General features: G+C 41.9%; 5 protein-coding genes across 6 annotated transcripts in view; 3 read left to right on the top strand and 2 right to left on the bottom strand.

Annotated features, from left to right (window-relative positions):
* The window catches only part of LOC118207269 (NGFI-A-binding protein 2-like), a 17,223-nt gene extending 6,593 nt beyond the window's left edge, over window positions 1–10,630 (top strand). The window contains exons 2-8 of one of the 2 annotated variants that reach the window (XM_035380653.1): window positions 1–59; window positions 1,016–1,149; window positions 3,162–3,213; window positions 4,326–4,464; window positions 5,475–5,651; window positions 6,867–6,910; window positions 8,725–10,630. The exon at window positions 1–59 is cut by the window's left edge and continues 826 nt beyond it. In XM_035380653.1, coding sequence (XP_035236544.1) covers window positions 1–59; window positions 1,016–1,149; window positions 3,162–3,213; window positions 4,326–4,464; window positions 5,475–5,651; window positions 6,867–6,895 — 590 coding nt within the window. In that variant the 3' untranslated portion in view covers window positions 6,896–6,910; window positions 8,725–10,630. The remainder of the gene's footprint in view (window positions 60–1,015; window positions 1,150–3,161; window positions 3,214–4,325; window positions 4,465–5,474; window positions 5,652–6,866; window positions 6,911–8,724) is intronic. The other variant, XM_035380652.1, reaches the window with a different exon arrangement.
* Window positions 10,631–13,465: 2,835 nt separating this feature from the next.
* On the top strand, window positions 13,466–29,589 carry cd63 (CD63 molecule). Its single transcript, XM_035383528.1, has 8 exons — window positions 13,466–13,787; window positions 17,591–17,676; window positions 25,921–26,109; window positions 26,867–26,941; window positions 27,333–27,431; window positions 27,649–27,789; window positions 28,699–28,782; window positions 29,065–29,589. The coding sequence occupies exons 2-8, from the start codon at window positions 17,611–17,613 to the stop codon at window positions 29,128–29,130; spliced, it is 720 nt and encodes a 239-aa protein (XP_035239419.1). The 5' UTR covers window positions 13,466–13,787; window positions 17,591–17,610; the 3' UTR covers window positions 29,131–29,589.
* A 1,575-nt stretch (window positions 29,590–31,164) lies between these two features.
* Window positions 31,165–40,817, bottom strand: letmd1 (LETM1 domain containing 1). Its single transcript, XM_035382908.1, has 9 exons — window positions 40,599–40,817; window positions 39,515–39,669; window positions 39,200–39,315; window positions 38,695–38,777; window positions 37,058–37,244; window positions 36,339–36,440; window positions 35,481–35,633; window positions 34,265–34,361; window positions 31,165–33,388 (listed from the first exon to the last, which is right to left on the bottom strand). The coding sequence occupies exons 1-9, from the start codon at window positions 40,715–40,717 to the stop codon at window positions 33,315–33,317; spliced, it is 1,086 nt and encodes a 361-aa protein (XP_035238799.1). The 5' UTR covers window positions 40,718–40,817; the 3' UTR covers window positions 31,165–33,314.
* A 1,882-nt stretch (window positions 40,818–42,699) lies between these two features.
* zgc:56699 (uncharacterized protein LOC405758 homolog) lies at window positions 42,700–50,422 on the top strand. The gene is made up of 8 exons (XM_035381194.1): window positions 42,700–42,801; window positions 43,209–43,350; window positions 45,029–45,135; window positions 46,310–46,436; window positions 47,345–47,428; window positions 47,734–47,800; window positions 48,636–48,706; window positions 50,096–50,422. Coding segments are annotated over exons 2-8 (540 nt in total). The 5' UTR covers window positions 42,700–42,801; window positions 43,209–43,268; the 3' UTR covers window positions 50,098–50,422.
* Window positions 50,423–61,874: 11,452 nt separating this feature from the next.
* rprm3 (reprimo, TP53 dependent G2 arrest mediator homolog 3) lies at window positions 61,875–63,451 on the bottom strand. The gene has a single exon (XM_035383067.1). The coding sequence runs from the start codon at window positions 62,752–62,754 to the stop codon at window positions 62,416–62,418; it is 339 nt and encodes a 112-aa protein (XP_035238958.1). The 5' UTR covers window positions 62,755–63,451; the 3' UTR covers window positions 61,875–62,415.
* Window positions 63,452–71,213: the final 7,762 nt, after the last annotated feature.

The following is a 71,213-nucleotide window of genomic DNA, read 5'->3' as shown; positions in this document are numbered from 1 at the left end:
TCATCTACGGACGCTTCGACTCCAAGAGGAGGGAGGGGAAGCAACTCACACACCACGAGGTAGGCGGGGGCGGGGGGTTGCAGGGGGGTATGGGGGGGTGTTCAGACGCTCAGATCTCAAGAGGCTTTGTCTCGGAACAGTGATTACAGTAGCAGCGATAGTCCAAACCGGTGATATGGAACTTAGATGCGACACTGGTCAGATTCTCAGACGGCGGAAGTGTGGTGAATTTGAGACACACCTCTTGGCATTCAACCACGTGTCCGAAATCTGCCTTAAGCTGAGGCCCACATTCGCCGTATTGACGCGGTTAGTTAAAGAACACTGGCTGCGTCCCAAAAAGCGGCCATCTTTGCCTCTCGTAAGTGCTCTGCTTTTGCCAGGGTTATAGCAGAGCGGTATAAGCCCAGCGTGTGAAGCTTTCCGGGGGGGGGGGCATAGGTATGGGGGTGTGCATGTTAGTTTGTGCTGATACGCTTTCATGTTCCAACGCACACCAGCACAATTACATTCACTAAAAGCGCTAAGGCTCAGGCAGGTGCAGAAACACCTACTCTCGTGGCGTGCGGTGCTGCTATTCACAGTGGACACAAAGCAGCTTGTTCCAAGTAAATGTACAATGCACAAAGAACAAGCAGTCATTTAAGAAACAAAGAAGGGTGTGTATGTGTGTGTGTGCATGTGTGTGTGCATGAGTGTGTGTGTGTGTGCGTGTGTGTGAAACGCATCCATCGAATTTAGTGTTTAGTGTTGATTTTATGCCCATACACCAGCCTGATAGGCAGCATTTAAATATTTAGATATTTATGCATTTAACAAAATTTGATACTTGATGTTTTATACACGCTCTGTGTTGGTATACATGTAGGTTCTGAAATATTTTGAATGCAGGATGTGCTCCATGAATTTCAGAATCAAATTTTGTGCGTCTTACAAAAAGGGAAATGTCATTTAAACCAATGACGTTTATCTTCCGCAATAGCTACACGCCCTGATTCTCCTTTTTTGTGCACAGATGATAATCAATGAGGCGGCGGCCCAGTTCTGTATCCGGGACAATGCCCTGCTGTTGAGGCGGGTTGAGCTGTTCTCGTTGGCCAGACAGGTTGCCCGGGAGTGCGCCTACACCTCCACGCTCAAGAACGCCAGGTCAGCGTTTGACCTTGCACGTCATGAGACTCCCTGTCTTCCGTCTTTCTGTTGATGTCATAAGGTCTCAATTCAACCTAACCGCAATGCGCTTTGTCCATAACTCTGGCTAAAATAAACAAGCTCTTGCTTAAACTTCTTCCTCAAAGTAAAGGGCTAAACATGCTGTCATTGGAAATGAATCAAGGCCTTAATGTCCTTGTGTCTTTCAAGTTTTTAGTCAAGTTTTTTAGTTTTTCCCTTTTACACCTGCTGCTGCCATATTGTAAATAATGGATCGCCACAAATCAAGCAAAGTCTTTACAAAAAAACGGGATCATTTAAAGAAGTTGTGGAAAGGGTGTGCTCCAAAGTAGCTCCAAAACAACTCTTCCCCACATAGACAGTAATTTCAGAGAGTTTTACAGAAAACTTTACTGGAACTAAAATAAAATGCATTTTTCTCCAGCCTATTTTAGACTTTTGTCTAGACTGTATCTGTGGGAAACATAGCTCTCTGTGTTTATTGTATTGTCTGTGTGTGATTATGCTCCTGCAGGCCTCTGGAGACAGAATGAGTGTAGCACAGCACACTTTTTTCAATGTGAAAAGCACATTCATTGAGATGTGAACAGCATATTTATTGAGATGTGAACAGCACATTTATTGAGAAGTGAACATCACATTCATTGAGATGTGAACAGCACATTTATTGAGAAGTGAACAGCACTTTCATTGAGATGTGAACAGGACATTTATTGTGATGTGAACAGCACATTTATTTCAATGTGAAAAGCACATTTATTGAGATGTGAACAGCACATTTATTGAGAAGTGAACAGCACATTCATTGTGGTGTGAACAGCACATTTATTGAGAAGTGAACAGCACTTTCATTGAGATGTGAACAGCACATTGATTTCAATGTGAAAAGCACATTCATTGAGATGTGAACAGGACATTTATTGAGATGTGAACAGCATATTTATTGCGATGTGAACAGCACGTTTATTGTGATGTGAACAGCACGTTTATTGAGATGTGAACAGCATGTTTATTGAGATGTGAACAGCACGTTTATTGTGATGTGAACAGCACGTTTATTGAGATGTGAACAGCACGTTTATTGTGATGTGAACAGCACGTTTATTGTGATGTGAACAGCACGTTTATTGAGATGTGAACAGCACGTTTATTGAGATGTGAACAGCACGTTTATTGAGATGTGAACAGCACGTTTATTGAGATGTGAACAGCATGTTTATTGAGATGTGAACAGCATGTTTATTGAGATGTGAACAGCACGTTTATTGAGATGTGAACAGCATGTTTATTGAGATGTGAACAGCACGTTTATTGAGATGTGAACAGCACGTTTATTGAGATGTGAACAGCACGTTTATTGAGATGTGAACAGCACATTTATTGAGATGTGAACAGCACGTTTATTGAGATGTGAACAGCACGTTTATTGAGATGTGAACAGCACGTTTATTGAGATGTGAACAGCATGTTTATTGAGATGTGAACAGCACGTTTATTGAGATGTGAACAGCACACAGGTTCTGGACTGTGTGCCCCAGAGCAGACGTCAGTCAGATCTGTCAGCAACACCAGCACTGCTCTGGTCTGGCTGCAGATGAAACCTTTCAACATACGCTTAGAATCACACACTTCAGAGCCACTGCACATTTAAAAATAACAGAGAAAACAATCTTTTAATATTAATTACCTTCTGAGAGGTTGACCGATGAAACATGAATACTGCATTGAGAAATATTTTATATTGATGAAAATCCCATCCTGAATGTTGAAATTTACTAATTAAGCCAAATGATTAATTGTGCCAGCATACAGCATACACTCCGTTTTGTACAGATTGTGTGATTGTGAATTTCTGCTCAGTTAAAATAAACAACAACTGCTTTCATTCTGTTAGTGCTCATATTTACAACTGATGCTTTTTTTGAATATCTTGCCATGTATTGTAAATCTGGGCATTTACTTAAAAATCATTCTTTCTCTTTTTATAGAGCGAACACAGATGACAGCACTGTGCCACCACAGAAAAGAATCAAACAAGAGGTGGGTCCATCCTTTTCAGTGTCAATAAGCAGATTGAGAGTTAGGCAGGACTGTATTTTCATATTAATTCAATCAGCCCTTTTATGTAGAAAAGAAAAATGGAATAAAATCTGAAGTCATAGTGATAGTTGGTGTGACAGAGCAAAGTAATGTAGATGCAAGAATATAGGCTGTGGTTGATGGTGTATGTGATGCCCCTGTTTGTAAGTGTGTTTGGGCTGTGGATGATGGTATATGTGGTGTCCCTGTTTGTAACTGTATGGGCTGTGGATGATGGTGTATGTGTTGTCCCTGTGTACAATGTATGGGCTGTGGATGATAGTGTATGTGTTGTCCCTGTGTATGGTGTATGCGCTCTGGATGATGGTATATGTGTTGTCCATGTGTATGGTGTATGCGCTGTGGATGATAGTGTATGTGTTGTCCCTGTGTATGGTGTATGCGCTGTGGATGATGGTATATGTGTTGTCCCTGTGTATGATGTATGCGCTGTGGATGATGGTATATGTGTTGTCCCTGTGTATGATATATGGGCTGTGGATGATAGTGTATGTGTTGTCCCTGTGTATGGTGTATGCGCTCTGGATGATGGTGTATGTGTTGTCTTTGTGTATGGTGTATGCGCTGTGGATTATAGTGCATGTGGTGTCCCTGTGTGTAGTGCATGTGCTGTGGATTATAGTGCATGTGGTGTCCCTGTCTGTAGTGTATGTGCTGTGGATTATAGTGCATGTGGTGTCCCTGTGTGTAGTGTATGTGCTGTGGATTATAGTGCATGTGGTGTCCCTGTCTGTAGTGTATGTGCTGTTGATTATAGTGCATGTGTTGTCCCTGTGTATGATGTATGGGCTGTGGATGATAGTGTATGTGTTGTCCCTGTGTATGGTGTATGTGCTGTGGATGATGGTGTATGTGTTGTCCTTGTGTATGGTGTATGAGCTGTGGATTATAGTGCATGTGGTGTCCCTGTGTGTAGTGTATGTGCTGTGGATGATGATGTATGTGGTGTCTCTGTGTATGATGTAAGCGCTGTGGATGATGGTGTATGTGGTGTCTCTGTGTATGATGTAAGTGCTGTGGATGATGGTGTATGTGGCATCGCCATGCTGCAGGTAATTGCGTCAGAGTGTGTTTCCTCGTCCCATGACATTGCGGAAGGGTTGGCCGCGGGGTCCGAGGGAGGCCCTCCGGAGAGGTCAGGGGGGGACGAAGACAGCCTGTCTGGAGAGAGCCTGGATGGCTTGACTCAAGGTGACCTGAGTCTGGCGCAAATTGTGCCACAAGCTTTGCGTAGTTCTTTACTATTCGTGAAATTTAAAGTCATTATCTTCAATTAATTTCTCATTCAGAACACTGTTCTCTGTCATCAAGTGCCTCTCTTTTGTTGTTGTTTGGCAAGCCCCTGTTCGGTTCAGTGAAGACAGAGATGAGACAGAGACCGTTCAAAGTGGAAATTTGTCATGGCAATTTGCTGCTTTCAATGGGAGCGTATTGACCCAAATACCAAGACTTAGTCACCTGGGCTTGGAGCCAGGAGATAGCGAGGGGAACAGAAATGTAGCAGCAACACCACTAAATATGTCAGTCATGCACCATTTGGCTTGCTGTATCATCAGTGATGAATGAGTATAATGTACAGTTTCTTTTCATCCTGGAAAAATGGCCGCAAATCGTTATTTACTGACACAAACATGATTCTACAAACACGAGCACGCTTCTACAAACACGAGCACGATTCTGTAAACGCAATTCATATACAATAAAAAAATCAACAGGTTAATTTACAAATAGGCACGCTGTTGTAAACACTGCTTAACAGCTTCATAAACATTTCTGAGAACGTACCGAGTGACATCACACATCGTTAGTCACGTTAACATTGCACATCAGACACGTCATTCCCGAGGACGATCTGTTCTGTTGTTCATGAATGTTTATACGGTGCTCATGAATGTCTTATGAAAGCTGTAATTGTGCTTCATTCACACTGTTACCATGTTTTTACGTGCTGTAACACTTTCTTCTGGGTGCAGTAATGGATGTTTTGTGTACTTACCAAATGTGTTTAATCCAGTATTCTTATGTGGCTTTGACTGTGATTGCAAGAAAGGTTGTACATATAAATATGTATTATTATTATTATTATTATTGTTGTGCAGGTCTGTATTAACAGGTGTGTGTCTGCTGGTCTGTATTAACAGGTGTGTGTCTGTGCTGGTCTGTATTAACAGGTGTGTGTCTGTGCTGGTCTGTATTAACAGGTGTAGGTTCACAGTCCAGCCATTCTTCCTCCCCATGTCCCACTACTGAGGCCTCTGCCCCGCCCACCTGGAGTCGTAACCTCATGCAGCAGACGCTAATGGATGAAGGGCTGCGATTGGCTAGGCTGGTGTCACATGACCACATGGGCAAGCCCAGTCCAAGAGCTCAGTCTGCAGGTAAAATGATGGACGTTTATAATACTTTTATTATCGAGCCATTTAGTGGCAGCACAAATTTAGAGTGCAGAAATTTTACTTAGCATGATGAAAGTAATATGTACATCAAACAATACCTAAAAGAAGCTGTTGCAGTTTTAATGATAGTATGATCTAATGCCATGTAAACCTACAATTGAAATCAATGAGGTCCTAAATGTTGAATGTGTGGAGACCTGGTCATAGAAACAAAACCATTTTTGTAAAATGAAGTTAAAAAACAAAGCAAGCAAGCCAAACCTGCGCTATATTAAAAGTGTTAGACGCAAAGCTTTGGAACTTAAAGAAATGGACCTTTCAGTAAATTTAATCGATCAGCCAGTTTACACCGGGTACTCCAGGACCATGGCTGTGAAGCATGGTCTAAGGGAACTATGTGCCTGCGTGCGATTATTATATTGTCAGTCAATGCGCCACTTAAGAGCTATATTGGAGAGCTAAAGAGAAAGAATGGGCGCTAGGAGTTAGTCAGCCTGTAGAACATGATTGCTAGAGGTGAGAAGGAGTGGGAGTGAGTGAGAGTGAGAAGAAAGAAACCATAGACTGGAGATAAGACAGACCAGAGCGGTTAACACAGCGGTAAGCAGGAACAAGTTACGAAAGAAACGAACGGCAAGAAGGAGCTGACGAAGGGTGAAGAGCGACTAGGCAGCATGAGAGAGACAAGAAAGAGAAGGAAAAAAAGGCAGAATTCTGTTTAATAAAATCTGTCAGAGTAATGAGGTGAGAAGTGATCAGAGCTCGTGCAAATTATGTAAAATGTGCTGTCATGAAAAGACACATTTGATAAATATATTTCTATTATTATAATATTTTTTTTTTTACATAAGTGAGCACATGTGAGCCAAGGACTGTGAGCGATACCTAGATTTTTAAAATATTGATAAGAGGTCTGGATATGACCTTATCAGAATGTCACAACCTAACTGATACCTGAGAAACAGAATGTTGTGATATAACCGTATCAGGCTGTCACCACATAAAGGACGTCTGAGAATCAGAATATTGCGATATAACCTTATCAGAGTGGCAGTGGGTGAGCTGGAAAAGGGGAGGCTGTAAAGCATCAGTTTTGCGATGCATACATTAAGCTATCACAAAATAAAACTGGAAATAGTTAGCTATTCCTACTGGTATTGATTGTTCCATTAATTAACCGCTTGATTGTCGATCCAGGTTACTACGTGGAAACAAGGTGCAAGTAAAATTTCAATTTAAAGGTACGTTCTCTGCCTCCCCTGTTCCAGTGTCCCAACCACCATTGGTGGTCATCAGTAATGCCGCTAAGTCAATTGTAGGTGTGTCCGCATGGGGTTGACAGACAAAAATGTTTGATCGCAAAAATGTTTGTGATAGTGGTGGAAACAAGATAACAGTAGTATTATATCTGTCAGCACTGTAACATAATTATGTCATACACTGCCATACCTGTACTGAACTATAGTTATACCTGTACAGCACTGCGGTATCATTAGACCTGTATAGCATTGCAACATTATCATATGCGCATAGGCCTGCTGCAGTATCATAACACTGTGCACATCATTAATACTATATCACCACCACAGTGGCATTATACCTGTACACTGCAATCATTATATCTGAACATCTGTAAATTAGCCTAGTAAATGTTTGTCATCAAGATAGTAAATACAGAAATAGCTTGGTAGCTATTTTTTTAATTTTTTTATTTTATCGTAGTAGTAGTAGTGGTATATTACTAGTGGGTATTCAGCTTAGAATGGTTACCAATGTTCTCAGTTACTGTTACTCATTTTGGATTTCTGAAGCACACACACTTGTTCCACTAAAGTTACATTTTTAAATAGTTTATAAAGTTATAAATAGTATGTGTTAACAAAATGTAAGCAACATGTGCGTAATGGGAGCAGGGATGTTTATTGTCGTGAAATTGGGCAGCTGTGCCTAAAAACTATAGCACGATTTTGGTCTGCAAGGACTGTGAAAGTAGGCCAATAATAACAAACTTGAAGTAAAGCCTCTTTAGAAGAACTGTGTTTTGGTTCTTTGGCAAACAAATCAATTAATAAAGCTGCTAAGATTAGCTTGTTATTTTTCTCGTTGCTGGAGAGAGCGATTGCTCCATTTGGTGTTGTAGGAGGAAGTGGAATGCCCTTATAAGGCGTGTGTGTATTTTCCCTTCCCCGTCATCAGTGTGAGCTCATTCAGACCTACCGCGCAGGGAGCCGAGAGAGAGAGAGCGGGAGAGAAAAGAGAGAGGCAGAGGGCCAGACGGGTGGTGAAGGGGCGTTCAATTACCCCCCACCCATGTACGTCAGTGTGTGATAAGGAGTGGGAGGGTGGAACCGAGGAAGGGAGGAGATTGGTGTGTGGGAGGTGGTGGGAGGGGAGTCGCATTGACTTGAGCGAAGCAGAACAAAAATAAAATGTGTGGGCCGACAGCCTGTGCCATTTCATTTTTTTTTTTTTGTTCTTTCGCCAGAAAAAAAAAATTTGCATATGACGTCTCTCCCTCCCTCTCTCTTTTCCTTTGGTTGTTTTCTTTTTCCTTTTCTGTCATTGCCAGTCCTCTGTTTTAGTCTCTTACTTCCTCCTGCTGTATATGTGTGTGTGCGTATGTGTGTGCGTCTGTGTGTGTGTGTGTGTGTGTGTGTGTGCCTGTGTTTGACCTTTGAAAGTGTCCACTACCTTCACATTGGGTAGCAGTGTAGTATAATGGTTAGGGAACTGGGCTTGTTAAAAGTTAGGATCCCAGTTAGGATGCTACCATTGTACCCTTGAGCAAGCTACCTCACCTGAATTGCTTCAGTATATATCTAGCTGTATAAATGGATACTATGTTGAAGAAAATGCAAAAATCAGTGTAAGTCACTCTGGATGCATCATGCTGTAATGCGATGTTATGAAAGTATACTGCTTTTTAGAGGACTGGGTTGTCTGAGAGTCAGCGAGTACAGATATTAGGTTACTTAATAGAGGCAACCCTGTGAGCTCATGTCAAGTGCCTCTCTGGGTCGCAGGTTTAAGGTCTGCTCTGCCCGTTTTTTCACAGAGAATGAAGAGAAGACTTCAGCCAGGCCCCGAAGACGAAGCAGCTCGTGCAGCACCAAAGACGATTCGGATAACAGTGGAAAATAAAAGCCATCCTGTCACAAGACGTTTGTCTAAGCCCTTACACCCCTCACATCCCTCCCCCATCACCTTTAACGTTCCACCCCATGTGCAGCGTACTTTCCCCCAATACCCCCTAACATATTTACCCCTTTTACCCCTCACATCCTACCCCATCCGCAACATATTTACCCCTTTTACCCCTCGCATCTCACCCCATCAGCAGCATACTTAACCCTAATACCCCTCACATACCCTCCCCTCAATAAGCCCCCATCCAGCAATAACATGTCAACTCTTCCCGCCAAAACCCATAAACGAACCCATAACAGACAGGCAGTATCACTGATCAGGGTGTGTGAGTCTGCCTCAGTGGAGTTTTACCAGTCATAATTCTTTATCTTTTTATTTGGTGCTATTTATTTGTCTGTGTTTAGTGTCTAATGTGGAATGTAATTTCTCTGTGGGGCTCTGGAGGAAACTGTAATGAAAATTAAAGAGAGGGGGGGTAAGTGATAAAATAATCCAGGGAAACGACTACACCTGCGTGCTCAGATCTCTATGGGTACAGAGAAAGAAGTCACTCAGTAGTTTCGACAGCAATGTACTGGGATTGGACCTGAATTCAGGACATTTGTATTTTTTACTGTTTGTTTTTTTGTCGTACTGATGTAGAAATTATGCAACTGATTTAGAGTCTGACCTGTGGTAGTTGTAGCCCTGTGGGCTAGTCTAGGCCTTTTTACTCAGTTTGTCTGTGGGTGGACTGAATGTCTGACTGCATTCCATTGAATCTTCAGGCCTGAGCCTTCAGCTGCTGAGTCGTGTATTCTCGCTTCTGTATCGCATCTCTTTGGTTAAGACCACCAAGGACAGAAAAGTTGGAATTCTCATTGATATTTTTGTTGTTGTCGAGAATTTCACTTTGACCTCCTGGCCATCAGATTGAAATAATTTGCGATGAAAATGTCTCAATGTAATTTGGAGGAGAGGCCCTGTAAGAGCATTTCGTCCACAGAATAATGACTACACGTAACAGCGTGCCTACTTTTCCACTTAGCTGGTGAGCTACCAAAATCTCAAAAGCCATAGGAAGCGTTTCCGTGGTCTATCTAATAACTAAAGCTAATGCTTACTTGTAATGATGCGGAGATATAGGTACAGTTCAAATCCTATCATATCCGAGGACAGCAGGGGTGGCCAGTGACTAAAAGAGGAAAGAGGGAGGGGGAGGGGGAGGTAATAAGGGTGGCTGGCACAGCGGCCCGTGCATGTCAGAGCAGCCCCATACCCTTCTCAGGTTCTCGTTTTTGTTTCGTGTGTCTTTTTTTAACACTACGCCAATTGGTTTGTTTTTACAGTCCGAGTGTAGCCTGTCGTAGGCTTGTTCTGATGGAATCGCGCCTCGAAGGGCGCATTAATGTTACGTTTAATGTTTTTATGCTGATGCTCTATGTGCATGCTGTAATTCTTTCACCGTTAACCTTTGAGATGCATTTTTTGCGACGCTTTGAGATAACTTTACACAGGAACAGTTAATGCTTCTCCAAATACCTCTTAAATATAGTACGGAAGTGTGACTGAGAATATACAAACGATGTGTTTAGGACGAAGTCAGTGGTAATACCTTGTCCTGCACAGACATGAAAACAATCGAAGATAAGAAATGGCTGATACATCTGTACCACAGCGCCACACTGTGGCCAAGACTTGTAATCCCATGTCCATGTCTAGACCTAGTTCTTTCTTGCTCGCAAGTTTTAGATGACTTCTTGATTTTCTGTTGTACAGTAGATTATTTATTTTGTTAATTTTTAATTTTCAATAAAGGTTTATTTTATTGTTTACACGATTGTTGTGACTTGTTTATATATCACAAAGTTGACATGCAGATCTCACAGTCCTCAAATTCAAAAGTACAAACATTGCACTTTTAGACAGTTCTGAGAAATGTATCGTTCCTCTCACCCTTAGCTATCAGCAAGCCTAACTGAAGTTAAACGTTCCCCTTTTTCTTCTATCATCGTTTGACAAGCTTTCGCATTATTTTGCAAGTGGATGTGACTAAAATGTGTGTCTGTGTGTGTGTGTTCCGTGTGCGTGTGCGTGTGTGTGGGTGTGCGTGTGCGTGTGCGTGTGTGTGTGGCTGCGTGCACGTGTGTGCACGCGCGTGCGTGTTGTATCTCATCAACCTGATATGCCATTGAGGAAAAAACAGAATGCTTAAAGAGGATCAGAAATATCTTAATTACCCCCCCCCCCCCCCCCAAAGAAAAACCCAAAAAACATGTTTTGTTACTCTCTCTCTTATACGCTGGTAATCCCTGCGAGAGGCAGTCTGAGTCACAGTGACTCACTCCTCCTGACGTCGTTTACACCCACCCACACTCCCACTCTGCCTGGGGCTACACAGACGCTCAGACCCTCCCTTCCCTCAGCCCCGGAGGCTAAATATAGAGAGCGCTGCTGACTGGGCTCTGGATTGCGGAAGCGCATCACAGACAGAGCACAAACAGCTTTCTTCATCCTCAGTATTTTTCACAAGTGGTTTAAAAAAGGAATGAAAGAGGTTGTTGATATGACAGCAGTGACTGAATATCAGAATAAAGCTATAGAGTGCGTGATGGCAACATGTAGTAGAAGCATGTTCATAATTCTGTATGAGCACGCTGTTACTGCTATTGGAATGACCTGTTGCTAATGTATGAGCATGTTAATAATGGCATGTTTATAATACTACATGAGCATGCTGGTCATACTATACCAACGTTACTGGAACTGTATGGTTATATAGTTGGTATTAAATTTGTTACTGGTAATATATGTAATTATCATTGGTAGTGAGAGAGTGCTGTTGGTACTGTATAACCATGCTTTTAGTACTATATGAGTATGTTGTTAGTACTGTATGGGTATGTTGTTTTCTCTAAATGAGTATGTTGTTGATATTGTATGGGCATGTTGTTGGTACTATATGGGTGTGTTGTTGGCACTATGGGCATGCTGGCATTATATGGGCATGTTGGTACTGTATGAGTTCGTTGTTGGCACTATACGGGTATATTTTTGGCACCGTATGAGCATATTGTTACTATTTCAGCATATTGTTGATGTTGTATATTGTTGGCACTGCACAGTATGAGCATATCTGTGACATAAAAAGCTAAATATTTCTGAAGAAATTAAACATTTTGACTATCCTGCCCTAATTTGCTGGCCTGCCGCTAACTTGTCCACGTAGCCATCTTAATGTTGCTGGTTCTCTCCTACCTTCTTCTCCACTTTTTCCACTCTGACCATATTTTATTTTACACGTTGTTGCCCATGTTATACACATTTGTGGCACTGAGGGGGCTTTGAGGATCAGATATTGTGAAATAATGGTTTGGGGGTAGGATAAATTGGTGGGCGGGGGGCGTAGGGGGGTTGCTTGGATTACAGTGCAATTTGAATGTGGGTATTTGCTAGTGGGTGTCAATCGTTAATATGCATATTCTGCTGTTCCTCAGTGTGGGTGTGTTGTTTTGTTGTGTGTTGTGAGATATGAGTGATTATGAGTTAATTAGAGGCAAACCGTTTGCCTTTTCTTATCATGAAGGGTGGGTAAGCTTTGACTCATCTAAAAACCACCGTGAGCTGCACAGGCCAAGTTTAAAATACATTTGGGGCTGGATTGAGAGCTGAAATATGTAAGGGCTGGCAGCTGCAATCAGCTTAGCCTGATTCAGTCCTCCCGCACAACGGATTGGTTTTAATCCTAATTACAAATTTTAAGGTTGTGGTACTTTTGTCATTACTTCACAAAAGGTGTACGTGTGAATTTGTCACTGGAGCTATCCATCAGTTTGCAAGTGCAATTTGTGTTTGTGTGTAAAATAACATGATATTGTAAATTCAGGGAAAGCTGCTTTGTAGAAATATTCGTGACCTTTATGAAAGCATGGGTAATCAACTACAAATCATGAAAAACACTTTCACAGAATCAATTCTACAACTTTCTACAGGCACATCTTAAGTAGTTTCCTCTAACAAAGTCACTTCTATTGAAAACCACTAGAGGGCATTACAACTTTGTTTTTTCCACAGAAGGTGCTCAGCGATTGGTCAAGCCTCCAAGGGCAAGCTTTGTAAAGACGTGTTGTGTCGTCACATATAATTTTTACTTCAGTCATAACCGATATTGCGGCATATACATGGTTTAAGCTCATTTTTTGTGGATTCTGTTCAAGTAATCTGTGTAAGTCGTTCTGGATAAGAGTGTCTGTAAAATGCCGAAATGTAATGTAATCCACCTAACTTAGAAAAAGTATAATTAAAGTAGGATTAGTTACACCAACAGTTAACGAGCTAGAAACCCAGTGGTATATTAAAAATAGCCTAATACATTCACCTTTTTTTGTTAAATTAGACACATTAATTTACCAGAAACTGCGGATGCACTTCGAGCAAGGAGTAATGTTGAGCATTGATGAGTAATATTTGCAAAAACAAATAAATGAAAAGTGGATAAATTAGAAAGTAGCCTACATTCCAGAGTCCAAGAGACCGATTTTAATGAAGATTGGCAACATTTTACACAATATTATGTTGTAAGAGAACACATTGTAATTTGCCTTTGAAATGCAATTGTTAATGCAATGCAAATGCTGTGCTAGTACGGTAGAAGAACTGCCAGACAAATTAAGTGGAGCTTTCTTTTCCCTTGAGCCTACAAGATGTCAAAACAATGTCTCAATCGAGACCACGCATAACAGAAATTATTTCGCTTCGAAAGTGTGAATTACAACCTGTAACGCAGCTGGAGATCTGTTGAATTCTAAACAACACATTGCAAGGTGCATCTGGGGGGTGGACCGCTAAGGAATGTTGGCTACCGTAAAGAGAAACGATGACGTCGATTTCCATCCCATTGCTAAACAGTGTTCTCATCATTAACGTTTAATCGGCATCTTTGGGAAGAGCTCAAAGTCAAAGAAAAGATTTATTGTAAATACTGAGTTAAAGGTAAGTGTTATTTCGCCCTTTTGGCTAGAATGTCAATTAGATACTTGCCTTTGATTGTATAACTGGTTATAGCCGACAGTTAGATCACCTGCTGAAAGACAAGTTTGTCTACCTATTCATAACGTTAGTTGAAGTTAGCTACGCAGGCTATTATTCGGAAAGGGAAAACAACTAACTTAGCCTTGCAATGTACGCTTCCTATTCACAGATGTTACCAAGCGAGTTAACTTATCAAGTAGTTTAATTTTTACTAATCGTTGATCTCGGTGGTTAAGATTGTCACAAATGCAATTAGTGAACACGAATAGAATACTTAGAACAGCTACTGTTCTAATTTTACTGGCACTTCAAGTTCGTATACAAACAATGCAATAAATACTTATTGACAGCAGTTAGCGAGTTAGATGTTTCATGTGACTCCATCGTGAAGCAAGTACGGTATGGTTAGCTAACATTGTGATTGCACATTAATTAGCTATATTAACCAATTTCCTGAGTTGTAGACAGAACCTCATTCGCATTAACATTAGGGTGGCGATGGAGGACGGCTATAGTCTCTCTTGCCTTCAGTTATCTGGCTCAGTGAGAGGAAGATTAACCAAGTTGACTTTACAAAAGTTTATCACAGTTTGCTTGTTAATGGCGGTTGTTGCTGGCTGGTTAACCTAAATATTTTCAACCCAATGTGATGCCAGATATGATCAAATGTTAATTGAGATCTTAGCTAAACTGAAGTGAATCAATGACGGCTAACGTTAGACCAGCTATTTTCATCAGTAATTACATATACTTTAGACATATAATTATCACAAAAACCCGATAACGACAGTCGTCTAGCTGAGTGCAAAACTTGAAAAATCGTTTTCATTTGGCTACCCTTCATTGGTTTTGGTTCTTTCATGGTAGCTTATTGGTGATTCTTTCCAAATTAATTTCCAATTCCTGAAGTATAAAGAGCTGTCTTTTGTTTTAATTAGAAATTTTAATATTTCATTAAATCCTATATTATGTTAGAAATACATATAGAATATGCCAAATGTTCAGCAAGGTGCTGTGGCAAATTGTTCCTTCTGTTCATTTTCTGAATTTGTGTAGGCCTACATACCGCTGAAATCAATGAACAACCTAAATGCTAAAAATTGGTTATTCGTTTGTTGGAAAAAAAAACTGTGGGTAATACATTTTAAAAAAGAGATTGATTGGAACGAAAAGCAGCGTTAGAAACTCCTGGGCTTGCTATTTATATTTAGGCCTATATTGTTTTGCGATAATAAATTGTCAAGATAGCGCATCGTATCAAATTAGGAATTGTTCGGATGGGGATAGAGTGTCTCAGAATTAGTTTGCTAGATAACTAACAAACCACCTTTCGGTATTTTGCTACTGTATGGCATAGTAACGCTGGAGGAAGCTGCAGAATTGGACACGTGGTTGCCTCAGTTCGGTTACGTTCATGCCTAATTTCTGTACTCTTGCCTAAGCCTATGTTCTGTCAAACCTTTGCATGTTTCTGGCCTGCTGTTTCCGCATATGTTTTGTGACAGGGTTTCCTGGTTTTGTTCGTGGGATAGTGAAAAGAGAAATGCTTTCTATACCTGCTTTCTTCAAGATAAAGTCAATTACATTATATTACAGACATTTGGTAGACGCTCTTATCCAGAGCGACGTACAACAAAGTGTATAACCAAAACCAGGAACAGGTGTGTTGAAAACCCTAGAGGGAAGTACAGTTCCAAGTGCAGGGAACGACCACGTAGTTTAACTTGGACCCTTTAGGTTAATCTGATTAACACAACAAAAACAGCAACAAATCAGTCTATGCAAATAAAATAAGCAATATTTGAGTAGGCACAAGTGCAATATCTAAGTCAACTAAGACAAACAGCTTACCTACCTACAACCCTAAGATTATATAGTCAATTAGGGACTACAGGGAGGTAGGGAGGAATGGGGAGAGGTGCAGCCTGAAGAGGTGAGTCTTCAGTCGCCGTTTGAAGGTGGTCAGGGTCTTAGCTGTTCTGACTTCCACGGGAAGGTCATTCCACCATTGTGGAGCCAAAACAGACAGGAGACGTGATCGGGAAGCACAAGTGCGAAGAGGGGGAGGTGCCAGGCGTCCTGAGGTAGTGGAATGGAGGGGTCTGGCTGGCATGTAGGGTTTGAAGATCTTGTGGAGGTATTCTGGGGCTGATCCCTTGACTGCCTGGTATGCTAGGACCAAAGTTTTGAATTTGATGCGAGCCATAACGGGCAGCCAGTGGAGGGTAGTGAGCAGGGGGGTGACGTTGGAGTGTCTGGGAAGGTTGAAGACCAGACGAGCTGCAGCATTCTGAATGAGTTGCAGAGGTCTGATGGCAGATGCCGGTAGGCCAGCCGCTTGATTTAGTTATTAACTTTGGACAACTTGCATTAATTAGACAGGGTTTGACAGTTGCTTGAATCTGTTTTCTGATGTTCTAGGCTGAGGAAAAGGCACATCTGATTGTTAAAGATATGCCATAACTGGATAATGTTTACATATTAGGCGTGGTTCGTTTGGCTACAGACTTGGATGCAGCTGTTGTTTGCACATATCTACTGGCCTGATGAATGTGCCATATCATATGTGACATAAATTTTCATGTCAAAATGATATTGCATTATAGGCCTAATTCTTACCAAAATCTGACGGTTGTATGAGCACTGAATTAAAGAATTAAAAAGAAAAAAGAATATTGTATATTTATGTTTACCATTACTTCATTCCCCCGCCCTGGGCGTGTCAAAGTGTCCCTGAGCAAGACACCTAACTCCTAACTGCTCTGGTGAATGAGAGGCATCAATTGTAAAGCGCTTTGGACAAAAGCGCTATATAAATGCAGTCCATTTACCATTTACCATTCCCTATCACTCACTGTATCTGTTCACCATATCACTGTATCTGTTCATCATTACTTAAAGTGAGACTGAAGATCAGTGGAGACTTGGGTGCCATTTCATGTTTCATGTTAAGACAATAATGCAACAGGTGAAGTAAGTCATGGACCCCCTTGTACTTTATTTTTTATAACCTAGCATACTGTATAAATACATAAATTATGTTGGATGTAACAAAGAACAGTGATGTGTTGATCCAAAGATGATCCAATGAATTTTGGGTTATAGGAAAATTGGGATAATTTGAAACAATTAAGGAATAGGGACAAATTCAACCATCATAAGCTTGTTCAATTCATTAATATAATCACAAGTTAACTAATTAATCTAATGAATATTCATTGAAGATTGCCTGTTTATTATGCCAAACAAACTCATGCATACAATTTCTGGTACTGTGGATCACTTTCACACCTTAGCTTCCACACCCTATGAGATAGTATTGACTGGTCAAGCAGAAATGCAACCTTAGGATGGTCAAACGAAGCCGTGAGTTTTGCACAGGAGTCATTTGTACAACATGCCACTTTCAGAAGTTTCTGGGAAAGAATCCCTGTCGGGTGAAGAACATGAGCTATGTTTGTTATTTTTAGAGTACAGATATTTTCAGGATGAATCGTGGTGGCTGCCCTGCACAACAAAAAATAGGACTGGACTGCGGAGCTAAAGACCAGGGTCCACAGCCAAGTGAACTAATCATGCTTTTATTGCTTCCCAAGAGGTGACGTCGCATTCTGTTAGCGGACATTCATGTGCCAATGTGACGTCTCTCAGCTCTGCTACATGAGCTTTGCACTAAGAGTGTCTCAGCTCGAGAGAGATTTTAATCAACGTAAGAATTATTCATTTGTTTCTTGTCTGTATTTTTTTTTTTTTGGCTAACACAGGCACTTAATCACTGAACAACATGGCCGTAGCAGGAGGTTTGAAGTGTGTGAAGTTCCTTCTGTTCTTCTTCAACTTTATCTTTTGGGTGAGTATCAGGTAAGGGGCACGATGTCCCCAGAGCATCTGTTAATTGCGCAGGGGTGTGTTGAAAATGGCGGACTTGCGGTGCAGCGCACGCTGTGTAAGGCCTCGCACATTCCATTGACTGAGATCACATGTCTGTCCTGTACCATGTTGTGCTGAACAAACATGGTGGACTTCATAGGTCTTGACATGCAAGGACGGCTGTGGGAGCAATTCTGTCCGACTCACCGCAAATTCCATTTTCAATTCAGTCAATTAAGGAAATGATTTGAAATACAATCAATGTATTGGAAAAACGGCCATAAGGTACTATGAGGATTTTTAAATGAATCGAATTGACCCCAACCCATTTACTGTCTAATCTGTTTACTGGAACAGTTGGCTTGGCCACCATTGTATTTTAATAGAGAGGCAGTCCATTCAGGAAAACACTTGACCCATTATATGGGTCATTATTTCTGTAGAAAGAGCATACCTGCTGACAAAGTACTAACAGAAAAAGCATTTTTTACAGTGGTGCTTTATCCCCTCTAAGAGAGACTGTGCAAAAGTGTGTGTCATACCAAGGACAACCACTTAATCAGGTAGAAAAGTAAAAGTTAGCTTCCCACCGCACCAGATGCATACTCCCTTTTTCCTCTTTGCTCGAGGCCTGATGATTCTGGCCTGTGTTATTATTGGTGCCTTACTCCTGTGGGTACTCAGCCAGAACTTATCGGATGTAAGATAAGCAGTGGTGAATAGGACAGATCATTGTATATGACCTGTAAAATAAAATATAGCAATAATAATATGGATAAAAACATGTTAACCCTTCAGAATTTTCATGTGTCATTAATACGTGTTCAGAAATGTGGCTCACTTTGAGGTGTTATATTTCCATCTTAGTGCTGTGTATACCATCATTACATTACATTACTGTCATTTGGCAGATGTTCTTATCCAGAGCGACTTACAAGAAGAAGGCTAGTGCATAAATCTGGGTTAAGAGCGACAGTAAGCCTAGCATTTGGAGGTAAATACTCCACAAAAACCGCTAATATGAAGACCTAGGATTGATTGTAAACTAGTTAAGTCTGTTAGACCATCAGAGGGAACCTTCATGTAGGGAGCAAGGCTAGTCCAAGTGATCGTGACTGATTTACCTCTGAGAACCCACCAATTTGGAAAGCATTTTCATGTTTCATTGAAACAATTAAAGGTACCTCGCTGCTACAGACTGGAGCTTGGTTGGCATGGAAACAAAATGGAGAAAGGTCTGATTTTTGGGGTATGGCCATAAAAGATAGTCACTGGGACCTTCCCAGTTGTCACGTTTATTGATATATGGAAGAACTGTTGCTTCTGAGACATTGGCAAGAAAAGTGTGTGAGGTTTATCTTCGTGACAAGGGATTGCCATGTGTTTAGAGCAGGTTACATTACTGTTAACAGGGCAAGTTTATGCTTTGAAAAGGGACTGTATTTAAGCACATTTTCGCACCAACGTTAAATAGTCAGAAACCCTTTCGAAAGTGAGTTCACCTGTCTGTGGCAATAAGAAGTTTCACCTCCTCTGTAAACACAGCTTTGCAATGCAAAGCATTGTGTTTTCTCTTTTGTGGCAGGCGTACATGAGCATGATTAATTCATGGGCGGCTTTGGTAACGACTTTGTTCTCCCACACATGCTGCACTCACAGCTGCCGACAGGAAGAGAGGGGAGGTGACACATGTCACCAGCGAGGGTTCATGGGTTCAGGCTCAGGGAGTGAACCAAGTTAGTTTTGTGCAATCCATCCAAAGTGAACATGAGGACGGGGGCAGTGGGGTAGATGGCAGGCATTCCCCACGTTAGCTGTTAGGGAAGGTTAAGGAAACGCAGGCTTGCATCTTTGCTCATGCTTTAGACGTGATTTAGCGGTGTGCATAGCTTAAAGATTCCGTTTTCAGTCCTGGGTCCCCTGCAGTTAGAAACCATGCCAAATACGGAGGGTTGTGTCTGTGCACAATGTGTGTAACAGTCGCAGGTTCAATTCCCAGGTAGGGCACAGCTGTTGCACCCGGGAGCAAGCTACATAACCTGAATTGCTTTCCTATATATCCAGCTGCATGGATGTTATGTAAAGAAAAAAATGCAAAAAGCTATGTAAGCCCCTCGGGATAAGAACGCCTGCTAAATGCCCGTAATGTAATACAGTGTGTGTGTGTGTGTGTGTGTGTGTGTGTGTGTGTCTGTGTCTGTGTGTGTGTGTGTGTGTGTGTGTGTGTGTGTGTGTGTGTTTGTGTTTGTGTTTGTGTGTAGTCCTGAGTCTTTAGACACTTGTAAGCTGAAACCGTAAAGCTTAATTAAAAAAAAAAAAAAAAAGTATTTCACTCCTCTCTCCTCTTTCTTGCTGTTTGCATCACTCTTAACGCTGCCGACAAGCCACGAGTTGGACTTCCGCTTTCAGCAGACCACAGCTCTCTCCCCGCGCCCTGTCACTGTCTGTGGTTGAGTTTCACACCCCCTGTCTAACCACCCTGCTGTCAGAGTTTCCTCTCTCTGTTTCTGTGCTTCAGTATATACCAGCCCGGACACATGTAAGCAGTCCCTGAGAGAACGCGATTCAAACGGCAGTGTCTGACCGGCCGGCTCCGCGGCACGTTTAAGTGCCGCTCTGTCGTTGGGCAGGCGTCCCTTCACGAGAGCGCCGCTTTCACACGTTTCCATCGCGTTTATCTTTGACCGTTGGGTGAACTTCAGGTCAAACAAACGTTTTACTCATAAGTGGGCACGGGCCTTACACTTTTATGCTGCTCGGCTGGATTTGGCTACCCCTGGATGTGGGTATAGGGCTTTTTAGCGCAGTTCCTGTTATTGCTGAGGGCACCCCATGCGTCTGTCGAGCCAGGGTTCACACACGTCAGTTTGTTTTTGATCATCGCCCCGCTACGTTTCCATGCCTCAGGCGTAGCGTCTGTCTTTTTGCAGGTAGTCGTGTGTAGTCCTGTGGGCTGCTGAGGTAGGGTGACCAGGTTTTCTGTAGGGCCGTGTGCATAATGTAATGAGATAATGCAATAATGGTATTACAGTCAGAAAACCCATTTAAATGTGGTACGACTGAAATGTGAGACAAATCACGATTTTCTCAGTATAAGTCAAGACATGATACACTGAAATATGGGGCTATCCTGGAAAAAACAAGATGTCTGGTCACCCTAGTGGAGCAGTTCCTGCTCTGGTAAACTTAGGTCAGTGGCATCAGATGCGTTAGACTGTGAGATCAGATGCTGTGTTACACTGTGAGATCAGATATTAGGGCCTATGTTACACTGTTAGATCAGGTGCTGTGTTACGCTGTGAGATCAGATGCTGTGTTACACTGTGAGATCAGATGCTGTGTTACACTGTGAGATCAGATGCTGTGCTACACTATGAGATCAGATTCTGTGTTACGCTGTGAGTTTCAGTGGACTCACAGTGGAGCTCAGTCTGACCTTCAGAGGTGAGGCCCCGTTGGACTAAAGAAGGAATTACTGCGTCATAGTGTTGGGTACTTGGACTCCAAAGTGCTCCGCTCTTATTTAACCACACTGTTTAATTTCAGGTGCTTGTATCTGTGACCTTGGCACTCAATTTAAAAATGAAGAACCAAAAGCAGGATGCCGTCGTCTACTTTTTCCACTTCGTTAATTTTCTCTGCGTTTGGTGCGAACGCTTGAACACCCACAGGCAAAAAAGAAACTGAGAAATCTTGGTCGTGTGATCTGAGTTAGAAGGTTCTACATTGTGCGGCCATCTTGTTTGGGTTGGGGGGGAGCGGCTGAGGCGAGGCCCCCAGTTTGAGGTGTCGCTTTCTCCGGCCTCAGTTCCGTGTGGTCGTAGAGTGAGGGCACATAGAGTGCTGTGAAAAATGATTTGTCCCCTCCCTGATTTCCTCTATTATTGCATATTTGCCCAACACTAAATGGTTTCAGATCTTTTGAGAAAATTGTAATTAGATAAAGGGAACCTGAGTGAACACAAAACACATTTTTCAAATTATTATTTCATTTATTTAATGGAAAAAGTTATCAAACACTCATTATCACCCATATGAAAAAGTACTTGTCCCCTTAAACTTTATAACTGGTTGCACTACCTTTAGCAGCAATAACTGCAACCAAATGATTCCTATAATTTGATATCGATGTGGAGATATTTTAGCCTACTCTTCTTTGCAGAACTGCTTTATTTAAGACAAATTGGAGGTTTTTGGGCATCAATCAATCAATCAATGTTATTTGTATAGCGCTTTTAACAAAGGAGCTTTGTCACAAAGCAGCTTTACAGAGCCCCCAAACCGGCCCCCAAAGAGTAAGCCTAGGGCAATAGTGGCAAGGAAAAACTCCCTGACTGATACCAGGAAGAAACCTTGAGCAGAACCGGACTCAGAGGGGGAACCAATCTGCCGCGGGCAGGCACCGGTTTGTTATACTGCACGTTTCATGTCCTGTCACAGCACCTATATTGGGTTCAATTCAGTACTTTGACTTTTCAGCCATTTGATTGTGGACTCGCATTTGTGTTTTGGATCATTTGCTTTATGCTAAACATAATATGACCCCTGTCGTCCAAAGAGTTCCAATTTTCACTTATCGTTCGACAGAGCATTATCCCAAAAGGCTTTGGGATCATCTGGGTGCTTTTTTTTGTTGCAAATGTGAGGCAAGCTTTGATGTTTCTCTTGGTTTGCAGTGGCAGTCTTTAATTTGATCAGTTAAAAAATAATGTACCTCTTTTTCTGTAATTCTGGAATTTTATTCTTCATGGCATGCATAGCTAATTCTGACAATGTGGTTTAAGAGGGTAAATACTCCCTCTAAACATGAAAAGCACCTAATTAAGAAAAGTTCACAGCTTGTTAGAATTCTGGGATTGAATTTGTGGTTGGAATAAAAGCCAGCATACAGAAGGGGGCCCCAGGACAGAGTTTGGGAACCACTGCTCTCTTGTTCTTTGTTTAGTGCAGTGGTTCCCAACATGGAGAATTACCATCCCTAATTTGGCACACTGGATTCTACTAATTAGCATGCTTGATGATATCTCTCGCTGTTGAATGAGGTGTGATTTGTTGGGGCTAGAGTGAAAACCTACAGGACGGTAGATCTCCAGGAACAGGGTCGGAACCACTGGTTTAGTGTAAAGCATTTTGTAACTTTTGTTTAGATAAATGCTGTATAAATAACTTTATTATCATTATTATTATTATTATTATTATTAATAATAATAATAATAATAATAATAATAATAATAAGAATAAGAATAATAATTTTATTATTTAGAAGCCAGACAGTAGAGGCATGTATTTGTGGCCCATTAAAATGTGCTTCCATACAGACGCCTACCTCTTCGCGCCTGTAGAGTCACAGTAGCAGAACTACGGTGTGGCTGCGTTTAGTACGGGCTTGGCGACCATGTTGTTGGGGTTGGGAAAAGTGATCAGCACCCACAGCCAAGTTCTCTCCCTGCTCTCTCTCTCTCTCCTCTCTCTCTCTTTTTCCCTCTCTCTCTCCCTCCCTCTCTCTTTCCTCCTTCTCTCTGTCTGTATGTACCTACTCCTGTAGTAATTCTAATAATCGGCTGCAAATATTTACACTGGTGTAACCACCAATGAAAAAGGGTGTGGAGGGGGCAGTTGGCCTGCATCACATTTATTTCTGTCCTATCTCTTCGGGGGTCAGGGGGCGGGGGTGCATGTGGTTTTCCTGATGATATATTGTGCATTAAAAAGACAACGTTTTGTCTTTTAAGGCTTATTTTCCATATACAGGAAGCTCTATATCAAGGTTAGGACAAATACATTTAGGACTTTTTTTGTTTCTATACCATTTATTTAAACTTTACTTACGAGTATGTGCACTCTAACCATATGTGAATTGTTTCATTACAAAACTAAAATTGTGGAGTACATAGCCAAATCAAGAAAAAAAAAGTGTTTGTCCCCAAGATTACTCACTGTATTTGTGCATTAGCTGGTCCGTACACAGTGTCCTCAGTTTGCACATGTGGATTTATGTCATCAGACAATGGTGTGTCTTTCATAGGAACAAATTGTCCGCTTGCAGCGGTGTTTGTTGTCACGCGTGTGACAAGCGAACGAGGAACCGTGTCCATTTGCTATGTTTTTCCACATGAGATCGCCTCTATGCCCCGCCCATGTCAAAGCCCGCCCGTTTTCTTTTAACACAGAACGTACCTGAGAAGTATGCTGAGGTGAATTTATGGCCCATACGTTTTAAAAATGTATTTTACCTTTTTATCTCTAGTGTAAAGCACTTTGAGCTACAGTACATGTTCCTTTGTATAAGTGGTGCTTATGAAGTTCATTATTGTAACTATTAATACTACTATTTTATCATTATTTACCAGTGTGGTTTGTCATTTATTCTCTTTGTCTTTAACTGTAACAGAAAGAGCTGACAGCCACCGTTTGTCCTTATACTTATGTAAGTTATTCTTTCCCTGCTCAGGTACTCTTATAACAGAAAGACAGTGTATCTAGTACTGTGTGAGAATCATCTCCATTGTCCTCTCCAGAGTCGGTTCAATTGAAAAGGTGTACAGACTAGTTTTCGGGATAAAGCTGCTTAGGAGGACATTTTGTGTAACTGATGTGGTGTTTCCACCCGAGATGTTGACAAATGTAGGTGTTTACATTTTTCAGTTGTGCCATGTTTTTGTTAGCTCCTACGACAGTGTGCTGTGGAATTCAATGTGTAAATATTTGAAGAAAAAAAAAAGTGTACGTTTCTATAGATTCACAGCTCAAGTGAAAAATGAGGACAGAACTTGCGTAGTGGATTCCTGACTTGGTGGAATCAGAGGTCATCAGTCTTTAAAAAAAAAATTGACCCAAATATTCTAGAACCTAAATAGAATCCTATGACTCATCAAAAATGTGTAGATAAATGTGTACATATACACTGAGTAATTAAGCCCCGCGGATGTGTACAGAGGTGTTCCCACACAACCTCTCTTTTTGCTCAAGTGATAGCCTACCACTCGAGGTCCTGTTTGCACTGAGGTGGAGAGATATTTGAACGCCATTTGCAAATAGAGTCAGGTGTTTACAGTAAGCATGCGGTGTACGTGGTTCCCTACCCCGCCCTCCTTCCCACTGCCACAGTCAGAAAGTTGGTGGTTGCAAGCTTTCATTGGCTAGTGTTTCAGGTGTTATGTATTCAGAATTGTGGCAGTTTCAAATGGTTGGAAAACAAGAATGTGTTGTTTCTTTAAAAAAAAAAAAAAATTAAATACAGACAAAATGCTGTTGGAGGTTACTACTACCTTAAGTGTAAGTTATTTGCATTGCAGAATAAGATTCCCATAGGACAGGACACAGAATGCCAAATCACCATTGTAGCCCGTTAGAACGACCATCAATGGTATCTATATCTGAAATGACAGGGGTCCAATCCTTATGAAGAGAGATTCATTTTGTGCTTAATTTTAATACGATGTAAAATTGGCTTGTGAAGTGTTGAATCTGCATTTGCGGATCAAGTGACACGCGTACATTCAGTGATGTAAGTTTGTGAGTTTCATATTTAAATTTTTATTTTTATTTTGAGACTTTAATAAAAAATGATTTATGGGTCGTGATGCATGCATTTGTCAATACTGTTGAAAGTAATTTCTCTCCATAAACCCTGGTTTTTGAGGCCCACAGAATGTGTGCTGAGATCGGTCAGTACTGAAGCTAAGCAGGGCTGGGGTTGGTACAGAAACTAAGCAGGTCTAGGCTTGGTACTGAGGCTGGGCATGGCTGAGCTTGGTACTGAAGCTAAGCAGGGCTGGGCTTGGTACTGAAGCTGGGCATGGCTGGGCTTGGTACTGAAGCTAAGCAGGGCTGCACTTGGTACTGAAGATAAGCAGGTCTGGGCTTGGTACTGAAGCTAAGCAGGGCTAGGCTTGGTACTGATGCTAAGCAGGGCTGGGCTGGGCTTGGTACTGATGCTAAGCAGGGCTGGGCTTGGTTTATTTGACCAGAGGGAAGATTGCCCCCTGCTGGCCCACCAACACCACTTCCAGCAGCAACTCAGTATTCCCTGGTGGTCTCCCATCCAAGTACTAACCAAGCCCACACCTGCTTAGCTTCAGCCAGTCGGTAGGAGCAGAGTGCGTGGTGGTATGGCTGCTGGATGCTGCACCATTTAAAGTGCTATAGTGGCGGACTAGCAGAGGTGGACTACATGTCTTCTTATTTTGAGTGGCTAATGCTCCTCTCTCTCTGGCCCCCCTAGCTGTGCGGCCTGGCTCTGATCGTGGTGGGCGTCCTGGTGCAGGTGGTTATGCACAAGACGCCGGTGATCAGCAATGCCGCCGGCTCGACCGCGCCCCTGGCCGTGATCGGGGTGGGGGTCGTCATCTTCTTCGTCGCCTTCTTCGGTTGCTGCGGAGCCTGGAAAGAGAACTACTGCATGGTCACCACGGTAACAAATCTATTTGTCCCACACATGCACTCACACACATGCTCACACACACACACATTCTACTCGTCTCACACACATTGAGCTTGCTCGTCTCATCAGAGGTTAAGTCAGAAAGGGTCATTTCTGGGTCTGCTTGTTGGCTCACCCCCTTAAGGTGCTGTTGAGAGTGTGTGGATTGGCTCCCCCCCTGTCTGTTACCTGTTGAGGCACTGTTGCATGGCCCCCACCATCTGGTCTCTATTAAGGCATTGCCCTGGTGAGGATGGGCCCCACTGTCCAGTTTCAAATCTGGACCACATCAGTACCAACTGTGGCCTTACAGGGCAACACGTAATTGGCCGCAGCATTGGCCAGGGAGGGAGGGAATCGGTCATCCAGGGTGATGGTGTCTCATCGCTCACCGGTGACCCCCTCTGGTCAGTGGGTGCCCACAGTCTGCTGATGAAGCATTTTTTTCTGGCAAGTTTAACTCACGGGCTGCGAAGCGAATAGCCGGAGAATACATTTAGGGTTATCCAGACTGGCAGAAGAAAAGGGGAAAAGCGTAAAATGAGCTATGGTGTTCAGAAACGCCTGGGCAGCTGCAGCATTAGCACGTTAGCAGCAATTAAGACTATGTGGGCCCCGGGGCTGCGACAGCCTCTAGGTCACCCACCAGAAAAAAAAAAATGACAGCACAATGCTACACATCATAAGTGCTAGGTTTAGGCCTGCTGCCTTTGTGTTCATTTCCTTTCTGTTCTTCCGCTCCATTAAGTTCGCCATTCTGGTCTCCGTCATCATCATCGTTGAGATCGCCGCCGCCATCGCCGGTTACATCTTCCGGGGCAAGGTAAGCACCACAAATCCTGGCGGCCCGTGCCGGTTCCGGGCGGCCCGTACCGATGAGGCACTGTTCACCCTTGCGGACGCCCAGGTGAGGAGGGATTCCGTCCGCGGGGTCGTCCGGGTCTAGTTGAGGACGAGCCGACGACCATGTCCGGTCGACCACAGAGCAAGAAGCCGGCGGAACGCTGAGCACCCGCCCGTCTCCGGACCAACGGAGGACCCTGTGGCGGTGCCACGGGCACACAGACACGATCCCCAAAACTGGGGTTCCCAAGGATTGGCTGAAAATATTTAAAGGGGAAAACGCAGGCCTCCCGCGACTGCGTTCCGCCCCACCCGTGCTTTTAATTTTGTGTTGTCCTTTGCTCTCAATTTTGTATTTCCTCTCCCTCCAGCTGAACGGCATTCTTAACACTGGGCTCAAAGACATGATCTCTAAATACAAGAACGGCACGGCCGAGATCCGGAAAGGCATGGACGACCTGCAGCAGTGCGTGAGTACCGGAAACCGGATCTGCGGGTCCACGGCGGTGACAGCTAGCGGCCAGGCACAGAGTGCTCCCGTGCCCCGCCCAACCCCCGTCTTGTGCCAGCCACCTGCTCTATCGCTGTTTGAGCGGCTGGCGCCGCGCCCCGCATCCTGTTTCCCGATTGGTCCGCTTCTGGCAGAGGTCCAATGGGATTGCTGTCTCTCTCTCTCTCTCTCTGCAGCTGAAGTGCTGTGGGGCGAACTCGACAGCGGACTGGACTAGCTTTAACCCGGATAGGAATTCCGTGCCCGACTCCTGCTGCAAGAACATCACCAAAAACTGTGGGCTTAAACACATGCACAGCAAGACCGTGTACCAGCTGGTGAGACAGACTGACGTAACACGTAGCAGTACTACTACCACTACCATCATCAATGCTAATGCTAACAGTAGCCTCACCACTACCGCTTCACCATTACAAGTTCTGCTACTCATCAGGGTTTGGGTCAGTTCAGGAAATTAGTTTACAGTAAATTCGTGATTGAGTTTCCAATTCAATCCACTCCTTGATAAATCTTTATGGAATGTTACAGGTACTTTTCAATTAATTCATTCATTGACTGAATTTAAATGGAATTGACCCCACCCATTACATTACAGGCATTTAGCAGACGCTCTTATCCAGAGTTACACAACTTTTTGCATCATTTACATCCATTTATACAGCTGGATATATACTGAAACAATGCAGGTTAGGTACTTTGCTCAAGGGTACAATAGCAGTGTCTGACACTGGAATTGAGCCTGTTACCTTCCGGTTGCAAGGCCAGCTCCTTACTCATTATGCTACACTACCAACACTGTATCTACTACACAGTATCATCACAATCATCATAACAATGCTAACCATCGTAATAACAGTCATTTAAATCACAAGAACTGTTATACAACAATCAGAAAAATCATACTACGATTGAGTGCTAGTATACTTTATTGAACAGATTTTATTTTGCTCAATAAAATGTAATTCTTTAAAATTGTTGCACCCTTTGATTTACATCTTATGTTGAGAGTTTGGGATTCATCTCTCTTAGGCAGCACCTATAACTGAGTGGTGTGCGACAAGGACTGAAACAAAACACACTACTAATAGTAGAAATGTGTATTTTTGAGCACCTAATCCACCATACTGCGCAGAATTAAATACAAAGGCGTTTTGAACTGTTCATATTGTACATCTGTCCACCACTTTCTGAGCTAAGCAGTATTTCTCGTGATAATTGCGATTCAGGGCTGCCGTGTTGCCTTGGAAGAAGCCTTGAAGAAGAACTTGCTGTGGGTGACCGTTGCTGCCCTGGTGATCGCTTTCTTGCAGGTAGGTGCAAACTCCTTTGAAACAAACATGCGCACACACACAAGCAAACACGTACACACACACGCATACACACACACATGCGCACGCACATGCACACGCACACACACACACCTGAGAAACGGACAGAACGCTACACGCACACACCCACACTCACAAAACCACACACCCACGCGCACGTGCGCACATACGCACACGCGCACACACACGCACATGCACACACACACGCATACACACACACACCTGAGAAATGGACAGAATGCTACAGTGACCGTTCTCTTTCAGATCATGGGAGTTGTTTTCGCCTGTCTGCTCATGAGGGGGATCCGCAGTGGCTATGAGGTCATGTGAGGACTGTCTGATGATGTCACAGGAAATCTGAAGAAAACTGGTCTAATCTTTTAGTTCGTTTTCACCAGGGTAATTTTAACGGCAGACTTTTTGCATGTTATTTGAATTTTTCCCTTTTATTTTTCTTCGCACATTTTTGTTGTGATATTGTAAAAGATTTATCACTTTTAGCTCTGTATAGTGGGGGTTAATTTAAGAAAATGAATTTATGACCGATGAGAAAATGAAGGTTTTAGTCAGGTAAAATTTGCCTTTTGCTAAAATAATTCTTAAAAACTAAAGAGAAATGTGCATTATGCTAATAGCCATAATCTCCGCTGCTTTTTTTAAAATCATAATTGTAGTCCTTTGGAATCAGTACCTTTCTCCACGCTTATAAATCTAATCTGTACAGGACTGTTGTTTGGTTCCTTTGTGATGTTTGTTTTATTAAATATTTTAACCTTGTACCTCCCCAAAGCTTTGTATATATATATTTTGTAATACATTGTAATGATATGGATGTTTGAAGGGGACGCTGTAGAATCTGAATACATTGTTGAGCAGGGGGGTATTTTCACAAAGCAGGATTACCGAGTTAGCTGGATAACTGTGCTGAAGAAAACGCAGAACAGCTATTTTTTACTTCATGTTCCAGATTTGGGAGGGTTCCGGGTTTTACTGAGCACAGTTATCCAGCTAACTCGCTAATCCCGCTACATGATTTTCAGGGCCCATTATCTGTCCATCATGTCACACAGAACCCACCCCTTTTAAGGAATGATCTTTGTGACTGAACTTCAGGCCATCTACCGGATTATCCCACCCCCTCATTTTAATGCTAATGTCAATTTCTCTTCAAGATTGACAATCCCAAGAAGTTTTACATGAGTGTATGTGGTCCATCCATACTTGCACTCTTGGTGCAAACCAAGGCCATACTGGACTTCCACCTACGTGCAATGAATTATCTACGTTCAGTGCACTTCAGAAACAAGAAAAAAAAATGGGATCAAAACACTTTGTTGAACAAATCCATTTTTGCATAGTCACATTTTTATCTAGTGTCAGCCGAGACGCTACTTTAAATTTTTACCAGTTTATCTGACTTTTCTGGTATTTGCCCTCCTCTGGTCATATTGAGGTTGCTTATGCCGGAAGTTTACTGTGTGCGTGCAACATTAATGCCACCTAGTGTTGAATTTGTAGCCTCTTGCCAACTAGACTATATAACAATCAATATAGTGACAGAGTATACACTCAAGATATTCCTGAAAGAGTTAAAACACTTTATTTGTTACTCATACCTGTGTCTAAAAATGTGAAGAAAAAAAAAAGAAATTTTCTGAATTGGCCCTTTCCAAGCACAAAATAACTGCCTGTCAGTCTGTACATGTATATAGCAGGATTGTCCAATCTTATCCTAAAAGGGCTGGTGTGGGTACAGGTTTTTGTTCTAGACATGCAGCCCTACTGAAAAGTGTGTTGGTGTAGGCCCTTTACTCAAAACCAGGTTCTCAAGGGCTGAGAACTGCTGGTTTTCCATCCCCCCTTAACTGGGAGTCAACTGTTCAAAATAGTCTGGCCAATCAGTAGCACTAATTGTTCCGTAAATTACCTGGGAGAAAAGAAAAACAGGGCCGGATTTGGATTCGGGGACCAGATTTGAGTATCCATGGTGTAAGCCTGTATAGGAAGAAACCCACCACCTGCAGAATTCTCTAAAGATCAGGACTGATAATACGGGACTGACCGACTGCGCTGCATATTTTCTTTGCTGAAAAACTGGAACTACGCAGCCCTATTCAGCCCTGTACATTTTTCCAAGAAGCCATGCTCCTGATTTGAAAAAATTAGGCAGACACTAAAGCATCCCAATTAGTAAATGTGCTCCTAAATTTCCACACATCAATTTTCAGGAGCAAATTCCAGTAAAATGAGAGCACTGTAGAGGCCTGTTGTTTGTTTACATGGTTTAGTTTACTTCTGGTTTTTGTGAGTAGCCATTTTGTAACCCTGGGCAAGATCAGAAAAAAACAGGTAAGAGCAAGAACATAGGGGAAAAAACAATCATTTTATTTTGATACTTTTCCAAACTCTGGGGAGAGTTTTTTTCAGTGCAGGTAACATGAGATTGTGATGCCATAGGTCAAAACAACAAATGGGGTTCAATGTAATGTTTTAATTTAAAATGAAAACAATATTGGTTTTAGTCCCTGGTCACAACATACAACACTCATGCTAATACCTTAAATTGCAAACGTCTTCCTATGTAAAGTCTACTTCCCTATATGCAAGGCACTGGGATTTACAGCCAAACCTATCTAGCTACAGAAACTGCAAATACAAACACAGGCACATTTTTGGCATGGCCTTTTTAAGTAATATGTTTAATTGTTTCCAGAATTTAATGTAAATGTCTAAACTATGACAAACGGTACAACCCTACATTGGTCAGCTCTCTATATCCTGAAAGTGCTTATAAGAGGACTGAAAATAGCCCAAGTCACGTAGATATGACGAAGCAACAACTCCACATCTAACTTACAGTTCCGATATGAGCACGGGAATTTCGTAGTTCGTCTATTTGAGCGGGATTGGACTCAATCTTGATCCATGGCAAAGTGAATTAAAGGCTACTGCAAAAAAGTTGTATGAAAACGTATCTATTCTACCGCGTTGGACCAGTACGCCGGCTGTTTAGCGCGTCAAAGTAACGTTTCATTTCGAATGTCTGCAAACTACGTGGAATGGCGAAAACACAAAGTGCACAAAAAGCGTTTCGAAAATTGGAGCGAAAGACAAGGACACTACAGCGCCATTGCTTTTCCAATCCACTCCGCGTGCATTTGCGCCATGCAGTCCGTTACTTCTTTCACAAACACCCGGAGGCTGACTACACAAGAAATGCCACCAAATTAAGACAGCCATGTCTTTAAGTCCAGGTATCCGACCACACACACACACAAACGTTTTCCGGAATAGTTATCCAGTTTAACGTTAACAGGAGGTGATAAGTTATCAGTGCATCCAATGTGGATAAAAGGAACTCAACCAGCTTGAAAATTCCTAATTATTCTAGAGCGGTCGTTGTGACTGTGATACCGGCAGAAGCCTAAATCTGGACCAATGTTCTGTCCAGAAATTAAGGTCGCTAAGACTTCACAAACCGAATCACTGTACGCTTGAGTATTTCCCGGTTCGCAGTCTTCTGAAAGGAATATATAATATATGCGTATACTTGCACTGAAGTGCATTTTAACTTCAATTTTGCAGATACGTTATAAAAATTGACAATAATAAAAAACACAAAAGTCCATCTGCCAATCAAAGTCAAACAAAATTAAGGTATGATGAAGTGTAAAGCCTTGACTTCAATTTCAGATGCAACAGCAGTCGGACAGTGAGAAGTAAACTACCGCCAGTAGTACAGTGCTCTGGTTGGGACCTCTGTTCCTGGCTGCCTATGGACGGCTCCAGTCGCTTTTGATTGTGTAATTAACTGTTTATATTATTGGCCAAATCCTTTACTTCTGCTGACGTCTGCGAATGATAAAACAAAGATAACGTTTGTTCTTTGGGTCCTGAAGTCAAAACTTTTTTTTAAAGTACTTTGGCAGATGCAAGGGTTTTAAATGCAAAGAATGCAATCATGCCGGGGGAAACAACACGCACCCACCCAACCACCAACCACCACGCACATGCATGCACACACGCATGCCCGGAAAGGCGTCTGAAATCCCAAAGTTAAAGAGCCCGTTTTACCGCCTTAAAACATGTGAAGCTCGTTAGACTAAAACTGGCATCTCGGGCTCCCAGACCCCAGCAGAGACGGCACTGTAGACCCTCAGGGTAAATCCTCCAAACGGGCACATCCTAGAACAACGGGGTCAGGCGGTTGCGGGCGCAATACTGTTCACCTGGCTTTTCCTGCTGAGCGTCAAACATTCTTAAACCCCCTATTCCCCCTGTCCCTACTGTACAACCAGGCCCCTCCCCCTTCACACCCGACACACAGATATAAGCGGGAAAGTCCTAAGCCCGAGAAGCGTAAAAAAAGCCACTTTCTTTCCCTTCATTTTTCTTTCTTTAGTCAGCTGACCCAAATGAGGAAGCGCGTTTGGGTCGCCGTTCCTGAGCGGAGCGTTGGGAGGGTGCATCGAGTGCGCGGCTAGGCGGGAAGGAAAGGCGGGCTGCCACAGCGGTCAGTGGCGGAAGGACTTGTGGTAGTTCACAGACAGCAGGACCATGCTGTGCAGGAGCAGAGATGTTTCTGACTCTGAGAAACAGATAAAAGGGAGGGGAAAAGGAGGAGAAGAAGCCACGTGTCATGACAGTACTGCATAATACCAAGGCAACCACTTTATGACTGGATAAACCATATGGGAGTGCTCTATAAAAATACCAACAGGTCATGTGATTTTTGTCATAAAGAAAATAACAGTTTTTATACCTACACAGAATGTCTAAAAAAGGCTGTACTAGAACAGAGACCAAAATGACATTTACCAAATGTAATTTCAGTGAATTCTGTCACTAATTATATTTTTATTTAACCAAAAGGACAGTTTTCTTAGTATGTAACACTGCTCCAGCTGTGGGATGTGTACTACACTGCTCCAGCAGTGTGATGTGTGCTACACGGTTCCCGTTGTGAGATGTGTGATACACTGTTCCAGTTGTGTGATGTGTGTTACACTGTTCCAGTTGTGAGATGTGTGATACACTGTTCCAGTTGTGAGATGTGTGCTACACTGTTCCAGCAGTGTGATGTGTGCTACACTGTTCCAGCATGTGTGTAGTGCAATGTGTACTACACTGTTCTAGCAGTGTGATGTGTGCTACACTGTTCCAGCATGTGTGTAGTGCAATGTGTACTACACTGTTCCAGTTGTGAGATGTGTGATACACTGTTCCAGCTGTGTGCAGTGCAATGTGTGATACACTGTTCCAGTTGTGAGATGTGTGATACACTGTTCCTGCATGTGTGTAGTGCAATGTGTACTACACTGTTCCAGTTGTGAGATGTGTGATACACTGTTCCAGTTGAGATGTGTGCTACACTGTTCCAGCAGTGTGATGTGTGCTACACTGTTCCAGCTGTGTACTACACTGTTCCAGCTGTGTGCAGTGTGATGATTGGGAGAGGACTGACCTTTGAGGCGAGAGGTCAGTTGGAGCCACTGCATCAGCCAATCCCTGCACTGTTTAGCACTCAGACTGGGGGCGTGCAGACCTCTCAAGTAGCAGGCCTGGGAGAGACACCCAGAGAAAGCATGTGTGTACTGCACCCAACACACACACACAAACACACACACACACACACACACACACACACCCAACACACAGTGCTTGTCGATGCTCCGTGGCGAGTCTCCCTTTGTGCATCGTAATAAAACCTTTTCAACTGGAAATCAGTCGTCAGCGTGTTTCTTTGCCGGGCCCAACTTGGTTCCACAAAGGGAGAAGATTCCCAACACTGATATGCAAACTTGTTCATGATCCATACAATATTACATTAGTTAGAAATCCTTTAGTCTTTCTCTGTGCCATTTTCTATATCGTTCTTTTGCTCTACATTTGGTACTTCAATCATTCGTTAGTAGTCTAGTCGTTAGTAGCAGTAACGTTAATATTTTATAGATGTTCGTTGTCAAGATTTAGGTAGTTAGACTAGTTTTTATAATTGTACGTAGCATTTCCATAAGTCTTTTCAAATTGCAGTATTTTCCTATTTTAGCCAGGTCTGGCTGTTTTCTCATTTTAGGAGAGAGAGCTTGCTTGGGGTTCACTTGTTGGGTCTGTGGCTGTCAGAGTCAACAACGTCTTCTCAAATAGATATTACGATTGCTTCTCAGCTGGTCAGTTGGTTAATGTTAGTCTACTTTTCATGGTGGATCAAGACAGGCCAAAAGCTGGTGTTGTTGTACATTGTAATGAATGCATGATTTCAGTTCATTATTCAAATTGACCTATCCTGTGTTCATTTATTATTTAATCTTAAGACCTAATATAGAGTTGGTTTTGACTTGTTGGTTGATTCTACCAGGTTACGGTTTGACTAACCTATCAACAAATTTGGTGATTTCATTGACTGTCATTTCCTATAATAATTATTAATTAATTAAATCACATAAAATATATTTTAAATGCAGACAAAGTGAGGCGTTTTAGTACACAATAGTGCTTGTGTTCAGTTTTCAGTGATCATCTAAACAAGTGAAAAGATGGATTCAGAAAATAAAATTTTGACTTAATCCTTACTTCCCCGACAACTCATATATACAAGCACACATTCACACACGCACCCAAAACACACACGCACGCACAATACACACACACACACAGGTGGGATGAAGGCACTTTCTGACCTGCCGGAGCTCTGTGTCACTCAGCTGGAGCACGCCCAGACTGTTCAGCGCACGGTCCAATTGCAGAAGCTCTATGGCGTGGCCGTTCAGCCGATGGCGAATCAGGAAGGCTGGGAGGCGGGGCGTCAGGAAGAGCTGGGTGCTCAGCAGCCTCTGAGAGGGAGAGTACGGGAGGAAAAGGGAAGGGGAAAAGGGAGAAAGAGAGAGAGAGGGAGAAAGAGAGGGCAAGGAAATGGTCATTTGGAGTACTAGATCTTCTGTTGAGTTGAAAAGACGTCAATATTACATTTTTAGATGCATCTGAGCATTAAATATGCCTCATATAAACAAACTGGTTTGTTAGACAGCTTCTGTAACAGCTATAGGATCCAGTCCTAAAAGAACTGTGAGATCCAGTCAATTAACAGCTTTAGTGGTCGAGCAAAGATGGTGTCAGCTGTAATGTTCACGCTGTAATGGTACTTTTATGAAAACAAAAGGCAGTTTGGGTTTTTATATAAATGAATAATGTCATTCCAGACACCAGTCAGCATAGACATTGAAAACACACCCTTGCACTGTAACTTCTACAATTAAATTGTGCACTTGATGAATCTAAGTAATGTTGAGCCACAGTCATGGTAATGTCAGTGTTTAATGCAACACCACTAGCTCACAGACCGTTCCTCGTTCGTGTGGAATTTCCATTTACAATATTCCTGTTCCTGGTGATAACCTGACCAATCGATTACTGTAGTGTACAGTTATGAGTGTGAACTGTTGCTTGGCTGCTAAAGGCTTTTCACGAGAAACGGTACAGATGGAGCTGCGAGGGAAACCACGCCTCCCCCCCCCCCACCCCATTGGTTGCTGGCTGACCATGTGATTCGCGTCAAGCCTCTTCATTCCCAGGGGCGGTCTGGAGAAGAGGGGGCGCACCGCTTGCATATCCATCACGCTGGGGTGTGCACCATTCTGTACCTGCGGGAAACCACGATTACCAGGGGACATTATTTGGGCTGAACCAAAATTACATTACCCCATCTGTGGTTAGTTCAACCTTCAGCTGACGAGCTGCTCACCAAAATAAATGACCGTTGTTTGCTTCCGGCATACTATTTGTTGTCGTCTTCGGTTCTTTATGCATAATTACAAAAAAATGATGATCTTGACTGCAGAGAGTCTTTAAGGATGACCACAGTTATACAAATACTAAAGGGGCCCTAGCTGGCCTGACTACCTCCTTAATGCCCAGGTCTACGTCTACCATCTTAATGCACAGGTCCAAGGCTACCACCTTAATGCACAGGTCTACGTCTACCACCTTAACGCACAGGTCTAAGTCTACCACCTTAATGCACAGGTATAACTGACTCTGCAAACTAATGCAGTGGTCTATCTGAGTCTACCTCCTTATTGCACAGGTCTAGTTGACTCTGCAAGCTTACTGCACTGGTGTAGTTGACTCTACAAGCTTACGGCAGTGGTCTAGCCGACTCTACAAGCTTACGGCAGTGGTCAGTGTTAGTCTACCTCCTTATTGAACAAGTCTAGATGAATTGACAAGCTGACTGCCGTGGTCCAGCTGAGTCCATCACCTTATTGCACAGGTCCAGGAGCTGGCTCTGCTGGCGCTGGTTTTGGATACGTGGCACTTTCCTGACCAGCCCGTTTAGGACCCCTGCGTGGTGCTGGCACCTCTGGTCGTGGTACACTCCCTGGAACTCAACCTGCTTCTGGGGGGTCCAGAAATGGCGAATAAGGACCTGTCGTGGGAAAAAGTACCTGAGAGAGAGAGAGAGAGAGAGAGAGAGCCTTGTACTGTCTTACACACAAAGAACACAATGTTTACTTTACAACCTGACAGTTTCCCTAACCAGGAATATCAGTATTAAGCTTAAACATGTATTAAGCCAAGAGCACCTGCACTTTGTATTTATGTTATTTAAAATGCATGCGTGATAAAACCAGTCTGCTCCTTTATGAAATCTGATGAGAAAATAATTCACTTGATCCACATTTGGTACAAAGAGGAAGAACTGTGGTGTCCTGACCCAAGCTATTCATTTCTCTTGGCTTTAATATTTATGATTAAAGTTGCATTTGCTGTGGTAAAACTGATAGTGTACATTTTATTGCATTAAATATTACATATTTCTAGACAAATATTGCATAACAAATTTTTTTCACCTTGTTTCTGTCATTTTAAACCATAGTTTCACTGTTAAAAGGAAGGCAACTATGGAGCACTGTGGGCTGAAATATAGGAATCAATCCACCAAAACTATTTAAGCCTTACTGTATGGGACATCTGTATGTTTGTCTATGTCCTGTATGAATTCGTATTTTGTAGCAAAGACAAATGTAGCGTAGTATAATGTGTAAGGAACTGGTTTTGTAACCTAAAGGTCACAGGTTCGATTTCCGGGTTGAACACTGCTGTTGTACCCTTGAACAAGGTAATTAACCTGCATTGCATCAGTATATATCCAGCAGTATAAATGCATGCAACGTAAATGCTAGGTTAAAAAAAGTTGTGCAAGTTGCTCTGGATAAGAGCATCTGCTAAATGCCTGTAATGTAATGTCACATAAATTACAGCATCTAACTTAAACAGTGGAAACCACTTTCTGGGGGAAAATTTGGGAAGTACAGGAGACAGCTGAGTGACATATCAATACCTGTGGCACTGTCTATGGTCTCTGGGGAAAAGAGCACTTTACAATTGAAAAGATGCCATATGACAAGCAAACCACTTTCTGTATATCATGGAGGCGGTGGCAAAACATACAAGATAAGGAAAGTTATGCAAATTATGTAACTGACTGCTACATGACCATATAAAATGTTAAATATGCAGACTGAAGTCTGATGTTGAACTATCCTGCCATATGCTTGTCATGAGGTTGGACAGGGACACTGACAAAGACTGAAATATGCAGGAAATTAAATCAAACAAACATAGCCCTCCAAAATTTTGTTCGTAACCTCAATAACGATTAACTGTATAAACGGCACAGGTAATAAGCAATATTGTGATGTTATAGGGTAGTTTCATATCTATAGATTCTGGGGCCCTTGGAGTCTCTTGGACTCATAAATTCCAGTAAGCACCAAAATACTGTGGCCAAAAACTCCCCACTCAACACACATACAGGAAGCTAAAACATGGACACAAATGGATCTTTCTGCAAGACAATGATATCCACTACTCACTGCTTGTAACACTACTCACATGAGGACAAAGACCAGGTAGTTTGCAAAGGGAGGGATGGAGATCAGCATCAGAGGAATGGCTTTGATCAGGTCTCTGCGAAACTGGAAAGAACGAGAATTTGGTTTTTCTTTTCCTGTACATTATGTTGGGGTTGAATGTATGTATTGAATGTATTGCATAGACAGGTTCAATTCCCAGGTTGGACACTGTCATTGTACTCTTGACCAAGGTACTTAACCTGCATTGCTTAAGTATATATCCAGCTGTATAAATGGTTGCAAAGTAAATGCTACGTAAAAGTTGTGTAAGTCGCTCTGGATAAGAGTGTCTGCTAAATTCCTGTAATGTAACTTTCAGTACTCCTGGACTCCACCTGCTCTTGTAACAAATAAGCCACTCAAGAATGTAGAGACAGTGTAGTGTAGCGACTGAGGAACAGTGCTGGTAACTCAGAGGTTGCAGGTTTGATTCCTGGGTGGGGTGCTGCCTAAGTACCCTGAGCAAGTTACGCAGACGGACTGACCTCTCTGAGCTTCTCCATGTCACGGTAGGGCAGCTCATGGACTTTCAAGTTGGCGTGGTGCATCTTTAGCTTAATGTTCTTGACCTCCGAGGCATCGCGGAGGAGGAATTGAATCCCTAATACGGGGAGGGTTAGGGTCAAAGATCAGCCTCCATTAATATACAAAACAGAAATGCTGCAAACGCTACAGCACTGCACCTTGCCACCCCCACACACCCAAAAAACAGCACAGCATCTCACAGTATCACAGTAGCAGTTCATATCCTTGAGGTAATGGCATAGTGGACAGGTAATAGACAGGGGCCAGCTTCTCACCTGTCGTAAAAGTATGGTGCAGAATGTAAAAGCGAGGGAACCGTCGCTTCAAGAAGCTCTCATATTTCTCATTGGCCCACTTCAGCCGGGAAACCACTCGACTCCCAAGCCCTAGCCTGGCCTTGGAGGGGGAGTACAGTCTACAGACGGTCAGGCTGTAAATATGAGAAAAACCGAGAAAGCAACATTACAACAGTCATTCGGCCATATTGATGTTTTTATTACAAACCTTGTTGTCACCTGCCGAATCACTTCTGTGGAATGTATGGCCAGTGAATAGCAATAGCTTAGGGTCAGGTAATCACTTTTTCAGATGAATAGTCTTCACTTACTTTCCACTGGCACTTGAAAAATGAAAACACTAGGTCTGGATGGGCTCACCGTTGCCACACATCTTGCTTCAAACAAAAATAACGTCCATATGTAATTGTAATTGAAATGTAATTGTAGTCATGTAATTGTGGCGGACATGTTGCTTGGCAAAGCGAAATAACTTTAGAACCCGGCATTTGCATTCCAGAATGGCTTTCACATTACAACCAATCTATCTGACCTTGAATGAAACCGCCAAATGAACCTAAAACACATATGATAATTACCTACGTCTTTATATGAATCACTAAGTCTATAACAACATTTAAAAATGACAAAGTTACTTTCGTTATCTCGTTTAATTTAGCAACTAACTTCGTAGGTAGCTACCGTAGGTGAAGTTAGGTCACAAGCTAACTTATGGCTATAGATAGCAATCGATCCTTGAGTACAGTCGCTAGCTAATGTTCAGACTTCAACATCAACATCACTGGAAGGTAACGGTAACTCACTGTCTAACGTTTAGTCGATGCTGTTCGAACGAAGAGCAGCAATTTCTTACTGCCCTAGGTACTTATTTATTGACACGATACTGGCTAGCTAAAGTACTAACGTTAGTTATTAACTCAGCTAATTTAAATGACATGGGTAGCTAGCTGCAACGTTACTGCTCGTGTTGATCGTAAGCAATCGTTAGCTAAATGTAAAGCTATCTGCAACCGGACGCACAAATAAAATGTGTCCAAAGCTTTGCAATGTCAGGGTTTAATACCTTATTCGTGACGATGCCAGCATTGGGGTGCATAGCCTAGCAGTGACCCCATTAGATCGCCTTTGGCACAAAAACACCAGCGCCGAACCTCGGCACACTCCGGGCCAGGACAGCGCCATTTTTATACGGTTCGTCCGCTCCGCTGCCGATGCAGCTGTGGAGGGGCACAACTCTGTTCCGTGATCACGAGCAACTGTCACTGCGCCTTCTTCTTCTTCTTCTTTGCAGTTTTTTGGCGATTATATTGGTGCATTTCCGCCACCTACTGACCTGGAGTGTGACCCAATGACAGCTGTGACTACTCCCCCCATAATAATAATAATAATAATAATAATAATAATAATAATAAATAAATACATAAATAAATAAACAAATAAATAAACTGAAGTTTAAAAAATCTGAATATATATATAAAAAAAATAAACTGTCACTGCTCTTCTTCTATTGTGTTTATTTGGGCCTCATAATCAGCAAGAAATATGCATTACTACCACCTGCTGTGCTGGAGTGTAGAGCAGATTGGGTCTGTTGTCCAATCCCCAAACCTGTTTCTAATAGGAATTGCAATACAGCCCTATAAACCCAGCTTGAGCCTTCCCCCTCACTCTATGAGGGGTGGAAGTAACAAAATTAAATTGAATGCAGAATAAATTAAATTGCAATTAAACATTTATTAAAGAAACTGCAATCAAATAAAATATTGCATCAAATATAATGCAATTAAATAATGTATTACAATACTCTCAAATTAAATAATTCCTCAGTGATAAAATAAAATTGACGGTGCACTGCAATTCCAATTGTCACTTTTATTAGTTCACTGCTGCTTTCACAACCTTGTTTATCTGCTGCTGAACTAATTTAACTAATACCCACGTGTCAGCTATGACAGATATGGGATCAGAGGTTCTTTCACTAACATATGAACCTCTATTTGGGTGTGAAAAAACACACAGGATTCCTGGATATTTCTGCAAAATGTTGATCATTTTCTTCCTTTCTCACCCACAAACTTCCAAATGTATACAAATGGCTCAATGCTCCAAAATTTGTGGATTTACATCAGAGGAGAGAGACATTTGAGAGTGAATTCGAGATGTTTGTTGATAAATAGACTCTTTGATTTCTGAGCTCACCAATGCTCTCTTCTTAATAATGTTTCGAACAGTTGTTTTGGTTAGCCTAAGGTTTGGCCTCTCTGTCTCTGTCTCAGCCTCACAATGACTTCCTTGACTTTCAGTGGCAAAACTCATGCTGACAAATGGCGATAACAGACTTAAAAAGCAATCAAAAGGCTAGAATCGAAACTAAACCCCTCAAAAAATGTTGGGAAATTTGTGTTTGGTCGATCATATCTCTGTTGTCACTGTATTATTACCATTGTATGTTATATCATTGGAAAGCCTGTTCATTTCCCTTTCAAATGATGTCCCATTTGTAAGGATCATGCATTTGTGGGATGAACAGCACAGCTGATTATGTGGGTGGGGTCCCAAGTGAAATGTGGCAAATTTCCCTGCCAATGTCAGTGTATTCTCCTGTTGGTATTGACTCTATTGTTTTGAGTAGTTTGGGGGATTGGATGATTTAACTCTCTATCAGCAACAAGGAACAAACAAGACATACTGGTAATTTTACGCTTTATTCATTGAACAAACAATCAGGAACCTCAGTAGCGGGTAGAAAAACCATATGCCGCTACAACAGCCTGGCACCACCTCCTCATGCTGGTCACCAGCCTGGTCATGTGTTGCTGTGGGATGATATTCCATTCCTCAACCAGGATTCATCACAGGTCAGCCAACGTGGTTGCGTTGATCACTCTAGCACGTACAGCACGCCTGAGCTGCTCCCACAAGTGTTCAATTGGGTTGAGGTCTGGGCTGTTGGCAGGCCATTCCATTCAACCACGCTGGCTGACCTGCAACGAATCCAAGCATAGTTTCTCCTGAACATTTTTTCCATTGAGTTCAACAGGAAAATTAATCAGGAGAAACAATGCAACCAGGTCGCAGCTCTCTCTTTCAACGGGTTTGATACAAACTATTTAACTCCTCTACCGGCAGCCAATTACATATTTAAAAGAAGTCACGTGATTAAGAGGCCACTCATCTATAAAACGACCACCACTCCAAGGTGGTTTTTTTCGTTGCTTTGTCCCAGATTGAAGGTGGTCGGGTATATTTGTGGCCTTGTGGAAAAGGTATTCTTTTTTATGTATCTATGGATAGATGGTCAGCTAACCATCATAGCAATGTCGTTCATGAGGCTAGGGTCAAAGTTTATAAGTTGTGCATGAGCAAGTATTCTAGACACATGGCAGTTGAAAGGCGCAGTTGGCTAACAGTTTAATGAAACGGGTCACTGAAACCGCTAGCCAGCCGGGTGGCTAACTTGTAGTCCAAAATAGCGATAAGCGCAGAAGAACTAAACGGCGTTCAATCATTTTGGATAGTAACACAGTCGTTTTAGTTTCATGCGAGAGCGAGTTGTTTCTCACACACCGGAGTGTGTTCACAATCAGATGGGCTGCCGGACTTGTAATTTATTTATTGGCATTCGGAAAAGTTCTGTTAAATACTGAAATGTAATATTTTCTTCCGTTGCCAGCTATCCCAGCGACAGGAAATCTAGCTGGCCCACGAGTGAGTGTGCGATTTTCCTACAGAGATGACTACATTTAAACTGGGATCCAGCTGTTCTCCAGCAAAGTGCACCAGTGTTTCCGTGCGCCGCGTCGAAGAGGAAGATGGTGAGAATTTAAACTTTTTAATAATTTGCTGCATCCAAAAAGTTTGTGCACCCCTTATTTTGTGCAAGTCATTTTCTAGCATACATAATTTGAATGGGTTTAAGTAATTGTTATATTGTGAATAAATACTAATGTTTATGTACAGATTCTGGAAACGTAACCTTGTACAAACTGTTTTGTAATTGAAGTGTATTACTGTTATTTTTTGAAACCAAGGAACCGTTGTAAAGCCTGAAAATTACCTGAGATTTCTGTCTAAAAAACTTAATTGTGCACAAAATCTGTATGGGTCAGGAAAAAACGGACTTACTGAAAAGTCTAAAACTCCAGAAAGTGAATAACCACTTTAACCAAATTTCCCCAGCGAGTTTTGAACGTTGCGGTGTGAGTGAACATTTTTTCCCCCCGAATCACAATGACTGCTGGCACACCCAGTAGTGATTTGGGTGAATTTTTTGACTTTCTGTATAATCAGACTATTTCATAAACTTTGATGGCCAATTTCAAAATCCAAAATCATTAGTATTGTACCGATTTCAATAATGATTGAATAGAGCAATCCGTCTGCTGTGTCTACTTCCCACTCTCCGTAGATACCTGTTAAACGTATTCGCATTCCCATATTTGTTTGATGCCACTACTGTTTGTTAACCTGTAGTTTCACAGCATTCTTAATGCCACTTGTCAGTAGGATGTTTCTGATAACACTTAGTCAGAAAACATTTTGTTTTAGGAAAGGGATATAAAGCTGGTGCTGTAATTGTAATTGACCTGCCATGCTTTTACCTGTTATGTGTCTGTGGAACTACAAGTTTTACTTTGCAAAGAACAAAATTCCTACACTGAGTATTTTAATAAATTGGACTGATGTCTTGTCAATAGTGTATAGCCCACAAGATAGTTTAATGGGAAGAAGGCATTTGGTTTTGAAGGAATTTAGTCATTTGTAAAATATTGACCTAAACTTTGGAACCATAAGTTTATTAACAAAGCAAATGCTTTATAGTATGAAACATGCCAAGTAAAGTCATAATGCAGTGTTCAGGCGTCCGCTTCATACCCCTTTCCCAGAACAAAATTTAACGAGGTGGCAGATGACAAAATGGTCACTGTTACTTCTGTTGGCATGTCTGCTCCCTTTGCTAGACTTTGATGGTCTTTGCTGGCCCGTTGTACTTCCACATCCCCAGCAGGTCTGTCCTACATCAACGTTCATGCATAACAGCTGACTACATCGACCCAACGGTCGTCACTTCTGTGTTTTGGCCGCTTCCCTTTAGCTCCTGGTAGGCCGTCAACCACCCCCCCCCCTTAGATCAATTCACAGCTCCCACAGAGTCTGTCCCAGTTCAGGTCAACATCCAGACATGCTCGGGCAGATTAACCAAAATTCCTTAGTTTCCATTCTCAAATTCCTACATCTTGGCTGGAAAGAAATGCAATACAGTTGCATTACAATATATTGAATGTTTGCCACCTCCCCAAAAGATCTTATTGAAAAGGTGACTACTTTAACTGAGCAAGGTGTGCTTGGTTCAGTTTTGCCAAGGTATGACCCAGCTAAGTCGTTTAAAAAAATATTATTTTTTTTAAAAACTGAACTGTGGTTGGAGAATCAATGAACTGTGTTCATTCCAGTGGAATGGAGTAAACTGACTTGCCTCGTCCATCTCCCCAGATGTCGAAGATGACACTGATCCGGACAGACTGGTTCCGTGCCCGTTTGACAAGAACCATCAGATCCGTGCTTGTCGCTTTCCCTACCACTACATCAAGTGTCAGAAGGTTGGCATCCAGGGGTGGGGTGGTGCGGTGTGGGGCTGGGCTGGGCGGTGGGTCACTTATCAGCACAGGCTGAATTCCAGACTCTTCAGCCTGCATCTAAACTCTCTGAACAGTCGGGCAGAGCTAGGAAAATGCGAGTTTCAGCTAGCACAACATGGCACTTTGAAGTTGCAGTCTCTTCACATTGGCCTTGTTTTAATTAGCCCTTTCATTTTATTTATGTTTGTTAGGGACAATACACTTTGATCAACATTGCTATTCTTTAATGTCAATGTACCAGATTTAGCCAACTGGGTAATTTCCATCGGCTATCCCTGGGCAGGCTGATGGTAACACATTGGTAACAACACATTCCAGATAAGAAGTCCAAAACCACATTAAAAGCACATGAGAACAGCCACACAGATTGTAATTGGGCATTACACAGCAGCATAAACACAGCAGCCGACTCATTCAAAGAACCAAATGGTGCACATAAGGCAGCCAAATACAGCACCAAACTGGTGCATGTTGAGGGTACTAAAGCATGAAAACCTTCAAAGCAGCACAATACTATGCATCATGTTTAGATGCGAAGACTCCACAATAATGCACAACACGTGTGCTGTTTAGCACTGACTTGACAGATGTAAGACATTAGCCAATACCGACAGCATGTATAGACGTCATGTTGACACTTAATTATCCAATAACCACATTCTTAAACTTCTGGTGAATGCTCATGTTTTTCAGGTCCCTCAGGGCTGCTGGCAGTGTTCCCAATAAGTGATGCCCTAAAAGAACGCCGATTGGCTAAAAGCACTTTTCCTTTATGGTGTTTTGCAGTTGCCTCTTGTGGAAGCCCTAGCGTACTCGTTTTACTCACTGCCAGCAGTCGGAGCAAAGCCATTAAGGGTTTTAAACTGAACCTGTATCTGCAGATGTTAGAATTTTAATTGATTCCAGAAAGTAATTAATCAAAGTTCTGTTATACACTTAATCTTGCTTGCACTTGATAAGAGTGCCTGTTAAATTGGTGTTCATGGGGATATAGCTTGTTTGAATGGTGAACTTGTTACTGTTTAACCTTTTTGTGGGGTGGGGGAGGTCTTATTTCCAGTCTGAAGAGTACTGTAATGTACAGAATCAGGATTTCATGCATCTGAGAGTTCTCTTTCCTTGCCTTTTTCCTCAGAACCACCCGAAATTGGCTCAGGAGCTCAAGACGTGCCCGTTCAACGCACGCCACCTGATGCCCGCGGCAGAACTGTCGCGCCACATTGCCAACTGCGCAAACAGAAGCTCTGTCAACACCGAAGACTGTGAGAGACAGGCCTGGGGAATGAATGAGCGACCGGGGGAATGAATGAGCGACCAAGCGAGTGAATTGCAGGCTTCTTTGCCCTTTTGTCTTGACCCCCTGCCAGAAACCCCCCTGCCCCTTCTCCTTAAAGAAAAAGCAGAAAATGTTCTGATCACATAAACCATGCAGGTTTAACCCTGCTCTTAAACAAACATTTGCTGGCCTTAGAGGTGACTAACTCTAAAGGAATCCCAGACTAAGGCATTTAGAATATGATTTATCTTGCTGCTCAGTCTTCCTTCTTAACCAGGGGCAGGGGCAGACACCCAGAGGTAGTAGAATGGCGAGGTCTGGTTTGCTTGTAGGGTCTGGTCTTGTAGATGTAACCAGATTTGTCCCTTTAGTTGCCTGATAGGCTAGGCCCAAGGTTTTGAATTTAATGTGAGTTCATGTTTGCAGCCAGTGGAGGGAGATGAGGGGAGTTGATAGAGCAGCTATTCAGTTTCTCATGTAGTTCTGTGTTCTGGTAGCTTAACCTCCCTCTGAACACTGTGTTCAATCCTGCTAGGCTGAGAACATGCTTAACGTGCTACATGGTCTCAATCGCTGAGGTATGGCTCTGGTATGGGAGGGCTTTCTGTCACTTGGGATGAGTGCTTCATTGAGTTGTCTTAATTATGAAATATATTTAAAGTCTGCATGAGGCCAACTTACAACATACACTGTCTGTGATGAGAACTGGCAGCTGACATAACGTTTTTCACAAAACACATACTTGTCTGCGCTCTCCAGAAGTGACAATGGAGGATGCTTGTGTACCCCAAATTGAATAAAAAAGGGGAAGATTATAAGACTGCATTTCACACAGTCTTGTTTGCCTGTCATACAGGATCTGTGTACTTGTCTGATTTTTAACTCTGTTGGCAGTGGGCAGCAGTGAGGTCCAGAGCAAGTGGCATGTTCCAGTGAGCACCTGGGAAAACTCAGAGTGCAGTGAAGACTGGGATAAAGGTGAGGACCGATTTCAGACTGGTAATGGTGAGCACAGTTTCACCAGGTACTCTGCCATCCTCTCCTTTTCTCAATAACTGCTGGTTCTGGGTGGGAACAAGTTTCTGATGCTTCCAAATGTCCGTGGCACTGGATTTCTTTCTCAGGTCATGTAGCTTAGTTCAGTGGAATGTCTTGACTTCATTGTTCGGCAGAACTGCAAGCGCTAAGAGTGTAGAAGATTCATGAAGTGACATCACATGAAGCCAACGAGTATTCCAGTCTTTGAACCGTGGCTGAAGTGCCTGTTGGTCTTTTTCCTGCAGAGATTGAAGCAAGTCCTACTGCCCCCTTCATCTGGGGGACGTCCACCTCTGCGCTCAACCAGGACAGGTAACAGCTCTTTGTTGCTGTAGACTAAGAGTGGAGAAAATTCAGGAATTGACTGTAAACTCATTTAAAAAATGGAGACGACAGTGATGACAATCACGTTTTGATGAAAAAACGACGAAAGTGGCCCCTAAATTAGCTTGTGAGAAAGATAAGGTTCGCTTATTTGTTTTATTGTGGTTCAGGGGTTTCTGATTCAAACCAGGTCTGGCCTCTTACCTTTTTCCAGTGCAGTGTTGTCAGGGTGGTGTATGATATTCATGTGCCATGTGCTTAAGTTGAGCATGTCTGTCTGCTAGATCAGTGGTTCTCAACCTCGGTCCTGGGGGCCCACTGTGTATGCTGGTTTTTGTTCCAACCACAATTGCAATCTCAGAATTTTCTTTTTCTTAATTAGGTGTTTCATGTTAAGAGGAATTATTTACCCTCTTAAGCCACATTGTCAGAAATTGCTATGCCTGGCATGAAGAATAATATCCCATTGTGTTATTGTGTTGCTTTTTAAGTGATTGCGAACAATCACTTAAAGATGCAACTTTTTTAACAGATCAAATTAACAAGGGGAATTAATAGGCTCCTAATTAGGTTGCTGAACACATGAATTCCCCTTGTTAATTTGATCTGTTAAAAAAGTTGCATCTTTAAGTGATTGTTCGCGATCACTTAAAAAGCAACACAACACAAACAACTAATTAAGAAAAATGAACCGCTTGTTAAAATTCTGAGATTGCAATTGTGATTGGAATGAAAACCAGCATACGCAGTGGGCCCCCAGGACCGAGGTTGAGAACCACTGTGCTAGGTATCGCCTAATTTTATGATTGTTTTCCAACTTCAGGACGGAGACCAGGACCACAAACAGTCTCCCCCCTGGCCTGCGTGCTCCTACCACACTGCCGTGGAAGAACTGTGAGTACCATTTCTCTGTAAAGTGTCTTTGTGGCAGTTCTCCATGAAACGCTATATAAAATGAATTGAATTGAGCTGAAAATACGCTGGTTTGTGTGCTCGTGAGACCTGGGACAGTAGGGAGGGGAGAGTGGGGCAGTCCTGGCTGGCCCTTGTGATTGGTCCTGTGTTCACTAAAGCTCCTCATATTTTCAAACAAATTCAAATGGAACTTTATATTTAAAAAAATAAATAAATAAAATAGACCAGAGTTTACACATTTCAACACTGGTATTTTTATTTATTTTTTTCATACGATGGATATCGGTGGACATCACCGTGTGGGTAGCCTTAAAGGCTACCCAAAAATGAGAACAAATATGCCTAGAACACATTTCAAACAGGCTTCAAACTAAATTTTGCTGGATTAGTGTAGATGTACACTCTTTAAAACAAATTGTACTTGCACTAATAAGATTAGTGCCAAGTCAACCTTGTGTGTAAGCTTTAGGACTGCTTGTGGCAGGCAACATTTCTAAAATCCAGCATTTAATCAAACCTTTTTGAGTGAAGCCACATTAAGGCAAAGACTGAATCGTTGCACCTCTGCAAGGCTCCCATCACTGTCTGATACATGACACTGGCCATTAGATGGCAGTAATGCAGTGCATCTTTCTCATTGAAGAATGCCCAGCATTCAACATTAGAGATCACAAAGAATAATTCTGTTTTCGTTCCAGGAGTTTTTATTTTTATTTTTATAGCGACCATGTGCCTCAGGGTCTAGTTTTGTGGCAGCTGTCCTTACAGTGGGAAAACAAGTGTGGCTTCAAGTAGGACTACTGTGTAGGTCGCCTGGGCATTGGGGATTGTAGGATAGTGTTTCTAGTCCACCAAATATAAACATACTTGGGTTGCAACGATGAGTTGCATCCCTCATTTTATATTGTTTGTTCTTTCTTTTTTTTAACTTTGTGGAAATTTTGGGTGGGTTTCGTATGAAAAGGCCAACCGTTACATACAGGGGGAAGGAAGCAGTTGCAACAACTCAAACGGGAATAAGTGGCGCTTCATGAATCCATAATTCAAATATCCCAGGATTTTAGCTCTTGTGTATATTGTTAAATCTGTAGTGATAAATCGTAAGAATGACATTGTGAATAATGGAAGGCATCGGTTGCGCTGCTTTCCGAAGGCTCCCCGTGTTCTCAGTCCTCCTTCGTGCTCCACAGACTAGCATGCCACGCCTTCCTTTCGGCCCGAGGTGGCGGAGGCGACCGTGACCGGTTGCAATTTTAACACGTTCGTCTCTGGGGGCGGTCTGCTCTGATGGAACCCCTCTGGTGTGATGTTGATCTCATTCTCCACACAGGAAGGGCTATATTGTTTTTCCTTTTTTTCTTCCTGCAGAAAGCAAGACGTCACTCCGTTTTTGTGTCGAAGCGCGGGCACGCACGCGAGAACATCACATGGCATTCCCGGAGCGCATTTTGAGGCGGAAGACCACGGTTTTTTTAAACGTACACAAGCATTCACATTGTTCAATTTTAGCGATGCTAGTTTAGGGTTTAGCGTTTGTTTTAAAGTTGTGCTTCCAATCTTTCTTTTAAATTGCCTAGATTAGTTGTGGTATTGGTTTCTTTGTGGTATTAGTCACTAATTCCATTCTCTTGCCTCATTGATTTAAGCGAATTGAATTTGTGATTTAAATAAAGGGAGATTTTGGGAATTTAAACAGCTTGGTGTAGAATTGAGCACTTCTGTGGCGTAAGTATTTTTCCATAATTTTGTCCCTCATTTTGGCGCATTTTTGCGAATGTAGTGGATTTTGTGAAGCACAGATGGATATGCTGTAGACAAGTACAGAGCTTAAATACAGGTGTTGTGATGGGATTTCGTGCTTTAGCCTTACCCCTGGAAGGGGTATCTTCACAATAGCATTGGATAAATGGGGACACCAAGGGGCAATACTGCTTGTGCACAAAAGAAATGAATATGCACCCCCCCCCCCCCCCCTTCTTATTAGTCAGGAAATGCAGATTAAGACCTGAAATGTCAACCAGAGGCAGAGATCTTGGAAATGACAAACACTCTCATCCAGATCTGTAGCACTGATAGCTAATGCATCAACAGAAACTAGGGTCCACAGAGACCCTATTTCAAGAAATTTAACCATTTCATTGCATCTGTGAAGGCTCACTGGACACCCCCCAAGTGTGCACAGATGTTGATGTGTGACTTCTGTCCCTTTCTAAAAGAACAAGCCAGTAGTTAGTGTTCATATCAATTGATGGCGAAAGGGCCAGAATTTCTTTCTTATCGAGCTTAAGTTTTGACCGGCAAGGCTGAAATTGCTATGTAGTTGCTATGTATCAGATGGAGGTTGCTGTCAGGGAATCTATTCACATCCAGTGATTGGTGCCTGGCTTACTACAGTGTCTTGTAGTTTCCATAATTACACTGACTGTCTGCTAGTCAGTGTCTTTCCAATCAAGGGAGTGCTAAGTGGCAGAAAGTCAAATTGATGGGTCTGAAGCGTAATGGTGCCTAACAGTTCTTCCTGGGGGATGTTGGTCAGAACTTAAGATTAAAAAAAAAAAAAAAAAAAAAAAAAAAAAATTTAATTTATTTTAGAAATGTCACTGAAATGCCAAATGAATCCCTTCATGCTATCGCTATATAATCGTGCTGTTGAATTTATTGCTTTTACTAGTGAATCTTGTTTCCAAATTTGCTCTGGATGAGGGCATCTGATAAATGGATGGAATGCAAGGTTGCCCGCTCCCGTTACGCCCCCTAATTGGGAGCGGCACCCACAACCTCCCGGTTACAAGAGGGCTAGTTGCATAACCGCAGTACTGTCGCCTGGCATGGCTTTTGGCAGCCAATCCGGTGCAGACCTGCGTCTCCTAGCGATGGGAGCGGAGTGGGCGGGGAAAGTGACGGAGCCCGCCGCAGCTAAGCACTGCTGTCGATATGAGTCGGGCGTCACGCGGTGCGGGAGAGCTGGGCGAAGCTACGAGCGGGGCCTTCCAGGCACATGTCTGCTGCTCGGCCTAACCTCCTCTGGCAGGTGGGCACACCAGCTCTGAGCGAAAGCTATCTGACAAGAGCTCTGTGTGTGCGCGCGCACTGCTGTGAATGTGCCCTGCGCTTCTGGGTGACTGCCCTTCACAGCAACGCTTACCTTTAGTTTCAAGAGCATTAAATTCAGCAATTTTTATTTTTAGATGTAGTTTATACTCAACAGCAGGCCAAAAGAATTGGAAAGATTGGTCGGCAGCCATAAAAAAAATAAAAAATAAAAAAAAACTGTTGACCTTGATTAGTAGAATCAACTGTGGTATACAGTGAGCTCCATAACATTTGGGACTAAAACATATTTTGTCTTGATTTAGCTGTGTCCTCCACAATTTTATATTTCTAATCAAACAATGTGTGGCTAAAGTATAGATTCCCTTATTTTATTTAATGGTATCTTTATATATTTTTGTGTCACCATGTAGAAATTGCAGCAATTTTTATGCATAGCCCTCCATTTCTGTGCACCGTAATGTTTGGGACAAATCGCTTCACAGGTATTTTCAATTGCTTCCTTAGTAGCTAGTCTTAATTCTAGGTGTTTGATTGCTGTTGGAGTCTTATTGGCGTTTGTCAACTTGAGGACCAGAGTTGTGCCAATGATAGTCAAGGAAGCCGTTACATGGCTACATGCCAGCCAGATCCCTCCGTTCTGCTACCTCAGGACGCCTAGCACCTCCCCCTCTTCGCACCTGCACTTCCAGAACACGTCTCCTGTCTGTTCTGGCCCCACGATGGTGGAATGACCTCCCTGTGGAGGTCAGAACAGCTGAGACTGTGACCCATTTCAAACGACGACTGAAGACCCACCTCTTCAGGCTGCACCTCTCCCCATCCCTCCCTTCCCCCCTGTAAATGACTAAACTTAGGGTTGTAACTAGGCAGCTGTTTCATAGGTGACTTAGTTGATGCCCCTGTCTTAACGACTAATTGTATTTTTATTTATTTTTATTTTTCCATAGATTGCGTTGTTGCCGTTCTCGTTGTTAGTGTTAATCAGTTTAACCATCAGGGTCCAAGTTTAACTATGCGGTTGTTCCCTGTACTTGGACCGGTACTTCTCTCTAGGGTTTTCGTCATACTTGTTCCTGGTTATGGTTATACACTTTGTTGTACGTCGCTCTGGATAAGAGCGTCTGCCAAATGCCTGTAATGTAATGTAATATATAAGGTTGTGGGGAAAAAAAAAAAGACCTCCCTGTAAGGCCTGCAGGTTTTGATGCGGATTAGCGGAGCAGATCCCTCTAAATAAGACTTATAATCCCTGCTGGGGAACAGGAATGCTCGATCGCCTTCAGGGGATAGCTTCCTTTTTCATGGAAGTGACAAATTCAGTATTCCTGGCTACGGAAATTCCGTAATGATTTTGACTGATATTTTATTTCAAACCACAAATCAGATTAGTGCATCAAAAGGACATTATTTCAGAATTGTTTTGCTACTGTTCTTATAGTAGATGGGGTGAACAGAAAAACAAACAATTTTGTTAATGTAGTTACACAGAATAAGCAGGTAGCAATGAATTGGCAATTAATTATTAATTTAGTGAAAACTGGATAAGAACCCACTAGGATTTTTTCTTTCCACGATTAGACAAAACAAGGAGAAAATTGAAGAAACCACCAGGAGATTGTTACAAACAAAAAAAACTTGAGGTTCCACTTTGCACCATGAGGTCAATTACAAAGACACAAAGATTTAGAAGCACATGACCAGGGTAACCTCCTGGACAGATACCAAAATCCATGCCTCTAGGCATATTGGAAGGGTTTGCAGAAAGTAGGGTCAAAGTACTTTTCAAAACAGGGGCATGAATATTTAGACATATGTCAGGGGGAAGTAAATTTATAATTTGAAAAAAGTGGTAGATTGCATTGAAGCATTAAAGTGGAATGTTTTCGGTTTCTGAATGTATCAGTACTGATGTATTTCATGCAGTCTTAATCTTGCATGTGGGTGTGAATAATGCAAGGGTCCCACCTGTTCTTGGAGGCTTTTAAAGTGCATGATATTTGAGTGAGGAAAATGCAAGGTTATGAACGTGCCTGGATACTGCAGACAGTGCTTGGAGGTACTTGACTTTCTGGTGATTTAAACACGTCAGTCGTTTTGTTTATTGTCTTTCATGCTTCACAGAGCAGTCATTGCCTAATGGGGCAAATGGGGAGGGGAGGGAGGAAATGTGGGTATTGAGCATCATGTCAAAGCATTTGCTTATCTACTCCATGTCAACTGACGTTTCAGTCAGATAAAAATCTTAACTTCATTTTCATTTTTGATCATTTAAATCTTACCCTGGCCTTGCAGTCCTTGAGTTTTGCATTTGATAATACTGTAACTACCCTGTGTTTTACAACCCAATTACCATGTACTTTTTTTCCACGTTTTCAATCTTAAAATTAACCCTTTAAAGGGCTATTTCACATTGATACAGTGCAAGTAATTTTGTGGCGGTTACCCCATTGTATTTGCATTGCATGAATACTAGCAACATCAGCTGCCCCTGCTGACTGATAACAGCATTGCCATTCCTCTAAATATTCATTTTTTAGATTTAACATTGAAGTTACATATTTAGCCTGTATATTTTGCGATTTTGTCCATGAACGCTAACAATGTGAACTAAAAGGTTTATTTAGAATCTTCGTTCTAAATAATCTGAAACAAAAAATTAATATTTACCATAAATCTTTGGTGGAATGACACACTTAAGCTAATTAAAAAGAAAAAAATACATGGGAAAAATACAATGTTTTTTACTGTAAATATGGCACCTGATATAACTATGACCCGTAAAGCATTCCAAAAAAAAAAAAACTTTCAAAGGGTTAAGTTATATTTAAAGAACATTTATGGACTGCTTTCAATTAACAGACCATTTTTTAAAAAATGTTTTAGTATTAAAAATATTCATCTGTAATGTTTTCAATCGAATGTGACCATTTCTGTAAAGAGCATTTCTTAAAACATTGTTGTGGCATGATATCCTGCAATCAGGTTTCTACATGTATGGGTAAACTTAATTTGATTATTGTCATCTCTATAGATTCCACCGATTTGCAGATCGGTGCTATGATAGCAAAGTGGCAAATTCCTATCATGGGCGGGGGTATTGCACTCCTCTCGAAGGGGGGAGGGGGTGCAATATTGTCATTTTTAGCGTGTTTTCTGCCTGGAAATAACGGGCTGTCCACTGGGGCGGTCTGTCTGACGGCTGTGCTCAGCGGTCCGGGAATGTGATATGGATCAGGTCGCCGTGTGCTCCAGAGACATGGTTCACAGCGGCACGGAGCCTCGTCTGTCCCCGAGAGATTAACGCACCCACTGGGGGTGGGGGGGTGGGGGGGGAGTAATGATTAGGTGTGAGGAAAGCTGGAAAGAGGGAGGAACTCTCCTCCATGCCTTGGTGTGCAATTGATTTGCTTTCTGTGGCCGGAGCTCTTGCCGCTGGTAGGCATGTGCGTCATCTGTGGGCCTTGAGAGAGTGACGCCAAACCTCCATCATGGTGATGTTTTGTGTCAGTGTCCTGTGTGATTCCCTGTGGCCTTAATTTGCTTCACCAAAATATCTCTGAAGCTGAGCAAGGGGCCTAGGTACCATGTACTGTACTCTGGGATGGACCTATTGGTGGCAAATTGGGCTGCTGCTCAAGGCTTCTGATTGATTCACTTCCCCCCTCCAATCAGGGACTGATGTAGACCTGGGGCACCAGTTGAGTGGGATCACTGGCCAATCAGTGACATTAATCAATCAGTTTACTATTCAGGACAAAATAAATCCAGAAGTACTACTGACTTCACGGGAGAGATTTCAGTATTAAGGACTAGGAGTCCACAGGCCTTGGTACTTGAATGACAGATGGAGACTGGAATGAAGCTGAATTGACTCAGGACTGTAAACTGTTGTAATGGGGGTGGCTTTGTCCCTTTGACTCAGTGTAAGTTTATCATTTATTCTGGCTGCTCTGGCGGGATTCATTTGTAGCCACTGGGTAGGACGCTACCCATCACAGTAAAAACCCCACACACTAAAACACTGCTGTGTTTAGAGTTCTATTCTCTGTTTTGGTATCTGAAATTATCTGAGTTGGATAGAGTACAGCTAGGTGGTTCTGTTCCCCAAGTACCATGCAGATCAGAACAAAGGGCTGAGAATTATATAGGCTACTTTCTGCATCTTTTTATCGTCAAGTTCTGTTTGCCCTCCCAAAGTGTTCATTTGGCTGCAGCAGAACAACGAATCTTCGCCAGGGAAAATCTTTTGGGAAACGCGTCCGCTTGCCGCTTTGCATTCCGTATAAGGCCTTGCGCAGCGCCCCGGTTTCCCCAGGAGGGGGCCTGTCCCTCGCGGTGATGGAGCGGTGCCACAGCTGTCGCCTGCTGCAGTGGGCGGAGTTCCAGGTGAAGCCTCTGCGGGCGCAGCTGGCTCCGGTGCGCCGAGAGAGCTCTTCCGTCGGCCCGCGCAACGCAGCAGACCGGCAGCAATCGCCCCAGAACGCAGAGGGAGCCGTCTGAAAAGCCAGCATTAAAATTTCAGTCCTGTCTGGGGGAAAAGGACCCCCTGCTTTATGGGGCCTCAGGCTAGTCTGGTGCACTGGCGTCTGGAAAAACACTTTTAGAATTATTACTGGGGGGTGGGGGTGGGGGTGGGGGAAGAAAGCACTTTTTGGAGTAGACATTTTTGGATCAGGAAGGCGAAGAGGAACTGTTTGTTTTGTCGTGATGTGGATTTGAAATTATACAGCATTTTCATTGTTTTTCTGAAGTCACTGAACACTTTTCTTGACTAGTTTTTGAGGGGTCAGGTGATGGGGCAGTAGTGTTGATCTCGTCCTGAGAAACAACTATTAATCAAACATAGGAGCTATCTAAATGTCCCAATAATTTCTCAGTTGGAGAAAGAACAAGTTACGGCTTGGTGGGGCAGCATGCCCCATACCTATACAGCACCATGGGTTTGGCACTTTTCAGGGCATACCTGCCATCCCAATATTTGTCTGCTATCATCCCCACCTTCTGTATCTCAAAATGGTGAGCAGCCATCTCTGCTTTAGGCTGGCTGACAGGGAGCTTAAGTCCTGCACCTCGCTGATTAAAATGAAGGGTTTCATTCCTATAGGGGACTTTATAATCTCTCCCGAGTGAGGAAGAGATAGGGTGATGTGAGTGCCATCAAGAGCTGTGTCCCTCTATGACCTGTAGGCAGCTTGAGTCTTAAGTCGAAACACACAAACGTGTCTGTATGCGTTCATGTACAACACAGTATGAAATGTATTTTTCAACACACAAGCACAATAATATTGTCATATTGGCTGTTAAGAGCTTAAAACAAATGTATCGATGTCGGCCCAATGCCACGAATATGGCCAAAACGATGAAGCAGCATAGACGCGCTTGCAGGGCGTTGCTTTATATTAACTGAAAATGTCAAAAGTAAACTAATCATAGTCATCTGTCTTATATATTTTTAATTGATCATTTTTACCCCCCAAAGCCATACATAGACTGTGTACACCCAATATAACATTATAATATTGGGGGGGGGCCATTTGATGTTTCAGGTGTCCACCCAGGACCTCCGTCCGTGGAATAACAAATTCCAGCGTACACAGGGGGTCCCAGGACCACGTTTACAGAACCCTGCTTTAAAAGAATGAAGTAAGAGGAGGGCGGCAGCTGTAAATGTCAGCCTGACGTTCTGCTGCATGGCGATCGGGCCCACACACAAAGGCTTTATACAAACCTCTCGCCGCTATAGTGTCACCCTTAACACAGCGAGCGGCAGGGCTTGAATGGCGCTGGCATTTCCACCTCGCCGCCCGCGCTCCCGCTGCAGCGCCTCCTCGCGCGGCCTCGTCCCTCACCACGCTGCCGATTGCGGCTTTCCGACAGCCGGCGCTGGCGGGGGCGACCTTTCCCCGCCCCTTTTCAGCTCTTTCTCCTCTTTTTTTTTTTTTCAGAGAAATACGCAATTCACAACAACAGGGGAGCTCAGAGGCAGCTTATCCAAACCCACAAAGGCTTCTGAGGTTTTGTGCCTCAAAAGGACACGATGCTGGGCGTATTGTGTGTAACCTCTCGCGTGAAAGGGCACCTTTGGCATAAGAATCTAAAATTGTAGCCCTTAGAGAGAGCAGGCTATCTACCGGTTCTGAACAGCAGGCGTCTTGTTTTATAGCAGGGAAATGTTCCACTTTCTTACAGAAGGCAAATATAAACGGACATGCAATTTCTAATTGACATGTTTTTTTATTGCCCATAAATATAGTATTCCTAACTGTTCTGTGAGCCTGAAGTGAACTAGAGATCTAGGCTTCTCTTTAAATTCTGAGTGGCTTGTGCAGTGTTCTCGCTGGTTAGAGAGAGAAGCTTACATGTAAATGCAGACAGGTTTCCGTTCTGGTATCCACACGCTAATATTAAAGTTATCTTTCCTTCATGTGACTGAGAGTAATTATATTTGTGGTTTGAAATGTAGAATAACAGTAAGCAGACATTTAGCTCACAGTAAGTGTGGCATAGGCAAACATGACTTATACTAGGTGTTATACAGCACAGACAGCAATATAAATGACACATTACACATTAACACATGAACATAAAGTGCTGTACCCCAGATAGCGAGTGACCCTCGCTGCAACGCTTGACACTTAAGCTCGCCCTTGCATTGGGTTAAGAATTTCAGGTGACACATTTTAGAATGCAACAATGCATGAAATCGATTTTACATACACAGGGTATGTTTTGGGCTTTATTCACGTGATACATTCGCACGTGAAATATCCATATTGCACCATAAAAAAATTTCTTATACCGTGCTGTTTGCGTTAGGCTAGCACATGGATTGAAATACATTAGCGGGGATTCTGGGCATTGTCTAGAGAATTAAGAAATGTGATCTAGTTTGTGAAATAAGAGGATTAGTTCTTGCAATTTAATAGTAACTTAATTTAGGATCCATTGAGTGTGGGGTATCCCTCTGAACCATCCTTTTATTTTTAAAACGAAAGTTCACTTTAACTGTGACCCTGCCACTAGGGCTGATACACAAATAATGCTCTGTCTTTCACTTCTCTTCCCCTGCCCTTTAGAGTAAGCAAATCCTCATAATCTGATGCTTTCTGTCTACGTACAGCCCCTGTAATCCTACCTTCAATGGTATGTATGATACAGTCCTGATGCCTGTAAGTGCAGTGACACAAGAGGCTAGCTGTGGGCTAGCTTGGTGGGATTGAGGGCATCCATATAGTATGCCATTCTAATCTTTAATTTGGATTATTGCCTGACCGCCCCTCCCCCCCCCCCCCCCATTAAATTCATGTCACCATCTGCTTTGGTCACTTGCTGTGAAGAATGCAGTAGGCACGTTTTCAGCAAGTCACATGCGTGAGAGACGCTCTGCTGACCTTTGACCTTCTCATGCTTGCTGTGGGGTTGTATGTCAGCCAGATTTAAAAAATAAAAAAAAAACACCTGGAAAATCAATAGGAAAATGCTGACTAACCTTTAACTAAACTGGTGCCTAAATAGGTTTTAAGCTATTTATTTATTGAGGCTGTGGTAGCCAACCCCTTTTTTGGAGAGCCACACGTCCTGTTGTTTTTATGTTCAGAATAAAACTGGTGACTTTTTTAGACTTAATAAACCAGATGAGGTGAAATAAATCTTCTGACTCAAGAAATCAGGTGAGGTAACTGTCAGTAGCTTTAATTGATCAACTAAGTGCTGACTAACAGCAAATTAAAATTGTAATTTTTTTTTATTTTTACATTTAACAAAATGTCAGTGGTTGTTCAGTGAACTGGGGTTATGGGCTCTGGTACATGGGCCACCTTTAAATTTTAATGGTTCGTCCTCTAGAAAACATGCAGAAGTCTTTCAAAGCACTAAAATTGTGCCACTGTCCAAATATGTCCTTTGATAAGCATAGGGGAGAGTCGCCATACATGTAACAGTTTTTGGATTTTTCATTTAATCAGAAAATATATAGCCTAGCACTATGAAATTTTGCTTCAAACCGCTTTGAGTATAGTCATTTGTCATTTAGCCGTTTTAATTACATAAATGTTACATTTGTAAAGATGGGGACATGTTTTTGGTAACCAAGCACCAATTCCCGTTAGAATACACTACGAAATCCATACTAACCTTTCAAAGACAGATAACCTTTTAAAATGATGTATGGTTTCATTCATTGTGAATGGAAGTAAACCCTAATGCCCGAAATCACTTCCGGAACAGATTTTTACTTCGCACGTTAAAAAAGGCTTTTGGGACGTATTTCCCGCAAATGTTTTATTACATTGTTCCATTTCTTTGGTAGGTGGAAGAGGACTGAATTGCACGTATGCAAACCTGAAATGGCTACGATAGTCGCATTGTATATTCAGTTATTGACCGTGTTACATTTATCAAGCGGTAACATTATGGCGACTGTCGCTGACATTGGAATGGCAAGCATTGGTCACAAAATAAAGATGGTCAGGAAAAAGCCGATTTTTTGGACAGCAGGGAAATGTTATTTTACGAAGTGTCTGAAGTGATCATCTAAAATATGTATTACACCGGAAGATTTGAGAGTAAAAGCCTTTGCACGACAGGGTTTGGCACGTTTTCCTCACGTGCGTCAGGAGAAAATATACGAAGAGCAAGACTGAAACCATAAACCTTAATAAAAACATAAGAGCCTGGATTACAGGTAACCTTTGACCTGTCCACTACGAAATTGTAGACTGCACAAATGCTTCGAAGTCGGATTAAAACAGCACTTTTGAAACCACGTTTGTGATGTATGTTTCGGCTGGGATGCCTTTTTGGATTAAAATATTGTTTGCTATTTTTTGCTCACATTTTAGACTGTTGGATGTTTATTGCAAAGGTTACATTGTATAAATATTTGCTAAAAGTTCTTATTTGATAAACGTTACCAATTTATGTTGCAGTCTCCGTTTTACTTCATGCTTTTTTTTCTTTCTGTTCCATTCTTGGATCGGAAAATAGTCTTGTTTAAGTAGCATGTTGTTTATATTATTGCAATTGTAATAATGCATTATCGTCATTAGTGTTCGGGCCTTAATTCATTTATTATCGCTGGCGACCTCAGCGGCGCTTGTATTTATTGTACCTTGAAATCATTGCACTTGTGGTAGAACAGAATTTCAGGCCACAGCCTCGTTATTTCCATTATGAAGAGCGCACTGTGCACGGGCTGATTGGCGTGGCCTGTATGAAACGCAATTAACAGAACTAAGTGGCCGCGCCGACGTAAGGACTGACTGATGCTGATTGTGCGCATGGATGTTGGTGCGTGGAGCAATGGGTCAGTTTTGTTTGCATTTCATATTTACTCAAGAGCAAGTGCTGTGATACATATCACGTTGGTAGGTGCGAGGCCCGTAAGTCTGCACCCCACGAGAAGATTTCACCACCACCACTGAATGAAGTTAAACTAGGTCTAAACTGTAGGCTATTTTTGTGACCCCTCCAGACTTTTGGCATCTACAATTATTACCACCTTTCTCCGCACTAAAACGGCGCTGCCTGTCGATCTTTACACGCGATGAGTAAATCCTGCAGGTTGTAACTTTAGTAGCCGCAACCTGGCGCGTCTTATATAGGCTATGCTACTGGGGTGAAACACAGAAATCTTTGAATGGGCTTGAGTCTTGCAATGATCTTCGTCTTAGAATGCGCGAGCACGCTCAGGCCGACGTGCTCGTCCAATTTCCCATTCTGTTACGTTTTTTCACGCGCTTTTCGTTGGGAGATAATCCACATTTTATCACAGTACACTAATTCACATTTCGCTGTTGGCACAACCATAAATCAATACAGCTGCTTTTCTTTTTAATATACTCGTATTTAAGATGATCAGACTGGTTAAAATGTAGTCTAAATGCTTGTAATAGTATGATCCCTTAATTTAATATTATTCAGGGCAAAATTACAAATGTCTTTCCGGTGAAGTGTTGGCCGTGCAATTCGTTTAAAATAAATTCTTGAAAACATGGCATGCATTGATCTTACACCCTGAAAAAAAACACAGCCCTGAAATCTGTCAGCTGATTTAAGAAGGTGGTGTACCTTACGGTTTGCATGTGTACTCCAACAAAACTGGTTGCCAAAATCTTGAAAATTCGCCAATAGGCTAGTTAAGGTCTGATTTTGCCAATGTAGTAAAAAGAAACCCACTTTCGGCTACATTTTATTCATGTTTCAAAACACAGTGTGATACGTTTTTTTCTTCTAATTCATAATAGTTTGCACGTTCAGAAACACTATACGCGTAGGCTGGATCAGACAGTGAGTTTCAAAGTGAGTAAATGCATAGTAACCTTTGCGTAGGTTCACAATCATTGTTACCAACACGTTCATATATTTTTGTTCTACCAAAGAATAGTCGACCAGTTGGGCAGCCCAGTGTGCTCTGCCGTTTTACGAGGTTGTTATACAATAACATGCTTGCAATTATTAGTGGATTATTTTGTTTGCGCATTAACATTGTTTTATATGGATGCAGTCTGAACCACTTTTCAATCGTAACAATAGAATAAACAGTTAACAAGTCATTTACCCATAGGGTATAATAAATCCACTTTATGGTAAATGTCACAGCATGTCCTCCGACTCTTCTGTGCTCTGTCCCCGACTTAGGACGCGACCATTATAACTTCCATTTCCTTTGACGGTCTGCGGTCTTCCACGAGCAGGTTGATCATGCTTTCCGACTTTATGAGAAGATTGCAGCCCAGGAAGAAGATGCCAAAAATCACGGTCAACGACAATACGCACAGCACAGCAATCTGCACTAGGCGCATGATGAAGAGATCTTGCTCGGTCGGTAGGGACAGACCAAACCGACCATCCGTGATGACCGAGGCGGCGGCAGCAGATAAGTTGCAGCACTGGGGCACGTTGTCAATTCCCGCACTGTCCGTGTACTCTTCCACGGTCAGCGTCGGGTTCAGGAGTCCCGTAGTGCCATTCATGCTGGTTTGTCTGATAATCCTTTGCGAATTATGTTTTCTTAATCCGATTCAAAAAAGTTTAAATCTCCTACCCTCCCCTGGTTAATTTCGCATCAGAACTGTGTCTCTTGTGCACAACCAAAGAAGGTTTGGTAGCAAATGACTTTGAACTGAAGACACAATCTGATCAGCGCCACAGCATCCCACTTTTGGATTTTTCGATGTGCGTTCAAATTGGGTATGATGTCAGTCGAAGCGCAGCTAACAAGAATTAGTTGAAACTGTCTTTTAAAAATTTGTGGGTTCAGGCGTAAACAAGCACCAATTAGTTTCCTCCAGAAATCGGAGAATCAAAAATTAATAACCGGAATTACTTTACTGACCGCAATTTCGCCATTTAAGAAGTGATATTCCATAAGCTTCCATGGCTTCGTATAGGACGTAGGTTATTGTACCGAAGTGTTCTCTATTCGAGTTAATTATAGCATTCAGTCAAATTCATATTCGTGCAGAAGCTTCCAGTCTGACAACCTCACAATGGCAGCCACGAGAGAGTTGTCGGTGTCATGCGCTCGCTGTCTTTGTAGCCCGGCTCTGATTGTTGCGAGGCGATGGACTTTATATAATGGGGTGGGCGGGGCGCATAGCCATTCACACGATTCCATCCTAGCTGCTTTTATGTCGCGATAGATACTTCTTCCTCAAGTTATCACATCTCATTTTAGCAGTATCTATGCTATTACAGAATGTAGACTATTTAAAAATATTTTAAGCCACTAAATAGCCTCCTGGAGTGCATTCGGATGTAATTTCTGGTGTAAGACTTTATATTTATTTAAAATAAACCATAAATCATGATTTTGTCCAACTGGTGATGGGGGTAAACTTAGCATTACCTTGTGTTAATTGCATAGGTCCATATCACGACAACGTAAGTACACCTTAAATCCTTCACGCAGATGCCAAATCTGGCCAATCCTCGCCCATTTAGGGGTGTTCTGTTTAAGGCTTTATAACCACAGATGTGCGCATCACAGATAAATTGGTTTAAATGAACCAAGATACTTGTAACATTATAATACTAATTTAGATTAGTTTATTTCTTCCTAAATGATGAATATTAAGTTCCACAAATGCAATCACCTCGATAAAAATGAAAAAATGAAGTTGTAAAAAATGATTGCATTGTATACATTGTATATTTCCCATTCAACACATGCTCATAATGTTATCATTTTGCACGTATTCTGGATTTGGCTTGATCACGTTTTGGCAACCAGCCATATTACATATGGCAAATTTTAACCTGTGCCCTCAACCATTTATCCATACCTGACATATTACCTTCAAATATATATTTTTTAAAATCATAATGTGACATAAATAATAAACAAAATTGTCAAGTTGGTTGGGTTAAATTCCCTGGTTGCCATATTTCATATGGGGAAGGTTTTGATTGTGAATACAACTTGAACTGTTGCTCATGATCTTGAAATCTCATGTAAATTCTTCATAATGTGACTTCCCTTTGATACAGCAGCTCAAATAAAAACTGTTTTAGTCATTCATAGGTTAATCTACTGCCGAATTTAAATATTTCATCAGCCTAAAATGTTTTGGCTTTGTATCAGCAGTCATATTACATTACACTGAACCTTCTCTTGCCAAACTGCTGAAGCAAAGTGAGGCTGAGACTGGTTAGGTCTTGGTTGGGAAGCTCGCTGGGAAAATGGCGTACATGCTTGAAGCGATGTTTACTTGGCCTGTAGATACCTCGCTGTCACCAAGACCTTGATGGCGATGTTGTGTTTTAGATCCACCGTTGTGTTTGATGATACATATTGACAGCTAAATTACTGTCATATCGACTGCATGCATGAATGCAGTGAGCTCCATAACCTTTGGGACAAAGACATTTTTTTATTTGTCTCTGCACTCTACAATTTTAGATTTATAAGCAAACAATTCACAAGTGGTTAAAGTGAAGCTTTTCTTAAAGGGTATTTTTAATCATTTTTGTTTCACCGTGTAAAAAATATACCACTTTTCATACGTAGCCCCTCCATTTCAGGGCACCATAATATTTGAGATGTATTAATGTTATGTAAATGAAAGTAGTCATGTTTGGTACTTTGCAGGTGTAGTCTCTGTTGTTCTGTTCATTAAGTGATTTGCGGACAGTAGTCACTGACACATCCATGCCTCCCTCCTGAAGAGTGTTTCTGATCTGTCGGACTGCTGTTTGGGGGTTTTTCTTCATTATGGTGCAATTTCATTGGTCATCAGCAAGTCTTCTTAGGCCTACCAAGCCCTTTTCCTTCTTAACAATGTTCCAAATACTTGATTGTATAAGCCTAAGGTTTGACATATGCTTCTGTTATTTCTTATTTCTCGGCCTCATAATGGCTTCCTTGATTTTCATTGGTACAACTCTGGTTTTCATTATGAAAAACACCAATAACAGACTCCAAAGGCAACCAAGAGCCTAGAATCAAGACTAGATTCTGAAAGTGCTCTTATACCTGCACTAAGGAAGCAATTGAACACACTACACTACACTAATCAAAAACACCTATGAAACCATTTGTCCCCAACATCATTGTACCCTGAAATGGGGGGACTATGTATAAAAAAGTTCTGTAATTTCTACATGGTGAAACCAGAATGTATAAAAATACCATTTGAAAAAAGTTAAGCATATGCATTATAACTTTAATTGTGGGTACAGAGCCCAAAAAAAACTAAACAAAAAAAAAAAACCCATTGTCCCATACATTATAAATCTCACCGTATATATGTATCCATTTCTTAAAAGTTATGTGCAATATTTGTAGTGTTTGAATCGAGACTCCCCATTTTGCACAAAAACAGTAAGATTCTTGAAAGGGATAAAAGATATGATGTTTAAAATAATAGTAACACATTTCAAATTTCAATTTATTATTATTATTCAGATAATGGCCTTAGAAGACCAATGTCAGATTGGAACAAAGTCGCTGATAATTGCCTTGGAATGAGTAACTGTAGCACACTCGTCAGCCAGCTGATGGCGACATTGTTCAACAAATGCTTCCGTCTTTGAAGCTTGCATTTCAGCGCGTGTTCTTTAAGGCTGCTCCAAAGCGGTAAGTGTTGAAAGACGACTGTCACGTGATGGAAGGAAGTAACCTTAATGACAGGTGCAATCACTTAAGAGACGCCCCGACCGTGCACTTTTACAGTTAGAGTGTTAAGGAGAAAGCCAATATGTTTGCATGTTACTATGTATCATTAAGGGTTGTCATTTTGAGCCCTTGACTTGGAGTATGAATGTCCTGAACTTAATCTGAGGTGGACTATCTGAGGAAGTTGTCTGTTCCATGTACAGCTTGACACTATATCCATTTAAAAAAATGGGGATTCTTTTTCGGAAATTGTAACAAGGTGATTAGATCAGTTCTGATGGTTAATGTAATCCTGGAAAAGATAGCATTTGGTACAACCTGCATTCTCAATACTCAGTTTTTTGCACCACCAGTCATGTCTGAAACACCCAGTTATTCATACAATGTATTGATGCTGCTCTCAAGATACTTTGGCCAATTGGATAATAATAAATATTACTGCTAGAGTCCCTCTGTGTACTGTACACCATTGCAGTTTAAGGTTTATTTTTAAATTTGTGATACATTTAATACAAGTTCAATGAAGTTTCACACAATTATTAAATGTATTATTAATAGAATATTTCATACATCCAGCTGAATATCTGATACATTTAACAGATATTGAATACATTTAATAAATGTTTTCATTCTTAAATGTTTCTTAACATTTGCAGAATTTTGGATAAGTTTCGTGGATTTATACAAGTGTGAAACATATGTTAATGAGCTCCGTCTATCCAGCATAAATCAGAGACTGAGATAGAGAAATGGGCGTGTTTGGGATCTTTTCATTTTGCATCTGATGTATAGCTAGCCCCTATTAAGACATCAAGCACCATTCTTTTAAAGTCTTTGAAAACAACAACATATAAACCTTAGATTTTCTGAGTGCAAAATACACACACTTTCAAAGGAAGTGATTAACAAGTGGCAATGACAAACTCTCATAGACTGGGATACAGTTATGACGAGCTGTGAAAATATAGTCCAGCTATGTTTAGAATGTGAACTGGAATCCTTTGAGCAAGTTATTGGTATTTCACATAGCCTTTCTCACGCGACCTTCACTGTTCTTAACAACTCACACTACATACAAATAAAAATGTGTGCTTCTACAGTAACAGTAACAGTAGCTTTCTTGTCCGAGGATCTGCCTTCATGGCAATTTGTTCTGTTATTTCTGTTGAAAACAATTGCATTGTCCATCTAGCTCTGACTAGCAGCCTATGCTGCACAACGGTTGGTTATGTTCGTGCATTAATTTATCGTTTTGGCAGGTTGAAGTGACGCACAGAGGAAATTCTATCATTAATGAGAACATGGTACAGTATTTAAGAAATAAACATTTTTCAACCTGGCAAACTCCATTCTTATATTTACATTAACCGACTAAAAGTTAAACTTTTGCTTCCATTTATGCAATGATCAGAACGCACACCAGATGGCAACAAAGGGAATGAGAAGCTCAATTGTATAATAAATGGTAAAGTGCGTGTGAATACACGTGTTTTTATACATTGCTTAGCCACACTCCACTCTCTTATCACATCTCCATTTCATTCCCTTAATGTTGTATATCAGTTCAGATGTCAAACTGTGTGTGTGTGTCTGCACATGTGCGCATGTCTATAATTAAGCCTGTTGTATAATATGAATATTGATATCAAATGTAAAACAGAAAATGTGCTGACAATTACAATGTCCTAAATATGATGTTTATCTGTTATATTAATGTCCATCAGAAAGAACGTGGACAGGAAACAGGATTCAGTGCAACGGATTTATGCTGAAAAGGTACCAACCCATGTTCACTAAATAAATAAATAATATATGGCTACACACTCACATGCCAATGTTTTTCATCCAGTTAATGTGGTAGGTCAGTTGTACAAAGCTAGAAAGGGTTTCAGACAAAGGCAGAGGTGCAAGTTTTCCTGATTGATCAAGAAATACTGTTTTTTTCAGACCCTAAACAGTTCAGAGACAGAGGACTGGGGTATGTCATTAGTGCACTCAAAAATATTTTGCACTTTGATTTTCCAGCTGATTGCAGGAGGGACTGTTCGGCAATAGAGCCAAATACTGTTTGGCTCAGATGCATTTAGGGTCTGAAAATCAGTATTTCTGCGTTAATCAATGCGCTGAGCTTTCAGGCTACTGTAAGTCAGGCTTGTACTGTAAGTAAGTAGGCTGCTGTAATCTGTATGCAAACACTGCCTCCCTGCATCCCTTTAATTAGTCATTAGGGATGTTACAATACCAAAATTTTGGTAGATACCAGTACCAGTGAAATTCCATAATTTTTGATACTGTGGTAAAAAAAATAAAATAGGGCTATTGCTGCAGGAGCACTAGGCTACTTTTCACCATTTCACTTATTGTTATTCGATCGTATTGGTAGTCATTCCCAAGTTCCTCAGCTTCCCTAGATGTCTCCCTCTGCTTGCACTAGCATGCAGACAGACATACACACACATGTATGTGAGCAGCCAGTGCTCTCTACAGTAGCAGTTGATTTGACTATGCTGACCTCTCACCTCAGGCCTGTCCATTGTGGTAAAAACCTGCCAAGAGTTTCCTCCCACTGGCATAGCTCATGGTGTCAAAGAGGTGCACAGGCCTCCTGATCACAATGGGGTGGGGGCCCACAAGAAGGAAAATTTACAAGTTACAAAAATATAAAATCAAATCATAAAAAATTTACAATAATATAGTAATAATATAATATAGTGAACTCAATAATATAGTGTTGTGGTATTATCTATCCAAGCATACTAAATCATATGTTATGTTGACTTGCATGTTGTTTGTATGCACATATTAAGCTGAAATTGATGGGAGTTGCCCCCAGCCCAGCCCCCACCCCTAGTCAGGCCTGCGGCCACGTATCAATTTACAAAAGGCAGCGGCTTGTTATCACCACTAATCCAAGAATGCCCGGTTCTCTCGAACACACAGGCCGTCACGTCTAACTGCCATTATTAATTTCATGTGATGGCTTCTTATTTTAAAACTGCAGCCTATTTTTAGTGTTGCACACTGATGGAAAATTGGCTTCACAATGCCAACCACTTAAAGAGCTGCAACGGTATAAAATCGACTCAAATAGCATCATGCTGTTATATGCTGATCATAGAAACTACTTGCATTCACTACCAAATGTACTTCAGAGTTAGAAAGTTTTAACTTTAAATGTCCAGTGATATGTACTCATGCATTTGCTATATTTTAAGGCACACACTGCATTTAGAAGTCTTGCATGAGCCCAAAACTGGTTACTAGAACTTTAAGATTTTTGTTATATAGTCTACATTTCGAACAGTGACATTCTTGTATATGTAAAATAGGAAAGTGTAATGAAGATATTTTTCTTGCTTTCTATTTATTCCTCTAGTTTATCTTCTTTTTTTATTTTATGCCTTTCTCCTCTCCTCTTGCTATGGTTTTCTAAAATCTCCTCATCTGCCAATTTCAAATTATGAAGGAAATTTTGACGTGTCAAAAAATGCCCACTGGACTGTCATTTCAAAATGGCTGACCACATCCATAATATGTGTATGGCGACAAATTTATGCAGATTTAAGAACAAGTGTTATTGACCTTCTCTCAAAATCACTTGGCAGGGCTCAAAAACGTATGTGACCTAACTTCAAATTGTGTGACCCGGAAGGACAATTCCACAGGCCCTAACTGACAGGTACCATTCAATATATTACAACATAGGATTTTATGATGTGATGGGGCCCAATGTGAGATCTTTTCATGGTGCCCAAAATCCCTGGTGTCCACTATCGGAGAAGGCAGACTGTGTCCACAGCATAGTGACAAGGAGATTTTCAAACTTTACAAATGTGCTTTCAGATGCTGGACAAGTGAAAATTGATCAATTGATTTTGAGTCAAACTAAATTCATTTGGCCCTTCTAATGGAAAACCTTTCATTTTCTTTCACTCCCACCAAGAGATAGGTTATAGTATAAATTTTGGGTAGATGCTTTGCCGGTGGTTAGTAAAATGCCTGACCAATGAGGGTCCCTGCCCTCAGCTCACTCTGTGTCACGGGACTGCTCAAGTTATACCACAGTTTTGAAGGACACCTGCCAACCAGTTGGCACCTGTATAATTTTAAAATTAACACTGTCATTCTGCCAGTAATGCGTGCTTTACTGGAATAGGATTTAGACAACAGCGTTGACCTTTGGGCTAAAAATAGGGTGAAATGTCATTAATATGTTAATAAACATGCCAATTTTCGCTAGTAAAGCTCATCTTCAAGTACCTAATATGGTTGATTATAACTGCATTTGGCTTGTAACTATCAGATTAAATTGCACCGTAGATTTCATCCAATGGATTCAGCCAGCATTGGTGGGCTTCCCTGTAAATCATTTAGTTGTTTTTGTTTCAATCTGGCACGGGTTTTCTACGGACTCGCCAATCAGAATCGTTCAGCTGAGGACAGCAATGATGTCTTGAGTGGAATTGTGGGAAACCTGGTGGGTGGGCATGACATCGCTGTGGTTGTATTCTAGTGACTCCCACATACACAACCAGGATGACAAAAAAATGTGCATCCAGGTAAACTGTGTCCCTCCACGAACCACTCCCTCATTGCCCATCTTTTGCCGTGGTCTGGAGACTCATTTCTTCAGACTATACCTGGACAAACTAACTATCACCACTCTGCAGGGCACTCCCAATCTGGGATCATTTTTTATCACTTAAATCCCCCTCTTTCATGCTACACATGCACCATCTGTGCCACTTTCATGTTACGTGTACCTCCATTGTAACATTTTTTTTCTTTGTGACATTATCTTGATGTTGTAGCTTGTCATGCCTCCTAAATTGACTTAGATTAGGTCAGAAAGTAATGTTTACTGTGTGAAATGGACTTAATGTGTTCATGGCTATGAATAACCGTTACAAAATCAGTATTGTACCTTATCGGACCTGTGTTTTGTAGTTGTTCCAATGACCTTCGGGGTGTACTTATTGTATGTCGCAAGTCAGACTGGAGTCCAAGTCCTGGACTTGAGTCCTGCAAGACTGTCACATGACCCCACAGCATTAACCACAGAAGAAACTGTTCCGAGCAGCAGTGTCCCCAAAATAAAGGTGCAACTCTGACTCCTGTGGTCAATCTGGCACCTACAGTCTGCCTGCATCACCTGCATCAGATGCAGTCCTACTGCACATCTGCTGTGATTGCTCGGCTAACAGATTGAGAAGCAAGAAGGAAGGAGGGTCAGCTGATTTTGTTGGTTTAGGAGGATGTGTGCAATAGTCTTTCCCCTTTCATACCCTCAGCGGTGGGACCTACCAACTGTTGCAG

Source organism: Anguilla anguilla, chromosome 11 (genome assembly GCF_013347855.1).
Source record: "Anguilla anguilla isolate fAngAng1 chromosome 11, fAngAng1.pri, whole genome shotgun sequence".
NCBI lineage: Eukaryota > Metazoa > Chordata > Actinopteri > Anguilliformes > Anguillidae > Anguilla > Anguilla anguilla.
Note: the sequence above shows the minus strand (reverse complement) of the source record. Positions and strands in the feature narration are given on the sequence as shown.

Bases quoted from the DNA above. Each gene is read 5' to 3' on its own strand.
- rprm3 (XM_035383067.1), bottom strand. From the start codon at position 62,754: ATGAATGGCACTACGGGACTCCTGAACCCGACGCTGACCGTGGAAGAG.
- zgc:56699 (XM_035381194.1), top strand. From the start codon at position 43,269: ATGACTACATTTAAACTGGGATCCAGCTGTTCTCCAGCAAAGTGCACC. The intron at 45,136-46,309 runs GTTGGCATCCAG...CTTTTTCCTCAG, and splicing joins ACTACATCAAGTGTCAGAAG to AACCACCCGAAATTGGCTCA. The intron at 47,801-48,635 runs GTAACAGCTCTT...TTCCAACTTCAG, and splicing joins TCTGCGCTCAACCAGGACAG to GACGGAGACCAGGACCACAA.
- cd63 (XM_035383528.1), top strand. From the start codon at position 17,611: ATGGCCGTAGCAGGAGGTTTGAAGTGTGTGAAGTTCCTTCTGTTCTTC. The intron at 26,942-27,332 runs GTAAGCACCACA...CTCTCCCTCCAG, and splicing joins GTTACATCTTCCGGGGCAAG to CTGAACGGCATTCTTAACAC. The intron at 28,783-29,064 runs GTAGGTGCAAAC...GTTCTCTTTCAG, and splicing joins TGGTGATCGCTTTCTTGCAG to ATCATGGGAGTTGTTTTCGC.
- letmd1 (XM_035382908.1), bottom strand. From the start codon at position 40,717: ATGGCGCTGTCCTGGCCCGGAGTGTGCCGAGGTTCGGCGCTGGTGTTT. The intron at 34,362-35,480 runs GTCAGAAAGTGC...TGTCTCTCCCAG, and splicing joins GTGACACAGAGCTCCGGCAG to GCCTGCTACTTGAGAGGTCT. The intron at 33,389-34,264 runs GTCAGTCCTCTC...TCTGTTTCTCAG, and splicing joins ACTGACCTCTCGCCTCAAAG to AGTCAGAAACATCTCTGCTC.